This window comes from Geotrypetes seraphini, chromosome 5, assembly GCF_902459505.1.
Source record: "Geotrypetes seraphini chromosome 5, aGeoSer1.1, whole genome shotgun sequence".
Classification (NCBI taxonomy): Eukaryota; Metazoa; Chordata; class Amphibia; order Gymnophiona; family Dermophiidae; genus Geotrypetes; species Geotrypetes seraphini.
In genome coordinates this window covers 247,588,580-247,659,153 of record NC_047088.1, presented here as the reverse complement: position 1 = coordinate 247,659,153, position 70,574 = coordinate 247,588,580, and the positions used below count along the sequence as shown (strand labels likewise).

Sequence of the window (70,574 nt, the reverse complement as noted above, 5' to 3'; positions counted from 1 at the left end):
GGGAGAGGTGCAGGGGGAGCAGATGAGGGGGGGAGAGAAACTGGACTGGGAGGGTAGGGGAAGAGGTACTGGGCCCAAGAAGAAGAGAGGTGGAGGGAAGAGAGTGAGAGACCAGACCATAGATAGGGGAAAAGAGACAGATGGGAGGGAAGAGATGCTGTATCCATTGGGGAAGGAGAGAACGGAGGGAAAGGAAAAATAAAACTGCTGACTGCAAGGGGAAGGGAGAGATGCTGACCCTGGGGTAAGGGCTACAAGTAGGAGGGGAGTTGAGAAGGGGATATGGTGGACAAGGGATGGGACAGGAGGCACGGAGAAAAGATAGGAAATGATGGGCACCAAATGGAAGGGGGATAGGGGCACTGAGAAGGCAGATGAGGAATATGTGAGGAGGATAGAGACAGGGTCATAAGAGAAGAGATGCTGGATAGGAGAGATAATAGACCCAGAGGGTAGAGATGGAGAGAGAGGCCATGTCAAATGGACAGGGCAATCTGGCAAGAAACTTAGGCAGTGGCGTACCTTGTATATGTGACACCCAGGGCCCACCATTTTTTGACACTCCCCCCCCCCCATCTGTATGAAAAACATGATTTTTAGTAACAATCCACATGTCACACAAAGAGTGTACTTAGAAAAGGCAGCATCTTACATACTGCAGTGAGTAGTACAACATCAATACACCCATTGTAAAACTAAACAAACCAGACTAGTACAGATCAATCCTGCACAGTCAATCCTAACAGAAAACCTTGTCTTTCGAACTCACAGAACACAGAAAACACCTTCCCTTAGTATGGAATATGTACCACTTCTCCCTCCGTATTCGCAGTGGATGCGGGCGGAACATAGGCGCAAATAACTTTTTTATATGTTATTTGCGGTTTTGAGAAAGCGCCATTGTTTTTACTATTGAAACCGCGAATAACTTTTCAACTGTTATTCGCGGTTTTTGAATTCAGCTGCAACTATTATTACTACTATTGAAATAAGCAGCCACTATTACTTCTATTGAAATTCTCTAATTTTTATTACTGTATACAACAATACCTGTACAGCCAATTATTTAGCCCAAAAATCCTGGTTTATATTTGAGTATATACAGTACATTACTATTTATTCAGTTTCATTTCATCTGAGCAGATCACACCTGGTTTGGGGGAATTTCCCATACACCTCTTTCTCCTGTCATCTTCTAAAGGGCTGTCGCCAGCTTTGGTACAAACTGAAGGGGGCAGCAGAGACCATGGAGAAGGAGGAGGAGTTGGAAAGCTGTGATTGACATCCAAGTTTATTAAAATTTTGATAAAATGCCAATCATAATTTCTAAGCGTTTTACAGTAAAAAAATAAAGGAAACAATCAAGAATCAAATTAAAACAGTCTGTATAACAGGCTTTACAGACATAACATGCAATAAAGGAAGGGGGGAAAAAACTACAATATTTAAAAGAAAAGAAGACATTGAAGGTAAAACCAAGGGGGAAGGGGAGAAATCAGAGTTTAAGTAGATCAGAGCGTTCTGAGAACAAGATCAGCTTTCGTAAGCATCTTTGAAGAGGAAGCATTTCAAACTTCCTTTGAATTTATCTAGATTATTTTCTGCCTTATATGTGTTAGTAGGGAATTCCAGATTGTGGGAGCAGTAACGATGAATGACGTGGCCCAACGAGTACTGATGATCTTTTAGGAGGGCATAGCACAGCTGGATAACCCTATGATTCAGCATATTATCCCTATCTACTGGAAAATATATTATCAAGGTAAGAACCTAATCTCTGTTATCCCAGGACAAGCAGGCATGATATTCTCACATGTGGGTGACGTCATCTACGGAGCCCCGATGCGGAAGCATTTTCAAGCAAACTTGATTGAAGATTTAAGTTTGCTCTGCTGCTCCACGCATGCGTGCCTTCCTGCTCCACTAGGGGGTGCATCCCCTCGTGGTCTCCAGTTCAAAATTTTCCGCTGAGCCTAGAAGTCGTGTTTTTCAGGCTCTGCCCCAACTGCCTTCTAGCACCGCGATTTTTTCTTGTTTTTTCTCGATTAAGTCGCTGTGCGCGAATTCTTTACTTTTCAACTTGATTCCTGCTTCGTTTTGACGACCCGGAGGCTCCCGTGGCCGCGTGGCTACTCGAGCCGCGGCTACTTTCAATTCTATGTCCCGGCCTTTGACCGGCTTTAAAAAGTGCACCTAGTGTGAGCGGCTTCTTTCCATCACAGACCCGCATCGCCGGTGCATCCTCTGCAAGATTCTCAACCTGGTGTTCCTCCCACAGCCAGGACCCGGTGTCGGTCCCTGTCCCTCTGGTCCTTGACTATTTACTTCAATTATCTCATTCCGGCCTAAAGACCAACTCCATTCGAGTACACCTCAGTGCGATTGCGGCCTTTCATCAGCCCCTGGAAGGGAAAGCCCTCTCGCTCCATCCCTTAGTCTCTCGCTTCATGAAGGGTTTTCTGAACGTCCACCCTCCTCTCAAACCCCCCCCCCCCCGGTGGTTTGGGACCTTAACGTGGTTCTGGCTCAACTAATGAAACCTCCATTTGAGCCCCTAGACAAATGCCATCCAAAATTCCTCACTTGGAAGGTGATTTTCCTGCTCGCGCTCACTTCCGCCCGGCGGGTTAGTGAGTTACAAGCTCTGGTAGCGGACCCACCCTTCACGGTATTCCATCACGACAAGGTGGTACTCCGCACCCATCCAAAGTTCTTACCTAAAGTAGTGTCTGATTTTCATCTCAATCAGTCCATTGTCTTGCCTGTGTTTTTTCCCAAGCCCCACTCTCACCCCGGAGAAGTGGCGCTCCACACTCTTGACTGCAAGAGAGCATTGGCCTTTTACCTCCAACGCACTCAGTCACACCGGAAAGTCCCACAACTGTTTTTGTCCTTCGACCCAAACCGGTTAGGTCACCCAGTTTCCAAACGCACCTTGTCCAACTGGTTGGCCGATTGCATCTTCTTTTGCTACGCTCAGGCTGGTCTCGCGCTGCATGGTCGAGTAACGAGACACAAGGTCCGAGCGATGGCAGCCTCCGTAGCATTCCTCAGGTCCACACCTATTGAGGAAATCTGCAAGGCTGCCACGTGGTCTTCGGTTCATACCTTCACCTCCCACTACTGTCTGGACTCACTGTCCAGAAGCGATAGCCAGTTCGGCCAATCGGTATTGCAAAATCTATTTGCTTAAATTGCCAACTTCCCTCCATCCCTTTTCAGTTAGCTTGGAGGTCACCCACATGTGAGAATATCATGCCTGCTTGTCCTGGGATAAAGCACAGTTACTTACCGTAACAGGTGTTATCCAGGGACAGCAGGCATATATTCTCACAACCCGCCCACCTCCCCGAGGTTGGCTTCTTGGCTAGTTAAGTGAACTGGAGACCACGAGGGGATGCACCCCCTAGTGGAGCAGGAAGGCACACATGCGTGGAGCAGCAGAGCAAACTTAAATCTTCAATCAAGTTTGCTTGAAAATGCTTCCGCATCGGGGCTCCGTAGATGACGTCACCCACATGTGAGAATATATGCCTGCTGTCCCTGGATAACACCTATTACGGTAAGTAACTGTGCTTTTATGAAAGTCTAGAGTACAATGCTAGAGTTAGAAGTCTATGCCCCTTCATTTTATTTTGGAAAGCTCAGAAAACTTTCTTGTTTACTAAACACTTTGGAAACTAAGCTATTCTAGATTATATTCTTCTTCTTTATTATGTACTATAGTTACATTATTGTAAACTGAGTTGAGCACCTTTTTGGCTGAAGACCCGATCTATAAAATTAAGTTTTAGTTTAGGGTTAGTAAAAAAAAAAAAAAGTAATGATAGTCCAGACAGACACTGTTTGTGATATTTATCTTGGACTTTGTGAATTAAGTTCTGATTATAAACTCTGGTTGGTAAGTATTAGAGAATGACATGGTGAGTGTTGCACCGAAACAGGGACATTAAAAAAATGGTCGCCGCGGGAACGGGGAAAAGGCCATTCACTGCCCTGTGGAGCAGTAAATGGCCTTGTCCCCACAGTTAACTGAGGATTGCGTGGTCCAACATAAGAATTGCCTTCTCCGGATCAGACCCATGGTCCATCGAGTCCGGTGATCCGCACACGCAGAGGCCCAGTCAGGTGTACACCCGATGTAGTTTCTGTCACCCATATCCCTCTAAGCCTTTTGTAAGGAGATGTACATCTAATTTACTTTTGAATCCTAGAACTGTGGATTCCGTAATAACCTCCTCTGGGAGAGCATTCCAGGTGTCCACCACTCGCTGTGTGAAGCAGAACTTCCTGACATTTGTCCTGGACTTGTCACCCCTTAGCTTCAGTCCATGCCCTCTTGTCCATGTCACATTGGACAATGTGAATAATTTATTTTCCTGTTCTAGTCGATGCCTTTCACTATTTTGAAAGTCTCAATCATGTCCCCTCGCAGTCTCCGCTTCTCAAGGGAGAACAGTCCCAGTTTCTTGAGTCGTTCCTCATATTCAAAGTTCTCCATACCATCTATTAGTTTCGTTGCTCGTCTCTGCACCCTCTCCAGCATTTTTATATCCTTCTTTAGGTTGGGAGACCAATGTTGGACACAGTATTCCACGTGTGGTCTGACCATTGCCCTTCCAATTGTGGTCCTGCCATTTCCCTCCCTCCCTCCTTCCCTTCCCATTACCTTTGCTGGCTTACTTTAATTTTCATCTTAACAAGCCGCCGGAGCCTTGAAGTCATGTGCGGCAGCTGTAAAGTCCTCCTCTGACGCAACTTCCTGTTTCCGGTTGTGTCAGAGGAGGACTTTCCAGCCAATGTACGCAACTTCAAGGCTCCAATGGTTTAAGATGAAAATTAAAGTAAGCCAGTGAAGGTAAGGGGAAGGCAGGGAGGGAGGGAGATGCTGGACTGTGGCGGGAGGGAGGGGGCTGCTGGACTGGGCGAAAGGGGGTGGAGAGGAACAGACGCTGTACACTTTGGTGGGGAATATGTGTGGGGACGGGGCCCGAGCTCACGGGGACGGGGTGTAGACAGGGACAAAATCTTCTTAATACCCCTTTCTGAAAAATATTAATACCATGCACTTAAACATCTTTTCGGTCACTGCACCCTCCCTCTGGAACTCTATACCCAATTACATAAGAGAGGAAACAAATTTAAACCACTTTAAATCCAAATTAAAAACCTTCTTATTTAAAGACGCCTTCGAGTAGTACCTACTCTTTTAAAGATGCTGTTTAATAACAACTACCCTTCTAAGGACAATTTGACTTTCTTTCTTTTAGCCTTCCCCCTACCTCTTGTCCTTTCCTTCACTGTCTCTTTCCTATAAGATTGTAGCTCGACCCCTTTTTTCCTTTTGTACAAGTCTGTCTGTTTGGTTAATTGCTCCCCCAAATATGTTTGTTAACTTAACTGTTTTTATTGATTAATATACACCACCTAGAAGCCTGATTAGGTGGTATAATAAATTTTTAAATAAACTTGAAATTTGAACTTGAAACTTGACTCTCTAGTATGTATAATGGCACATAGCCTTAATTTCTTCTCAGAGCCTAATGCTCTTGCTGTGCAGACTAGGGCAGCCCGATTCAGGGAAAAATTCAATTCGATTTGGCCTATTGAATTAATTTTTCGATTCGATTCAATTTACTTTTCCCACCCAATAGGGTATTTTATTTTTATTTTCAAACATCCTGGTGGGTTTATTTTGTAGCCTTTACATCCACCTCATACCCCTTTGCCATCTCCAGCCCCATGCCAGTGCTGTACTGTAAACAAAATAAACAAAAAAGACTTTTCCTCTTTCTCTGGCATGATACACATTTCAAATCTGACATATTGTATTGGAATCTATCTATCTATATAAAATTGGATGTATATGTATGTTCCAGCATAACTCTGAAATGCATGGAGAGATTTCAACCAAACTTGGTATACATATCACTTACTATCTGGGAAAAAATACTGTTGGGGTAGGAAGGGGGTGACGTGTTTTATATTGAATGGAGCAGAAGATTGGGATAAATAAATATCTGGGCAACGCCGGGTGATAAGCTAGTCACAAAATAGAAAATAAATTTTTTTTTTTTTTTGGTTCTGGTTAGAATGGAGATTAATGTTTCCTTTACGTCTGAGTCATGTAATCAGTATTCAAATGCCAAGGTTATATAAGGATCACAAAATATTTGTTGATACTTGGAAAACTATAAGATATATAAGTAATCTAACTCCTATTCCAATAACTAAATCAACGACTCAAACAATATGGCTCAATCCAAAGATCAAAGTTGGCGGTTTTAAAATTATCTGGAAACATTGGATGATTGCTGGAATTCGTATTTTAGAGGATGTAATGAATAAAGGTAAACTGCTTGAGTTTTCACAATTGCAAAATAAATTCGGTTTGAATAAATCACAATATTTCAGATGGATGCAATTGAAGCAGGCCATTCAGGTAGGGTTCCCTGAATGGAAAAATCTTAATAACTATCATAGTATGGAATTCTTATGTTTTCAGATAGACTCCATGGGTCACCAGGCCGCAATGTGGTATAAATTAATATCTGAATTCGTACATAAAAAGAAAAAAAATGGTCTTAGAGATATTTGGAGCATTGAGATTAAGCATCAGATTAATGCATCTCAATGGCCACGACTTTGGTCTTGGAGGTTAAAATGCACATTGTCAGCTTCTATGAGACAAACTTGTTTTTTTATTTTACATAGAGCTTTATGGACCCCCACACGTTTACATAGAATAGATAGCTCTAAGTCTAATAGATGCTGGCATTGTCATCTTGAACCAGGGACATTAGATCATCTTTTATTCTATTGTCCATTCATATTAATATTTTGGAAATCAATTTGGCCTCAAATTAATAGGATGTTAGAAAATCCGGTAGCCTTGACATATGATACGATTATGTTTGGTACTGCAATGAGAGCTCGAAGTCAAATTTCATCAAATAACAATAAACTATTATTTATATTGACCGGAGTAGCAGTACAGCAAATTACACATAATTGGAAAAATTATGACAGATTGAACTATAATTTTTGGTGGAACTCAGTTTGCCATATATATAAGATGGAGCGTACATTTGCAACACAAAAAGGATATATGGATAAGTTCAAGAAGATTTGGGGACCATTAACAGATTTTTGCAATGAATGATTTTGGGTTTTTTTTTCCCATAATAAGATAATGGTTAAAGAAGGGAGGGAGGGAAGGGGTAAGGAATTTATTCTCTTTATTATACATTATAAAAAATATATCATAATGAATAGTCCTATGAGAAATTAATGTGATAAAGGGAGAGAAAAGGGTTCATAATTAAATAATAATTGATAAAATCATTACAATATATATGTTATATAAATTCATAAGAAAAATAATATAAAATATGGTTTATATAAAATACATTATAGAGATATCAAGTGTATTGTTAAGATAAATGTATGGAAAATTTATAACACTTGTTGATATGTGAAAAAATCAATAAAAAAAACTTAGAAAAAAAAAAAAAATAAAATAAAATTTTTTTCCTACCTTTTGTTGTCTGGTCATTTTATTATTCAAATCATGTTGGTCCCAGGCTCTGGTTTAAGTTTGTCTTCTGTTAACTCGCTCACCAGGGTCTCCTGCCCATTTGACATTTTCTTCTTTCTCCGTGCTCATCATCCATCTTCCATTTCTGTACCGTCCTTTCCACTACCATATCCAACATTTCTGTTTCTTTCCCACTGTCTACCATCTCTCTCTCTGTCTTGTGCCCTGGACCAAACTCCCCTCCATTATCATGTGCACCATTTCTTTCTCCTTATGCACCATTTCTCACTGCCTATATCCTAGGTCCCAACATTTCTCCCTCTCCTCCATGCATCTCCCTCTCTTGCACCATATGCAGGATATTTCCCTCTCACCCCTTTCTATCTCTGTTGCATTTCTTCCTTCCTCTCCTCCATCCCATCTCCACCAATTATTCCTCTCTCCTCTCCCCCCCCCCCCCCATGTGCAGCATCTTTCCATCTCTATCCCCCTGTGCAGCAGCTTTCCTCCTTCCTGTCCCCCTGGGCATCAACTTTTCATCCCTTCCTCCCATCCCCCTGTGCAGCAGCTTTCCATCTCTCTTATTCCCCTGTGCAGAACCTCCCAACCAACCACTCCACCCTCCTTTAGGCCTCCGAAAGTAGCAGCAACGGCTGTGACTGGCTTGGCAGAAGCAGTGCGGAGAACAGGCTTCACGTGGCCTGCCTGCTAGGGCTTCCCTCTGCCGTGCCATCAGTGAAGCAGCCGAGGGAAGGCCCCAGTGGGGCAGACCAGGTGAAGCTCGTTCACTGTGCTGCGTCTGCCAAGCCAGTCACTGCCACCACTGCTGATACTATAGGAGGCCCGGAGGTATGTCAGGAGTCAGGATTCACTGAATCAGTGAATCCAATTTTTTTAGAAAGTGAATCAGTTTGAATCGATTCACCGAGGTGAATCGGCGAATCAATTTGAATTGACAAATCGGGTAGCACTACTACAGACATAGGTGTTGACTATTTTCATAGAAGAATGTGGACTAGCAAGGATTTTCATGTCCCACCCTTTTTTTTTTTTTTTTTTTTAGAACTGCTGTGCAACATCCCACATGCTTTGGACTAGTATTACTACTACTAGTATTTATTTCTATAGTGCTACTAGATATACACAGTGCTGTACACATTATATGCAGGTACTTACTCTGTCCCTTGTAGGCTCACAATCTAAATCTGGACGGATTCTAAGGAAGGAGAAATGATGCCGTACCTGATAATTTTCTTTAGTCCTACCAGACCAGTCTAGAAACCCTCACTAGCTGAATATTACTGAACTTCTATTCTAGATTGTTTTCCTGTTCCTTACCATTTCATAGTTTAAAGTATTTCTATTTTGCGATTCCACTAACTTACCTGATCTGATTTTCAAGAAGCTCCTGACCCAGCTGGTGAGCTGTGTGTCAATAGAGTGAAATAGTACCTGACGGATATGATTAATGGATGAATGTGTCATTTGACCTGAAGTGTGAACATAAGCTCCGTTACTTGGTTATTCAAGATACTGAGCATTCTAAGGCTACATGGTACCCTTCAGAGACAAAGCACACAGAACTGTTTTGTTACTCTGTCTCCCCTGATCGAGGGGCATCATTTTCTGGACTGGTCTGATAGGGGTGAAGGAAAGCAAATTATCAGGTTAAGCCATAATTTTTCCAAACTTCCCAGCCCTCAGTTTGCAGATGCTGATCTAACCTGATAACTTTTCTTTTTTCCTCAATATCCTGTATGGTAGTCTACTCTGCACTGCAACTGACACATGTATAAAAAGCTGTCTTGTGAATGTTTGATTCTGGTAACTATTAATATTCAAGTGTTCAGGATTTGTATTTATTTTTAATCACTTTTTCATGTACAAGCATGCATGCCCCGCACCATTATTTAGTGACAGTCATATCCTTCATTTAAACTGGGAGAATCCTGAAGTTAGTTAGTTCTTGTAAACATTCAAATATTCTTAATAGAGAGTTATACAAAGTAAGTGAAATGGTCCAGTTCCACAGAGATTGAACAGAAGTAAAACACAATAATAGTAATTAATTTGATATACCACCTTTCTGTAGTACAACCAAAGCAGTTCACATAATAGACATAGTATTGCTAGAAAACAGTGTGACATTGGCTATGACTGTTGTTACATTGATTATATTATGTATAAATAATGTAATAAACATTTTTTTAAGTAGATTTCTTAAATACGTAGTTATGATGCTGTTATCATCCCCAACAAAAACCATCATAGTCAGTAAAAGGAATCTTCCCTTTAAGAAATTTTGAAGCTAAACAAGTCTAGGTGAAGTCAAGTGTCCTTGAAAGCACTATTAATAAATAGGAAAAAAAAATCAGAAAAAGCACAGTGCTGAGTGCCAAACAGTTTGTAACCTTCACATTTAATTACTGTGCCAAATTGTTTTAGTATATTCAGATAGTAAAAGAGGCTTCATAGGTTTTTGTCTTTCAGGCACATTTATTCAGAAGCTCATTTATGACTCCATTTTCCATGATTGAAATTGCTGGTATTATTGTTGTTGGTTCTTTATTCCAGTCTTACTCTTGGATTATTTATAAAGTCAGTCACTTTGATTAGCCCATCTGGCCCAATGCTGTATGGAACAGGAAACACAAGTTAATATTGCAGGTATAATAAAGCAAAAACCAAATAACCTCTTACTTTGTTAAGTTTCTTATATTTTTCCTTCTCTTTTTGTTTTTCACAATCTTGCTAAATATCTTTCCATCTTGATTTCTCTTCCTGTTGTACATTTTATTTGGGGTTGTTTTTTTTTGTTTTTTGTTTTTTTACTACATTCCTTTCCATGTCATTTGTTTTCTATTTTTGTTCAAATCATTTTTGTCATCTTTCTTTACATCTTCTTAAAATTGGCTTTAGAATTAGTTACCGGTACAATGAATAGTTCTAAACATGGGATTGGAAAATTATAACAGGCATCAGTCATCATTTCTAGGAGCCAGAGGCACTTTTAAGAATAATAAAAAATATTATTTCCTGGGAAATTTTTTTTGTTACTTTTTCTACCAGCCTCTTCCTCTCTCTACATCTTCTTTCCCTTCATTCCTCCTTCTTACCCATCCTCTTCCTCCTCCTCTCCTTTTTATTTCCCCTAACTTCCTTCTCTTGCCTTTCCCTCTCTCCATCTAATAATGCCATCTTTACCTACAAGCCTGATAGATGCTGCACATAGGGGGTCCTTGTACTAAGGCACGCTAACCATTTTAGTGCGCGCTAAACGTTTACGCATCCATAATAGTCTAGCTCAGTGGTTCCCAACCCTGTCCTGGAGGACCACCAGGCCAATCGGGTTTTCGGGATAGCCCTAATAAATATGCACGGAGCAGATTTGCATGCCTGTCACTTCCATTATATGCAAATCTCTCTCATGCATATTAATAATAATAATAATAATAATAATAACTTTATTTTTCTATACCGCCATAGTCTTGCGACTTCATTAGGGGTAGCCTGAAAACCCAATTGGCCTGGTGGTCCTCCAGGTCAAGGTTGGGAACCACTGGCCTAGCTAAAATGGCTAGTGCACCTTAGTAAAAGGACCCCATAGTCACAGTGCCAGGTTTTCTCTGTAGCATGGCCAAACACATAGCTAAGGTTTTTATGATGCTTAAGGAGAGTATTTGTGACTTTACAACTTAGGGTCAAATGTAAATTTCTGGAGGAAATCAAATTCCAAAGAGCTCTTAGATCAGTTTGCTGGCACAGTTTTGGAATAGCAAAGGACTTTTCAGAAGTCTTGTTTCTTGAGGCATTTGTAAGGAAACAAACCTCTTAGAAAATAACGTGCTTGCAAAAGTTGGATGAAAGCATACAATTTGTGCTTCCTTCTTATTTTAGCACGTTGGAGCAAAAGTTCCACAGTGCTATTTTTACATTAAAATTTTTTTTGCATAGGTGTTTGTATACCTTTTGAAGAATTTTTAATCTTCCAGAAGGTTCCGAATAGAGAATGACACAGTGACAAAATTCATCACCGTTACCGTCCCCGCGGATAACTGCGGGAAATAATCCCATGTCATTTTCTAGTGTCTATTTCAACCTCGGTCCTTCTACACCAGCATTCTTCAAAGCAAAGCTTGAGGGTCAGTGGCTGTGCTTATGTGAGCCAAGGATAATGAAGCCATTGTGACATCACTGATGTGATTGGTTCTTAGGCACAGGTGGAATGAGGCATTATGACATCACAATATCTGCTCTGGATACCAGAGACTGTCATTCTGTAGTGTCTGTTTCAACCTTGGTCCTTCTTCAAAGCAAAGCTTGCGGGTCAGTGGTTGTGCCCAATTATACTCTGATTCTTTCCTCTCTCCTTAAAGAATGACATGAAGATGGTTTCCCGCGGTAATCCGCGGGGACGGGAACGGTGATGAATTTTGTCACTGTGTCATTCTCTAGTTTCAAAATTTGCTGTTGCAAAGCTGAATTCCAGGATGTTTATATGTGGTGGTTTGTTTGTTTGTTTTACAGTATTTTTGGGATTTCTGTGCAGAGCAAAGTAACCAAAGAAAACATAAGCAATTCACAAACCAGTAAAAAGGGAAGAATAATTCCAGTGCAATGACATTCTAGGCAGACACCTTCCCAGCCCTGGGTACTAAATTTTTGACATTTTTTATCATGCTAGGTATGTTGGGGCTTGAAAGCACTTTTAGGTCAAAGTTCAACTCTGTAGTTAGGGCTCCTTTTACAAAGGTGCGTTAGGGCCTTAATATGCGGAATAGCACACGCTAAATTGCGCGCGCTAGACCTTAACACCAGCTTTGAGCTGGCCTTATTCTAGAAGCGTACTGCATGGTGTAGCGCGCGGTAATTTTGTGCGTGCGCTAAAAACGCTAACGCACCTTAGTAAAAGGAGCCTTTAGTGTTTTCTCGAAAAGCTGACTATGACATTTCAAGCTTTACCCCGATTTTTAACACCAAAACCTAGCTGGATGTTGGCACTGAAAATCCCAAGTAAAGAGGTGCTCTCTTTTATTATTCGGATAGTAGCAATATTCAGCACTAATACCCAGATAATCGTCCAGTTAACTAAAGACAGCAAAATAGTTTTCTGGATATAGCAATAAATATTGCAGCTATATAAAAAAAAAAAAAAAAATTGACTCTGCTCTGGCATACTCTATCATAATTTTCAGTCCTGGTGAACTATAGTTATCCATGTAGGAGATGCTCTGACCCAGGTAAGTGCCACTGAATATTGGTTGATTTGTGTTTAAAAGCAGTATATCCAACACCTGTTAGTATATAAAACCCCTTGATGAAAGAGTTTTAATCACAGAAATGCAGAAACAATAAATAATGGTAGATAAAGACCATGTGCTCTGTCCAGTCTGCCCATCCATTCTGAGCGACTGTTAGATAGTTTGACCTTGCAAATATAGATTTGGTAAGCTCTGCTTACATTTCTTGCTGTATGTAATTCAACATGCGGTTTACTTGTGTCGGTGAAACTTCTCCATCCATTTCAGCTAGGTAGGTGTAAAGAAACTGAAATGTGCTAAAAGGGATGCGAGGAGGGCCATTTTCACAATCAGATGATAAAACCTCACATGCAATCTTCAGTGTTTTGGCAATTGTCTGTTGAAAAAATAATAGAAAGTCTCAATTAGAAATTTTCACACAATTACAGCCACATTCCCTTCAGAGTACAATTCTGCAACTCTACAATGGTTGCTTCTTGTACAAAGCCCACTGGTCCCGGAATAAAGTGGGAATCTCCCTCTACCCACCAAGACTTAGACTTAAACCCCTCCCCCTCATACCACATCACTGCGCCAGTATCCAGCACCTCAGTCTTCCTTCCTACCAGTCAGGCTGTCTTTTTTACTTGTATTTTATTTCACATAGTTTCAGTGTTTGCATTTGCGGATTTCACCCTCATACTGGTGGAGGTTCCCTGCGGGGACATCCTTGATTGTAGGAGATCACAGACTTTTGGAAAAAGTCTGCTTCTAGGGGGTTCCCTGTTTCTCAGTAAGTCCCTTGACAGCCTGCACATCAGGCTAGGGTTTAGGGACTGTTCCACTAGTGGGTAGAGCGCAGGCTGAGCAGTTCTGTGGAGGCGTGACTGGGATTGTAGCCAGACTGCGTTCCTCCGCCAGGCGTCTGCATGGTGTGTCCGAGGGTGGCGGAGGTCTCCGGCTGTGGTGGTCAGGCCGGTGGGGCAATCAGAAGATTTGAAATCCAGATTTCCAGTTCAGAGGCAAAGGATCTCCCTGTGAGCTATTTTCAGCTCTGTCTGCAGTTTCTCTCATTCAGTACTAAACTAAACTAAATCTTAAGTTTGTATAGCGCATCATCTCCATAAAGATAGAGCTCGGCACAGTTTACAGGTAAATTTAATAAATGAGGGAAGGACATAATAAGAAATTAGAGGTTATGAAGAGGATCGCTAGCTTTACATTTTAAATAGATAGCTTTACGTTTTGGAGAAAATCCAGGTTTTCAGATGCTTTAGGAATAATTGGAATGAGCCTAGGTTCCGCAGCGGGCAGGGAAGTTATTCCAAAGCTCAGTGAATTTGAAGAAAAAGGATTTCCCTAATTTAACTGCATACATGACGCCTTTTAACAAGGGGAAAGATAGTTTGAGTTTGTGGGAGGATCTGGTAGTGTCAGGTCTCGAAGAATTCCAGGATAGTGGTACAGTTAGCACAGGCTACAGTGTTTTCCTGTCAGCACGTGTTTCTGTGGGTACAAGCTAACAGCTAGAATCAGATTTGAGTGGGATCTTTAAAAAGGGGGGTTTAGGTGGTTTCCCTGCATGCCCTACGCCTCCACCCCCACCCCTAAAATCCTAAAATCTCTATTTTTAAGGGTTCTCTGGTTTTCCAGGGCTATTTTTAGTCAAAACAAACCCTCAGTGGCCATCATCCAGATTTAATTTTAAAGTTATTTTTTATACTTGCCAGCTTCGTTTTTGAAAGAAAACCACATAGATGACCTCCCTAGGGCAGGATGTCATGGATTCATGTATTTGCGGTAGATGGTTGTTGGATGTGCAGCCGTATTCCACATACGATGCAGTCCACAAGGGGTGAAAGGCTTGCCCAGATTCGGTGCCTTGGACCTCCATGGAGGGTCTTCTAGTGCCTTCTGTCCCGACTCCCACAAAAATGGCGTCAGGGGGCCCTGGGGAGTGCACAGGTGACATCAAGAGGAAATGTAAGCGTGTCTCGGGGAATAAATCAGGTAAATCCAACAAACTGTCCCCAACTGTAGTGCAGGGATCAGCTTCTGCCATGGAGGATGGGTTTTCCCTGGATTTTGTTGATATGCTTTATGAGGCATAATTGAAAAAAAAAAAAAAAAAAGTCTTTACCTGTCTCCTGCCGGCCTCCATGCCAGGCACAGTGTCCAAGGTCTTTTTTCTTGCCTCCCCTAGGGCATGCCGACAGGTATGCAGGTAGTGCCCATGGTTACACCAGATTTGCTTTCTATACCTCTGCTTTCGCAGGAAGGCGCTGTGGCAGCGGCAGATCTGGCGGTTCTTCAGGATCTGGATCACTGCAGAGCCCCTGATTTGGGGGAGGATCCCACTGTGCGCAGATTTTTCAAGCATGTGTTTATTGTGAATCTGATCTCCTAATCTCTACAGACATTAAAGCTGCAGTCTGAGCTGCCTGTCACTGCAAAATGTTCCATCATGAGTGACCGGAGGCCACAATCTGCCTCTTTTCCTTATCATCCTGACTTTGTTTGGATTGTTAGGGACATCGAAGAGACTCCTGAGGTTCCCTTGCGCTGTGCTCGCACCGTGGTGCAGCTTTATTCGCTAGCGGATGCCTTTAACAAGTCCTTTGCCTCCTCAAAGGTGGATTCCTCAGTGGCGCAGGTCACCAAGTGCAGTTCTCTCCCCAGTGTGGGTTTTGTCCTTAAGCATCTGATTTGGCAGCCGCTGGTGTTCAGGCAACATTGGCCTCTTCATGGTTTGGGCATGCCATTCCAAGCTGTGCCATGATCCTGACACTATGGTACTCCGTGACTTGGATTTTATAATCTCGGGAGCAGATTATATGGCTGATGCCTTGTATGACATTTTGAAAGTTTTTGCTAACCTTTCTGCCTGTTCCGTTTCTGGATCCAGCAGTGGTCTGGCAATTCTTCTAAAGCAACCTTGAGCCGGTTGCCCTTTAAGGGACAGCTGCTGTCTGGATGACCTTATGGCCATTGTGCAGGATCGCACAATGCCTGTGAATAGATCCTGCCCTTCTAGGAGTTAAGGGTATTTAAATTTTTGTCCCTTCATGTGCTCTCATCCATACTCGGGCCCTTCCATGGGACAGCGGTCCTCTTCATCTGTCAGACCGTGCTTCGGCAGTTCACGGGAAGTCAGCCGGTGGCTCCAACAAAGAAACAGTTCTGATGCCAGACCAGTGTCTCCTCTTCCGTGGATAGGGGGCAGTTGTTGACCTTTCTGACAGAATGGCAGGGATGGCTTCAAGCTAGAGTTTCTCTGTCCTCTGACCGAGTATTTTCTTCGGGTGCAGAGTGCAGGCCACAATCCGCAGGCTTCTGGATATTGTGGCCATAGAACCCATTCTAGAGCGAGACTTGGATTCTGGGAGATTCTCGATATACTTTATTGTTTCAAGTTTCAAGTTTTCAAGTTTCAAGTTTTAATAAAATTTTGATTAATCGCTTTATCTAGATTCAAAGCGATATACATCATAATAAAATTACATTGTTAAAATTCTTACTATAATAGATAAAACAAACTAGACTTTAGACAGATGCGACGAACTGGAAACATGAGGAATTAGGGGGAGAATTTACATTGTATTAAAAGTCTGGAGAGACATATAGGGAAAGGACATGAGGAAGGGTAGGGTGATTGGAAAAAAAGAAAAAAAATTTTAAAAATTAATTTATAAAAGCATCATTGAAAAGAAAAGTTTTCAATTTACTTTTGAATTTTTCTATATTGGTTTCCTCTCTTAGATAAATAGGAAAAGAATTCCAATTTTGGGGAGCAATAACGGAGAACATAAACTGGCGGCGTGTATTTATTATTTTTAAAGATGGGATAGATAATAAATGTTGTTCTGTAGATCTTAAAGTTCTGTTGGTAGTGTAAGGTATTAACAATTTGTGAATGAAAGCTGGTGTTTTAAACATAAGGGATTTGAAAGTAAGCAGACCAAGTTTGTATATTATTCTGTGGGCTACTGGTAGCCAATGAGCTTCTTTAAGAAGGGGCGTTACATGGTCAAATTTTTTAGCTTTACAAATAAGTTTTATGGATGTGTTTTGTATCATTTGTAATCGTTTAATTTCCTTTTGTGCTGTTCCTATAAGCAACGCATTACAATAGTCTATTTTTGAAATGACAAGAGAATGAATAAGAATGTTAAGAGATTTATTACTAAGAAATTGTGACACCGAACGTATTTGACGGAGCCTGAAAAATGAAGACTTGATGACACTACTTATGTGTTCATGAAAAGAAAGTTTTTGATCAAATATAACGCCTAGTATTTTTATGTTATTAACCTCTTGTAGTGGTTGACCCTTGATGGAAATAGGGAGCTGTAGATTGAAATTCTCCTTTAAAGGGAAGAGTAATACGTTGGATTTCTTAATATTTAATGCAAGTCTATTTTCATTTAACCAATTATGAATTTTCTCTAGTTTAATATTAATTGATGCTGAGTCAGATGGATTATTGGTATCTATGGGATGTAAGAGTTGAATGTCATCGGCATATGCAAATACATTGAAGCCTATGGATTGGCATAAGGTCAGCAAGGGAGAAAGAAATATGTTAAACAGAAGTGGAGATAATATAGAGCCTTGAGGGACACCGTAAGCTGTATTAAGAGTATCAGAGGTTGTGTTGTTGAAAGAAACAGAAGAGGAACGATTAGAAAAGTAAGATTGGAACCAAGATAGGACTTGGTCTGTAATACCGATTGATTGAAGTCTGTTTAATAGTAAATTATGGTCGATTGTGTCGAAGGCTGCCGAAAGATCTAATGAGATTAAGAGAACTGACTGATGGTGATCTAAATAATAATGGATAGTGGTAGTCATACCAATTAAAGAGTGTTCTGTGGAGTGATGTTGCCTAAATCCTGTTTGGTTGGGGTGGAGAATGTTAGTTTTTTCAATGAAATCTGAAATCTGATTAAACACGACTTTCTCAGTTATTTTAGATAAAAAAGGGAGATTAGCGATGGGTCTGTAATTTGATGGATCTTCAGCATTAATTTTGGAATTTTTAATGATTGGGTGAATGAGTGAATGTTTCCAGACGACGGGAACAATACTTTGTTTTAAACTTTCACTTATTAGAGTATGAATTGCTGGACCAAAAATAGTGAAGAAGCGTTTGAGTAAGAAAGGAGGAATTGGATCTAATTGAGAACCTTTGATGTTCATGGATTTTATTACAGATTCTATTTCAAGTAAATTTGGAATTTTGAAGTGGGAACATTTTGAAGAAAGAGAGCTAACCTCGATAGATGCTTGGTCATGTTTAGTAAGTGAGTTTATGGTAAATGTCGATCTAATCTTATCGATTTTGTCAGTGAAATGTGATGCGAGATCTTGAGATGTGAGATTAAGTAAGTTATCTTGGTTTTTTCGTTTGGTGGAATGTGAAATTGAGTTTAATATGCGATAAAGAGTGGAAGAATTTGGAGCTTTCTGACAATTGGAGACTGATTTCTGGACCTCAAGGCGGTCAATGCAGTGCTGAAAGTGCCTTGCTTACACATGGAGACGGTGCACTCAGTGATAGCATCAGTGGCACCAGGAGTGGTTCATGCCTCAGTCAGATCTAGGGAGGCTAATCTTCACATTCCCATTTTCTTGGACCACCAGAAGTATCTGCGGTTCCACGCCCTGGAGATTGGCGCTGGCACACAGGACCTTCATCAAAGTGATGGTGGTGGTGGCAGCCCATTTTCATAGTAACATAGTAACATAGTAGATGACGGCAGATAAAGACCCGATGGTCCATCCAGCCTACCCAACCTGATTCAATTTAAATTTTTTTTTTTCTTCTTAGCTATTTCTGGGCAAGAATCCAAAGCTTTACCCGGTACTATGCTTGGGTTCCAACTGCCGAAATCTCTGTTAAGACTTACTCCAGCCCATCTACACCCTCCCAGCCATTGAAGCCCTCCTCTGCCCATCTCCACCAAACGGCCATACACAGACACAGACCGTGCAAGTCTGCCCAGTAACTGGCCTAGTTCAATATTTAATATTATTTTCTGATTCTAAATCTTCTGTGTTCATCCCACGCTTCTTTGAACTCAGTCACAGTTTTACTCTCCACCACCTCTCTCGGGAGCGCATTCCAGGCATCCACTACCCTCTCCGTAAAGTAGAATTTCCTAACATTGCCCCTGAATCTACCACCCCTCAACCTCAAATTATGTCCTCTGGTTTTACCATTTTCCTTTCTCTGGAAAAGATTTTGTTCTACGTTAATACCCTTTAAGTATTTGAACGTCTGAATCATATCTCCCCTGTCTCTCCTTTCCTCTAGGGTATACATATTCAGGGCTTCCAGTCTCTCCTCATACGTCTTCTGGCGCAAGCCTCCTATCATTTTTGTCGCCCTCCTCTGGACCGCCTCAAGTTTTCTTACGTCTTTCGCCAGATACGGTCTCCAAAACTGAACACAATACTCCAAGTGGGGCCTCACCAATGACCTGTACAGGGGCATCAACACCTTCTTCCTTCTACTGACTACGCCTCTCTTTATACAGCCCAGAATCCATCTGGCAGCAGCCACTGCCTTGTCACACTGTTTTTTCTCCTTTAGATCTTCGGACACTATCACCCCAAGGTCCCTCTCCCCGTCCGTGCATATCAGCTTCTCTCCTCCCAGCATATACGGTTCCTTCCTATTATTAATCCCCAAATGCATTACTCTGCATTTCTTTGCATTGAATTTTAGTTGCCAGGCATTAGACCATTCCTCTAACTTTTGCAGATCCTTTTTCATATTTTCCACTCCCTCTTCGGTGTCTACTCTGTTACAAATCTTGGTATCATCTGCAAAAAGGCACACTTTTCCTTCTAACCCTTCAGCAATGTCACTTACATACATATTGAACAGGATTGGCCCCAGCACCGAACCCTGAGGGACTCCACTAGTCACCTTTCCTTCCTTTGAGTGACTTCCATTAACCACCACCCTCTGGCGTCTGTCCGACAGCCAGTTTCTGACCCAGTTCACCACTTTGGGTCCTAACTTCAGCCCTTCAAGTTTGTTCAACAGCCTCCTATGAGGAACTGTATCAAAGGCTTTGCTGAAATCCAAGTAAATTACATCTAGCATTTTCGTATCCCGGGTGTCCTGATTTACCCATATTTAGACAACTGGTTGATCAGAGCTCCCATGCTATCTGAAAGTCATCAGGCAGTTCAACAGGTGGTGCAGTTGCAGCACCTGGGCTGGGTGATCAACTTCAGGAAGAGTCACCTTAAACCGACGCAGGATCTGGAATACCCGGGAGTTTGGTTTCACATGGGACAGAACAAAGTGTTCCTGCTTGTCTCCAGTCAGGAGAAGCTTTTATAGGTTGTCAGGGACCTTCTGGCCACTCTGATTTCGACGGCATGGCAGTACCTTCAGGTTCTGGGGACCATGGTGACAACGGTCAATGTGGTCAGTAGTATAATGGGTACACCTCATGTCAAAATGATTGACAGCTGTCAGAGATAAGGATCGACCAATCAGCGTTCACTTCCGGGTTAAGCCCCGCCCATTGTCCCACCTTAGTCTCTGCCCATGCCCCGCCCCTCCCATAGGAATGAATGGTAGTAGCCCCACCCATGGCCCCGCCCCACTCTTCACCTAAGCCCCGCCCCTCCCATAGGAATGAATAGTGGTAGCCCCGCCCATGACCCCCGCCCCCACCCATGGACCCTCCCCTCAAGCCCCGCCCCTCCCATTGCCCCGCCCCTCATGTCCCACCCCGGAAATGCACTTTTTGATGACATCACCGGAAATGGGGGCGTGTTTGACCCAGGAAATACGCTTTCTGATGACATAGGCAGAAATTGGGTAAATGAAGCGACGGAAATGCGCTTTTCTGACCACGTAGGCGGAAATAGGGTAAATGATGCAGCGGAAATGCGCTTTTCTGACCACGTAGGCGGAAATAGGGGAAACAGACTTAGTCAAAACCCCCACCCGGAAATGATGTGGCCAGAAAAGAAGCGTCTTTATTTTAACAGTTTTTAGTTAAAAGACAGGGTTTAAGAGCTCACGGATAGAGCAGATCACAAAACAAAAGGCATTCACAAAATCTTTCCTGCTTTTAAAACAGAGCAGGGGCAGAAACAAACGAGAAAAGGTTGCATTTGCTTTTAACACACTTTTCAGTAGGAATTCTGAGCTAATGGTTAATGGGCCAGCTCCCCTATTGTCATGGTAACAGCTGATAAGCCCCTTGCAGCACCCCTCCCCTGATAAAGCCAAGGGGGACAGAGGTGGAGGTGTGTTTAAACATGTCTGAACTTGTCCCGGCCCCCTACTGTTGTCTTAACAATCTGAAAAAAAACAAAAGCAGCTGTCACCTAACAGGGCTCTGTTAAAAAGGCAGAGCTATGAAAGATTCTTTATTGAAGCAAATTTATTACGATCCATACGCGGCAGGAAGCTATGGAGGCATTACCCCTCTACTTCAAGCGGCTAAAAAGAGTGATATAACAGTCCGGAGAAAAGATGTGGTGGATTGGATCACCGGTCAAAATGCATACAATTTACACAGACTGGCTAGAATCCATTTTAAAAGAAATAAAACAATTGTGTCGGAAGTTGACAGACAGTGGCAAAGTGACTTAGTCGACATGTCAGCCTTTGCCCGTTATAACAACGGTTACAAATACATCTTAACGGTAATAGATATCCTGTCAAAATATGCATGGGTCGTTTCTTTAAAAACAAAAACCGGTCATGAAGTCACCGAAGCCTTTGAAACAATATTTAATTTAGGGCGTACACCTGAAAAACTTCAAACAGACAACATAAGAACATAAGAACATAAGAAGCTGCCTCCACTGGGTCAGACCGAGGTCCATCTCGCCCAGCGGTCCGCTCCCGCGGTGGCCCATCAGGTCTGCGACCTGTGAAGTGGTTTCTGTCCACTTCTATAACCTACCTCAAGTTCTATCTGTACCCCTCTATCCCCTTATCCTCCAGGAACCTATCCAAACCCTCCTTGAACCCCTGTACAGAGTTCTGGCCTATCACATCCTCCGGAAGCTTGTTCCATGTGTCCACCACCCTCTGAGTAAAAAAGGACTTCCTAGCATTTGTTCTAAACCTGTCCCCTTTCAATTTCTCCGAGTGACCCCTAATGCTTGTGGCTCCCCACAGTTTGAAGAATCTGTCCTTATTCACTTTCTCTATGTCCTTTAGGATTTTGAAGGTTTCTATCATGTCCCCTCTAAGTCTCCTCTTCTCTAACCAGAACTCCACAATACCCCCCCCCCCACCCCACCAACTCCATGACCCTCAGAGAGGGACTCCCTGTGGTTTCTTCAGGGAAGTCCCCCTGTACACAATCCCTCCCCCCTCAGAAAGAAGCTCAATGTAAAGATTCGATTTTTGCTAATATTCTTGTCCAAGTCCTGGTGTAAGTATAATAGTACCCATGTCGCTTTGCAATAGATAATTCCATATGAAAAATAAACTGAAGCTTCAAAGTCCAATCCAGATGAGTAGGTGCCAGTCCCTGTTTCCAATGAGCAGCAATCAAGCATTTTGCTGCCGCCAAACCCCAACGTCGGAGCTTAGTCTGCCAAGAATATAGACTAACATTATAAAGGCCTAATAGACAGCCCTGTGGAGAAAAAGGCAATGAAATCTGTAACAAGTGCGATAAACATCCCACAACAGTCCTCCAAAAGGGCTTCAAAACTGGACAATCCCACCATATATGTAAAAAGGTCCCCCTAGCCACTCCACATCTCCAACATAAGGCAGATACATTAGGAAACATACGATGGAGATGATCAGGTGTGTAATACCAGCGCAGGGCTACTTTATAGGCATTTTCCTTAATAAGTGCACAAGAAGAGGCTTTTCCCACTTCTATATGAATTCTAGACCACTCTTCAACAGAAAAAGTACAGTGCAAGTCCACCTCCCAAGCCCGCTGATAGAGAGCCGGAAAGGAAAAGGAGCCCCGAATATATTGGTAAAGAACAGAAATGGGTTTAGGTAAGTTCCGAAGAGTGACCCACAAGTGAGCAAAGGGGTCGAGAGATTGAATGGGCCCCCTATCCCACTTCTGAGAGTGAAGGAAATGACGTATCTGAGAATAAGCCAGAAAATCTCCCCTGGGTAAGTCAGCACTAATCTGGAAGGTTTCAAGAGACACCAGGACCCCCTTCTGAAGCACATCTCGAAAGGTAGATAACCCCAACCGTTTCCACCGCATAAACACAGAGCTCTCCCCACCCGCCGGGAACATAGGCTCATCTCGCACCGCACCAAGAATCGAGGGGCCTGCCCCAGCCCCCCAACGCCGTTTTGCAACACCCCACACTCTCAGAAGATGTTCCAAAAATGGATTCCCTGGGACCGCCAATCGCCCAAGATCAATAGAGGAGGACCAAAGCCAGCGTTTCAAACATGGGCGTCCCACAAAATGTTGTTCAATACGCACTGCCAACTTAAAATCAGCGATCTCCCAATCCAATAAGAGCCGCAGCTGGGTAAAGAATTTTTAAATAAGTCTCTGAAGAATTTATTAAAACAAAAAGGTGTTAGCCATTTTGTGACACATAATGATGTTAAAGCAGCTGTAGTGGAAAGATTTAACAGGACTTTAAAATCCAAAATGTGGAGATATTTTACAATCCTGTTAAAGCAGCTGTAGTGGAAAGATTTAACAGGACTTACAGCTCATTGGTTCATCCTTCTTGATAAAGTCAAGGGGGGAGAGGGAGGAGGTGTGTTTAAACCTGTCCCGGTCCCCCTGGTGTTGTCATAATGACGTATGTCTTAGATCTTTAACAGCTGTTAACATCAGAAATAAAAAGTTCTCACTGCTGTTAGCAACAGAAATAAAGGTTCTCAAGCCGTCAAACAAAATGACTGTCACGAAGGCTCGTAGATTGAGTTACTTTCTTAAAGATCGTGATGTAGAAAAAGAGGGTTACCCAAAGACCGAAAAACTGTACGAATCAGACAAAGAAAATATGGACCCCTTTAACAAGCAGGTAACTGAAAAAAGGCCTACCAAGAGGCCTCGTAACTTTCTTAAAGACTGTAATGCTGAGAAAGAGGGTTACTCACCGGCTGAAAAACCGATTGACGCGACGGCAGATACCGGGGAGCATACGCACGAATTAACAGATTCTGAAATACAAGAGTTTCCAGATGCTCAAAAGCTATATGATTCAGACACAGAAAATGAAGATGTAGGCTATGAACTACCAGAGGATAATACTTCAGATATTGAATTTTATGAAGCCGCTGCTGAAGCCGAAGCAACAGACATGTTGGAAAAGCCAGTATCTTCCACAGTAAGAGAGAGAGACACACACGCACTTTTTATTACCAGGGGTCGTTGAAGGGTTTATGAAGCTGAATGTGTTCATGCGTTTTAAAAAGGAAAATTTATTTCTGTATATTTTTTGTTTTTTTGTAGGGAAGTGGCGGATCTTCACGATCACAGAAACCTGTGGGCAAGGTGTACATGCCGATGATAAATCTATCATGTTTGTGTTTTTTCTGCTCGTTTCAAAGAGAACCAGCGGTGAATGAGCGTAAACCTGAAGATTCTTGTGATTATGGACTGTGGACCGGCATAGGTCTTTCCAAAACACCCACAGAACTTAAATCAGTTATAAAGGTAGCTGTATACTGCATTCTAAATAAATGTCTGCAAGGCGTGAAGGATGAAGATTGTGGAGCCTGCTTAATACGTGCTGGTGGGCAAAAACACCACGATTGCTTGATATGGGGACATAAGGAAATACAGCAGAAACTCAAAAAAACTTGTGACATGCTATGCCTAGGACGTGTGGTAAATGTAGTCACTTTTGTAGGCTATAAAATGAAAATATTGATGCTTTGTAATGAAAGCATTAATATAATCATTGATTTAATCAGAGATATTAAGACCTCTATAAACGGGCCACGACTACTCAATAGATTGGTCAATTTCATGAGAGATGGTGCATATGTAGAGATTGTAAATGATTTAATCCGTGACACCGATTATAAATCATTCTTCAAAAGAAATGCTTTTTAAAACATGTTTTGTTTTTTTATTCTCGGGATTGTGGGAAATACAGTGTGTAACGGTATGTTTGTTTGTATAAAAGTTTAAACATTTTATTGTTGTAAAATAAAGATTTTCTTAAAAAATTATAAAATGTGTGGTGTGTTTTAGAAATGTATTATCAGCCCAAACTAAAACAATAGAAGGTGTGACAGGTTATAAGGAACTAGGCTCTAGACACGTAGGGGTCATTTTGGTATCTAAATTGACTAACCAAGACAAACAAACTCTAGCAGAGATCTTAGACATACAATAAAGCCTTTGTGAATGGATAACCTCTATAGAGGGGGGTGTAAGTGTATAAAATAAACTATGAGAAGACCAGCAAGCATTCTGGTTTTTGTGGGTGCTACACCGGACCCCGGATACATCAACTGCTAACATGGTGAGTAGAAAAGGGGCCTTTATTTTTGGTTTTAGGGACATCATTTTTTCTTTCTCTGAATCTATCATTGCATTTAAAAACAGGAACGGGGATCTGATGGTAGAAATAAACTATCTCTTACCAGAAAAAGACAACAGATATTAAACAGTAAGTGACAAATGTATTATTTGGCACATATGTTGGTTTTTAAAAACAGCATCTACAAAACATTCTTTTTTTCGTTATGATTAGACCAAGAAACGGCTGGAGAGCCGACACCTTCTACATCGACAAATTCTAACCAACAACCGGCTCCTTACCGGAAGCCAAAAGATAAACGAAATAGTAGGTATCCTGGTTTTGTAAGGCGACTAGGGTTAAAAGAAAATGTCATTACTTTTATAATGGTTGATCAAGAAAATATTAGGCAGTCAGATCCTCAAGGGTGGGGAAAAAGTATTAACGGTTATGCTATGTTATAAATTGTAGATCGGGAAAATGTTAGAAAGTCGCAAGCAGATACCATGAACCTGACGGAAAAGTATAACAGGAAAAGATCGCATAGTAAAAGCTTCTTACACGGGGAACCAGAGTCCAAAGCTGCTTACAGGAAACCAAAAGATAAACAAAATAGTAAGTATTCTGATTTTGTAAGGAGACTAGTGTAAAAGAAAATGTCATTACTTTTATAATGGTTAATGAAGAAAATGTTAAGCACAGACAGATCCTCAAAGGGGAAAAGTATTAACGGTCATGCTATGTTATAAATTGTAGATCAAGAAAATGTTAGAAAGTCACAAGCAGACACCGTGAAGCCGACAGAAAAGTTTAACAGCACAGAAGCACAGCCGGACAGCACAGAAGAAGGAGAATGTTATGAAGTTGATAATTATTCTGATAGCAGCAAAGTGTCAGAGGATGGTTCAAATAAGGGTGCATTAGGTCCTTCTGAAGATTCAGAACCAATCAACTATGTCCAATTTGTGAAAAGATAGGATCGTAAACTGGACAAGTTTCATGGTGTGCTTTATTCAGAAGAATTTCGTTTCATTAATTTAGACAGGATAACATCATTAAGTGATGCTCAAAATGCTATACGCCAAGGCATTCAACATATCCTGGACGATGTTAGCAACAGAGTATCGCCCGGTGACTACGTACAAGTGCACCTACATTCGTCACTTTTTCACAACTCCTTGTTTTCTGGTAAATTAAATCCCGAATCGCTAGATGCTGATGATTTCTTAGACCAGGTTGCTAAACTCCTTCAAAGTCACAGAGAAATACAGGTCTGTGATTTAGTCCGTGTTGTTGTACTTGTAATAAGAAACAAGGGTGGTAGGGGTCGTAGGGTGTTAAAATCTATACTGTTTAGCCAGATTTTGCAGAAAAAAAGGATGTATTTAATAGATTTGAATAACACAGGCAATAACCTGTGTTTTGCCGGTAGCCTTACAGCCCTTATGTCCTCCGTAAAACTCACAGATGCTGAACTGTTAATAGGTGCTGAAAAGCTACATAATGATTTGGGGTGGTCGGTACATAAAAAAGTCATGCTCGATGATGTAGCAACCATAGAACAACATTTAAAGAAAAAAAAGTTGTGTTTTATACAAACTCGTGGTGTTGCTTTAAAACATCAGACCAGCCCATTTATCCAAAAACGGTTTTCTTATTGCTACATGACGATCATTTCTACGGCATAACCGATGTAAAAAAATTCTATGGGGAGCGTAATTTCTGTACTTTTTGCCAGAAGCCCTATAGTCACGACCACTCCTGTATATTATGGTGCCGTCTTTGTTCAACACAGACATGTTTGAACAATGACAGTATACAGCAGAGGTGTCCTAATTGCAAGATGAGTTGTCGCTCTAAAGACTGTTTAGATAGACATATGCAGCTGGCGCAGAAAAAAGAAGTGGAGTGTTTATCTAAAACACTGTGTCTGAAATGTGAGTCCTATGTGAACGAAAAACATAAATGTAAGGGTAGGATGTGTAAGCTATGCCGTGAACCCTTAAGCGGTGATGACATACACTTATGTTTTATGACACCCATCAATAAACTCAAAACATCTGAAAAGTATATTATTTACGATTGCGAATGTATGCAGGAAACAGGCTGGCACATTCCTAATTACATATATGCCGAGGACTTGTACGAAACAAGAAAATGGGAATTCAAGGGTCTAGAGTGTATTTTTGCTTTTATACAGTTTTTTGTGACAAAAAATTTAAAGACTATACCTTCATAGCCCATAATGCCAAAGGCTATGACGGGTATTTTGTTCTTAGCCAACTGTTAAAGGAAAAGATGGACACAGATCTGTTGGTTCAAGGTGGTAAGCTTTTACAAATCACAGTAGAACCTTTAGCTATTCATTTCATAGACTCTCTAAATTTCCTACCTATGAAACTTAGCAAACTTCCAAAGGCCTTAGGTTTTCCAGGCTGTAAGGATTATTTCCCGCATTTTTTTAATACTCAGGAAAATCAAAACTATGTGGGGTGTATGCCGGATAAGGAGCATTATGGTGTGAGAAACATGATGCCTGAAGAAAAAGAGGAATTTTTAAAATGGTACAAGGACAACCAGCACAAGACGTTTGATTTGCAAAAAGAGTTGGCTTATTACTGTCAACAGGATGTGGCTATTTTGCGACAGGCATGTGTTCTCTACAGAGCAGAAATCATGAAAATGACACAGAAAGATGTGGTTGTAGAACGTGAGGGTACTTCAGAAATTCTAATGAATTGTTTAGACCCTTTCCAATATATAACCCTAGCCTCTGTATGTATGGCCATGTTCAGATTTATGTTTTTAGAACCCAAGACTGTGGCGCTCATCCCCCCGGATAACTATCACAGACACAAAAAGAGTTTCTCTATACTACAAAACAAAACCTGGGGAAAAAATACACTATTACGATTTTACCAGCCTATACCCATTTGTCAATAAAACAAAGGAATATCCAACAGGCCATCCGCAAATCATTTATGACAACTTTGGTCCACCCACAAATTACTTTGGTTTTATAAAAGCAAAAGTAGATCCTCCAAGAAAGCTCTTTTTCCCGGTGTTACCTGTCAGGGTGGGGGGTAAGCTTATGTTTCCTTTGTGCTGTACGTGTGCCGACGCACGGCAACCAGAAACGTGTGCCCATACAGATGAGGAGAGAGCTTTCGTGGGGACTTGGTGCACGGTGGAGATGGATGTTGCCATTGCAAAAGGTTATGTGGTTGTTGAAATCTATGAAATCTGGCATTTCGAGCAAAAATCTGACAGTCTCTTTTCTGAATACATCAAAATACACCTCCGTCAAAAACAAGAGGCTTCTGACTACCCCCGGTGGTGCAATGATACAGAAAAACAAAACATGTACATCTCTGATTTCTATAGAAAAGAAGGTGTACTTTTGCGGGCAGACCATATTCAGTTAAACCCTGCTAAACGCCAAATAGCAAAACTTTTCTTAAATTCTCTGTGGGGGAAATTTGGTCAAAGGACAAACCTGCCTACCGTTAGCATTGTCAGAGAGCCTGATGATCTCTTTAAATATCTGTTTTCCCCTGAATTTGAGGTTTCATCGTGTGACTTTATTGATGATGAAACAGCCTGCGTGTCTTGGAAGCACTCAAAAGACCGCACTACTTTGCCCGGTAATACTAATGTTTTCATAGCCTGTTTTACAACAGCCTATGCGCGTTTAGAGTTGTACAAACTTCTAGACAATCTACAAGAACGTTGTCTGTACCATGATACAGATTCTGTGATATTTGTGAGCCGCGAAGGTGACTGGAACCCCCCTCTGGGCAATTATTTAGGGGAGCTCACCAGTGAGATACCTGCCGATGAACATATAACTGAGTATGTATCAGCGGGGCCTAAAACATACGGTTACAAACTGACAAGTGGAAAGACCTGTATGAAAGTGAAAGGGATAACGTTAAATGTAGAAAACAGCCAGAAAATCGATTTTACTAGTTTAAAAGATCTAGTTTTTGACTACAAACCGGGTGCAGAGGGTTTTACCCCAGAAAAAGATAGGGGTGCAACAAACCGGTATTATAAGAAACAAAAAGAGGTGGGCTATAGAGACCGGTGTGATTAAAAAAACACAGCAAGTTGTGTATGACAAAAGAGTGAAGGAGGAGGATGGGTTCAGCACACTACCCTACGGATACTAGAACGGTGGATGCCCGCTGGTCGCACCTTTTCTCTTGTATATTAGCAGGACCGTCCAATTCAGGCAAGAGCTTCTTTGTTAAAAAACTGTTAGAACACGCTGGCCGTGTATTGTCTGTCATGCCTGACAATATTGTTTGGTGCTATAGTTGTTGGCAGCCTTTGTATAAAGAAATGTTAAATAAATATCCTTTTATTACTTTTACGGACATTTTGCCTGATACTTTTAACGATGACCGAATGTTTCCAACCCATAAAGTAAACTTGGTTATTATAGATGATCTAATGGATTCTGCCTGTAAAAGCGGCGAAATAGAGAATGCCTTTACTAAGTACGTACATCACAGAAACCTGAGCATCATATATATAGTTCAGAATGTTTTCTGCCAGGGTAAAACAAGCCGGACTATAACTTTAAACACCAAATACATGGTTCTCTTTAAGAATCCTAGAGATAAGTTACAGGTAGCCATTCTAGCTAGGCAGATGTACCCTGGAAAATCACAATTCTTTTTAGAAGCCTTTGAGGATGCCACCAGAAAGCCGTACGGCTATCTCTGTGTGGACTTAAATACCACAACGCCTGAGGCTTACAGATTGAGAACGGATATTTTCCCGCCAGACTGGACAACGGTATATTGTGTAAAACCACAATCAACCCGTAAAAGGCTGTGAATACATAACCAGATCCCTTCATATACGTTGGGGCGTGTCTCAGGTAACATGTCTAGCCGTGTAAAGAGAAACCTGCCCCTTTTAAAACTTTTAGTCCAAGCCTCGTCGCAGCACAGAAAAGCCATCCTGAATACAGCCTCTGATGATTTGGTGGCTGCTATAGCTGAAATCGCTCTCAACACCCTAAAAGGTAACATCCCGCTTTCACAAAACCAGATAAAGGTTTTAAAAGGGAAGCGTCACGCCATAAAAAGACTGTGTGATAAAAGATTAACCCTTAAGAAAAAAAAGAAGCAGTTGGTGAAACAATCGGGCGGATTTATAGGGCCCTTGTTAAGTTTTGCTATACCGTTGATAACGGGTCTTCTGACAAACCGCTGATGCATCACGCTGAAAAAATGTACCTGGTCCCTAGTCAACAACTCGAGCGCTTGAGAAACCCCGTAGACCGGGAAGAAAATATTAGAACCTCAACCATACTTAGGTTAGACGAGGAAATGAAAAACATACTGCAGAGCCCTGGTATGTCCGACCATGAAAAAGTTAAACGTTATTCAGAAGTGTTACAACGTTATCTCGTGTTGAACAGACAAAGGGATATGGAAAAAGAAAAGCTAAATGTGTATCTACAGGGACCGGTTGATGCTTCATCAACCCCCGCTCCAGAAAATAGTATACCCGACTCTGTGGTTCAAGAAGTGTTAAACAGCATCAATACGCGCTATAGGAAAAATGCCAAAGTCCTGCTTAACAAACTGTCAAAAAACAAAAGTGTTGCATCCTGGGTGGGAGATGGTACATTTGTATACCAAGGAACACCTATCAGTGGTTCTAACCTGCTCGACCTCGTTCGCAGTGTTACGCAGACCCATGCTCTTTCAGAGCAAAGAAGGCCCCTAGGCTGGGGGGAGTTCATGCAAACCTTAGCTCAATTAAATATGCCTTCCTCGGTTGTAGGTAACGCAGCCAACAGAGAGGTACTGTTACGCCTCAAGGAGAGCCCAGCTATGAAGGTTCCTGAACTATATACAAAGCCTGCCAAGACCAAAGAACTCCTTCCTCATAAAAGACGTAAATTATTAACCAGTTACCGGTGGCTGAGTGTATAAAAACATATCTTCAATAAAATAATGTTTTTTAAAAATGAAAATAAAAGACTGCAGACATTTTGATTTTAAGGTTTACTTTTTTTTTATTTAGAAACAGCATGACATTCATGGTAGGAAACACAGCCCTGTTTCCTGTGTCCAAAAAGGTAACACGAAGGGAACTTAGATGTATGTATACGAATGCTAGAAGCCTAGGTAACAAAATGGGGGAACTAGAGACAATAGCGAGACATGACATATTGGATATCATTTGCATAACAGAAACATGGTGGAATGAAGAAAACAAATGGGACACAGTACTTCAGGGATACAAACTGTATAGAAGAGATCGAGTAGGGCAGAAAGGTGGAGGTATTGCTCTATATGTTAAGGAGGGAATAGATTCTGTTGAAATGGTTACAACAGAAATGAAAGAGAAGCTTGAGTCACTCTGGATCAAAATTCCTGGTCAATATGGCGCAGATACGAAAATTGGCCTTTACTATCGTCCTCCAGGACAGGCGGAGGAAACTGACTCAGAAATGATGGAGGAAATCAAACAAGAATGCAAGACGGGCAATGTAATTATATTGGGAGACTTCAATTTCCCAGGGATAGACTGGAAACTAGCAACCTCCAACTGCGGCAAGGAGGCCAAGTTCCTGGAGGTGCTAGGGGATTGCTTCCTGGAACAAATGGTAAAAGAGCCGACAAGAGGCAACGCCACCTTGGACTTGGTCCTTAATGGCCTCACGGGACCGATAACAGAAGTGGAAGTCGTGGTTCCACTGGGAACGAGTGATCACAATGTAATCAACTTTAAACTTGACATCGGGAAAGGGAAACATGCCAAAACCTTAACCACCACCTTAAACTTTAAAAAGGGTAAATACGATCGCATGAGGGCCATGGTAGAAAAATGACTAGAGAAGATGGTGGACAAACTTGAAACGGTAGATCAGGCATGGTCCCTACTGAAAAATACTATCACAGAAGCACAAGATCTCTACATTCCGAGGATTTCCAAAGATCAGAGAACAAAGAGCAAAAGAGAACCGGCATGGCTTACCATACAGGTGAAGGAAGCCATAAAAGAAAAGAAGGACTCTTTCAAAAAATGGAAATGCATAAAGACAACCGAAGCCTGGAACAAACATAAAGATGATCAGAAGAAATGTCACAAGGCGGTGAGGGATGCCAAACAGGATTATGAGGAAAAAATAGCCCAGGAGGCCAAAAACTTCAAGCCCTTCTTTAGATACGTGAAAGGGAAAAAACCTGCAAAAGAGGCAGTGGGACCCCTGGACGACCAGGGAAGAAAAGGGTACATCAAGGAAGATAAACAAATCGCAGACAAACTAAATTCCTTCTTTGCGTCTGTCTTTACGAAGGAAGACACCTCAACAATACCTGAAGCAGAGAAAGTGTTTCCAGGAGAAATAGAAGACAGCCTCACCACAGTTGAAGTGGACTTAGACCAGATATACTATCAGATCGACAAACTTAAAAGTGACAAATCCCCTGGACCGGATGGAATTCACCCGAGAGTCTTAAAGGAATTGAAGGTTGAAATCGGAGAGTTATTGCAAAAACTTGCAAACCTGACAATCAGAACTGGACAGATACCGGACGACTGGAGGATAGCGAACGTCACGCCAATTTTCAAAAAAGGATCGAGAGGGGAACCGGGCAACTATAGGCCTGTGAGTCTTACGTCGGTCCCCGGCAAGATGGTTGAAGCACTGATCAAGGATAGCATAGTCCGGCACTTGGACGCACACGACTTGATGAAACCCAGTCAACATGGATTCAGGAAAGGGAAATCGTGTTTGACGAATTTACTCCAATTTTTTGAGACCGTGAACGAGCAAATTGATAGTGGGAAGCCTGTGGACATAATATACTTGGACTTCCAGAAAGCGTTCGACAAAGTTCCACACGAAAGACTTCTCAGGAAACTACAAAGCCATGGCATAGAGGGAGATATACAAAGATGGATAGGCAAATGGCTGGAAAACCGAAAGCAGAGAGTGGGCATAAATGGGAAGTTCTCCGACTGGGAGAAAGTGACTAGTGGAGTACCCCAGGGCTCGGTACTTGGGCCGATCCTTTTTAATATTTATATCAATGACCTGGAGGAAGGAACATCCAGTGAGATCATCAAGTTTGCAGACGATACAAAACTATGCCGGGCGATCAGATCACAGGAGGATAGAGAGAAACTCCAGAGCGACTTGTGTCGGTTAGAAACATGGGCGGAGAAATGGCAGATGAAGTTCAATGTGGAGAAATGCAAGGTAATGCATTTAGGAAATAAGAATAAGGAATACGAGTATACAATGTCAGGTGCAACTCTGGGGAAGAGTGAACAAGAAAAGGACCTGGGTGTACTGATAGATAGGACCCTGAAGCCGTCGGCACAATGCGCGGCAGCGGCAAAGAAGGCAAATAGAATGTTGGGCATGATAAAGAAAGGAATCTCGAGTAGATCGGAGAAAGTTATAATGCCGCTTTATAGGGCAATGGTCAGACCACACTTGGAATACTGCGTCCAACATTGGTCTCCCTACCTAAAGAAGGATATAAAACTGCTGGAGAGGGTGCAGAGACGAGCGACAAAACTGGTGAAGGGTATGGAGAGACTGGAATATGAGGATAGACTTATAACACTAGGATTGTTCTCCCTTGAGAAAAGGAGACTGCGTGGGGATATGATCGAGACCTTCAAAATACTGAAAGGAATCGACAAAATAGAGCAGAGAAGATTATTTACACTGTCCAATTTGACACGGACTAGAGGACATGTAATGAAGCTAAGGGGGGGCAAGTTCAGGACTAATATCAGGAAGTTCTGCTTCACTCAGAGGGTGGTTGACGCCTGGAATGCCCTCCCAGAGGAGATTATTGAGGAATCGACCGTCCTAGGCTTCAAGAGCAAACTAGATGCATATCTCCTTAAGAGAGGCATATAAAGATATGGTGGACTATAAATTACGCCAGGTGTACACCTGGCAGGGCCTCCGTGTGTGCGGATCGCCGGACTTGATGGACCGAAGGTCTGATCCGGAGATGGCAGTTCTTATGTTCTTATGTTCTTATGTATGAAACGGGTTTTGAAAAGGTCTACACAAGACTTGTTTTTTATTTTTTACAAATTTCAGTACCATTTCATCATTTTGCATTAAATCTTCAGAATACATTTCTAAAATATTTTCAAAAGGTTGCCCTTTACTCTGTTATTACTTAGTTATTACTCTGACTAATCAGCTGGTCTCCCAGGGTAACATCCAATTGGCTAAAAATAGATGCAATCGGGTAGTTTACCAGGGCTACTTTGGCGGCTGCGTCAATGTCTGAACCGTCTTCTTTCACAATTTTACAGGTCAGATGCAGGAGAGTGTTGTTTAAATCAATGTAGTCTTCACCGTGCCCCACTATGTAGAAGTCCAAAGGTGCTGTTTCCGATAAAGCTGATAATGGTGGTATTTCCACATAGATGCTTTTTTCGATACTGGTTTGGGTTGGGGATAGCTCAAACAGATCTAGTTCTGATTTAACGCATTCTTCAGAGCCGTTGTGTACAAAAGCCATGGTTTTTTAGAATATATCACGTTTCGTAGAACGGGTCCTTCTCTTCTTGGATCCGCTGGATAGCTTCTGTGATTTGTTACCTTGAGGTTTCTTTCTTTTAAAAGGTTTTGGAGGTCCTTGCAGAATCTCTTGAGGGTGGGTCCTCTTTCTTTTAACAGCCCGTCTAACCACAACCAGTCCCAATCCCGCCTGCTCTGCGGAATGGTTTATTTTATTTAGAACGGTTGTTGCGACATGACCCATGACATCTTTAGCTATGTTTTTTGCGGCTCCTTTCACATGTGGTTTAATAATTTCAAAACCCCTTCTCAAAAGCGGTATTGCTTTTCTAAAGAGACTACGAAAAACGCCACCTACACCGGCACCGTACATGACAGGGGCTCCGTGATATCCTGAAAGTCCATAACCGGCTTGTGCTGTGTAATAATTTTTGTATGCTTTGGGGTCTCCGTAATCTTTAGACACCAACATTTTAAAACACAACAGTCTTCCTGGGCCGCAGGTGAAGCTTAAGGATCACCTTCCCGTAACGAAATGAGACGTTCCTGTTCTGATCCGTCTTTATTTCAAATGTGATGGTATCGATGTGCTGCTTGTTCACAGGTACATAGTGCGGTTTATCGTACGTGAGGGTGATAAACTTATCCGCTGACCCTAGAGCTGGAACACAGCGCAACAGTTGTACAAAATGGTCACCTACTAACTGGTGCTCTACAATATCGGTGTACACGTAGAGGGTATTAAAGCAGGCCTCGATATTTGCTGGGAAATGAGAAAGCCTTGTATTAACGTTAGCCTTTACCCCCAAAATGGTTGCCAAATCACCCCTTACAGAAATAACAGACTTATCCTCTGATTTTACATGAATTCTTCGCGTATTGGGGTCATATATGATTCTCGGCGGTCTCTCAGACTCATAGGCGCTTCTAATGTCATGATTCATGGTATCCAATAACCTCCCCATGGTCGCATAATATCCTCTCTGGATTGTAAATTGGCGTACATTTCCTTCTGCAGAGGTGACAACGTACTTTATGTCTTCCTTAATATTTTCCCAAGTATGTGGGTATTGTATTTCCACCAGCCCCGCTTCCCACGGACCCTGTAAGTCCAAAGGCCTAGCTATTTGTATGGTGAAATTAGAGCTGGTATTATGGGGAAACATAGCTGCCGAAGCATTGCTAGGCAATGTGATATAAAAGCCACCGTCATTCATTTTGTTTTTTTCTCTCTCTGTGCTGCTTCAAAAGACAAAATCAGATGTCTTGAATCTCTGAGGCCTTCACCCAACTGTTAAATTTATCAGGCCACCCCTTCCATTTCACGAGACAAATTTTGTTCTTACCCCCTCCTTTTACCTTTAGAACCTTTTCGATATGGTATATTCTGTCCTCTAGAGCAGTGTTCTTCAACTTTTTTACACCCGTGGACCGGCAGAAATAAAAGAATTATTTTGTGGATCGGCAAACTACTAGGACTAAAATTTAAAAACCCCGTTTACGCCCCATCTCCGCGAGCTCGGTCCCCGCAAACCATCTGATTCCATCTGCACAAGCCGCAATTATGATTTTATATTGAACATATTTTATTAAAGTATAAAAAGAAACAATATTCTGAACAATTGTGATTTTATAAATACAAATATACAGAGCACGGACCAACAAAACCCTTGTCTCCCCTCCCCTTCACATATATCCCCTCTACTATCAAGAAAACTGAACAAGCCAAGTTATTATAGAATGCTACATAGAAATATCATGCTAACAGAATACTGCAGTCCCCAGTTATGTCTCTAGCAGGATATATAATTCAAATCTGATATATTCTAATGACAAAATAGAAATAAAATTATTTTTTTCTACCTTTTGTTGTCTCTGGTTTCTGCTTTCATCTTCTTTTCACTCTTTTCCTTCCAGCATCTGCCCGTTCCATCCAATGTCTGCCCTCTCCCCCTTCCATATGTATCTGACTTCTTTCTATGCCCCTCTTCCTTGTCCATCTTCCTCTCTCCTTTTTACATCATTCATTCCAGCTTCACTGCCTTCTTCATTTTTATCTCTCCTACACCAGATCTAGCATCTTTATCCCTCTCTCATTTCTCTGCTGACCCCCTTTCCAGCATCAATGTCTCTCTACTTTCTCATTCCTCTCTCTCCCCTTTCTCTCATCTGATCCCTCCATTCCACCCTGACCCCCTTCCCCTCCTGTAATCTCCCTGCCAGCTGTTTCCTTCCTTTTTTCTTTCTCCCTACCCTCCTTCCTTTTTTTCCTTCTCCCTTCCCTCCTCCCTCTATCCAACATTAACTCTCTTCCCATCCCTTTCCCTCCTCCCTCCCAGCAGCATCTCTCCTTCTTCTCCCTTCCCTCCTCCCTCTATCCAACAGTAACTCTCTTCCCATCTCTTTCACTCCTCCCCTCCCAGCAGCATCTCTCCTTCTTCTCCCTTCCCTCCTCCCTCTATCCAACATTAACTCTCTTCCCATACCTTTCCCTCCTCCCCTCCCAGCAGCATTTCTCCTTCTAACTCTCTTCAAGTCCAGTAACAGCTCTCCCTTTTCCAGACCTTCCCAGCCTCCTACAGTGGCTTCCTCCCCTTCCAGCAGCTCTCGGTACTTGCCTGCAGGAAGTTGCCGGTAAATCACTTCCCTGGCAAATTGGAGAGCTGGTGGGAGGGGAGACAGCCACTGTGAAGGCTCTCCAGGATCTTGTTCGCACACGCTGACCATCTCCCTCCACCTGCACCTGAATCTGCAGCTCTCTCCGGTCTAATCGCAACTTCCCCGCGGCCCTCTTCAGCAACTCGGCAGGGGTGGCGATCAAAGACACGCTGCCGACGTCAGGACCTTAACTCTCTGAGTCCCGCCTATTTTGTTTCAACTTCCTGTTTCCGAACAGGCGAGACTCAGAGAGGGAAGGCCCCGACGTTGGCAGCCTATCTTGATCGCCTGAGGCTGGGAGGAACATTAGTCGGGAGGAACCGCAGTCGGCAGGAAATTTAACTGCCGTCTTGATCTCGCCGGCCCTGCGCGGACCGGCAGAAATTTTCTGCGGATCGGCACCGGTCCGCGGACCGGCGGTTGAAGAACTGTGCTCTAGAGGGTTGACTTTTAGTAATTCTTCAGGATAAAAAGAACCTTGTATAGCTTCGCTATCGTAATCCTGTATCTTGTATATTGTTCTCTGACCCCTGTTTAAAACATCTTTTATTATAAATATTTCATCCGTCCATGTTTGTTCGTAACCTTTCTGAAATCTTCCTTTAAGTTTTGATAGCCTTACATGGTCTCCTTTCATTAAGAGATCCTTGGTGGGATCGCATTTGATATTACTGCCGTAGACTGTTTTCCAAATCTGCAAAGAGTTTGAGGGTGTCACATCTACAGGCCTCGCCTGTATCGTTCTGTGAAAACTATAATTATAGCTGTGCACTATAGCCTGTAGGACATCTTGATAAGTAAAGGTATTATGGGATGTAAAATATCTCCACATTTTGGATTTTAAAGTCCTGTTAAATCTTTCCACTACAGCTGCTTTAACATCATTATGTGTCACAAAATGGCTAACACCTTTTTGTTTTAATAAATTCTTCAGAGACTTATTTAAAAATTCTTTACCCTTGTCTGTTTGAAGTTTTTCAGATGTACACCCTAAATTAAATATTGTTTCAAAGGCTTCGGTGACTTCATGACCGGTTTTTGTTTTTAAAGAAACGACCCATGCATAATTTGACAGGATATCTATTACCGTTAAGATGTATTTGTAACCGTTGTTATAACGGGCAAAGGCTGACATGTCGACTAAGTCATTTTGCCACTGTCTGTCAACTTCCGACACAATTGTTTTATTTCTTTTAAAATGGATTCTAGCCGGTCTGTGTAAATTGTATGCGTTTTGACCGGTGATCCAATCCACCACATCTTTTCTCCGGACTGTTATATCACTCTTTTTAGCCGCTTGAAGTAGAGGGATAATGCCTCCATAGCTTCCTGCCGCGTATGGATCATAATAAATTTGCTTCAATAAAGAATCTTTCATAGCTCTGCCTTTTTAACAGAGCCCTGTTAGGTGACAGCTGCTTTTGGTTTTTTTTTTTTTTTTCAGATTGTTAAGACAACAGTAGGGGGCCGGGACAAGTTCAGACATGTTTAAACACACCTCCACCTCTCTCTGCCCCTTGGCTTTATCAGGGGAGGGGTGCTGCAAGGGGCTTATCAGCTGTTACCATGACAATAGGGGAGCTGGCCCATTAACCATTAGCTCAGAATTCCTACTGAAAAGTGTGTTAAAAGCAAATGCAACCTTTTCTCGTTTGTTTCTGCCCCTGCTCTGTTTTAAAAGCAGGAAAGATTTTGTGAATGCCTTTTGTTTTGTGATCTGCTCTATCCGTGAGCTCTTAAACCCTGTCTTTTAACTAATAACTGTTAAAATAAAGACGCTTCTTTTCTGGCCACATCATTTCCGGGTGGGGGTTTTGACTAAGTCTGTTTCCCCTATTTCCGCCTACGTGGTCAGAAAAGCGCATTTCCGCTGCGTCATTTACCCTATTTCCGCCTATGTGGTCAGAAAAGCGCATTTCCGTCGCTTCATTTACCCAATTTCTGCCTATGTCATCAGAAAAGCGCATTTCCGGTAGGGGCAGGCACTCCCATTTCCGGTGATGTCATCAGAAAGTGTATTTCCGGGGTCAAACACGCCCCCATTTCCGATGATGTCATCAAAAAGTGCATTTCTGGGGCAGGACATGAGGGGCGGGGCTTGAGGGGAGGGTCCATGAGCGGGGGGGGGGGGGTCATGGGCGGGGCTACCACCATTCATTCCTATGGGAGGGGCGGGGCTTAGGTGAAGAGTGGGGGCAGGGCATGGGCGGAGACTAAGGCAGGACAATGGGTGGGGCTTAACCCGGAAGTGAACGCTGATTGGTCGATCCTTATCTCTGACAGCTGTCAATCATTTTGACATGAGGTACACCCATTATATTACTGTGGTCCCTTGGGCCAGAGCCTACATGTGCTTGCTGCAGGATCTCTGCTTTCGTGCTGGAATCCACAGCTGGACCCATTATAAGCACCCCTGCTCTGGTCGACGGTTGCGTGGAACAGTCTTGAATGGTGGTAGCGACCCCGCTCGCTTTCCAGGGGTCTTCTCCTCCGGATCTTAGACTGGGTGATTCTGTCTACGGATTCAAGTTTAAAAGGCTTGGGAGTGGTATTTATGACCGTCCCTGTTCAGGGCCAGTGGGCGACCTTAGAGTGCAAGTGGTTGATCAGTCGCCTGGAGCTTCAGTCATCTCATTCATCGAGCCGTGCATATCTTCTTGGATAATGCCATGGCAGTGGCTTACCAGTGGGGGGGGGGGATGGGGGTACAAGCATGGAGCGTGGAGGCAGAGAGACATCTCGGGGCGCTGTCAGCAGCATACATGGCAGGAGTGGACAACGTTCAAGCAGACTTTCTCAGTCATCAGACACTAGACCCTGGAGAGTGGTCCCTGTCCCAAAGAGCATTCAAGTGCATAGTATATCAGTGGGGGTGTCTTATATTCAACCTCATGGCGGCTGCAGCCAACAAGAAAGCTGATCGATTCTTCAGTCATCATCACAAGGTCAGCAGCAAAGGCTTGGATGCTCTAGTTCAGCCCTGGCCAAGAGAAGGTCTCCTCTATGTCTTTCCTTCATGGCTGATGACAAGGCATCTGTTGAGACGGATAGTTGCACCCGATTGGCCAAGGCAGCCATGGTATGCCAACTTGGTTCAGCTCCTGCAGGATCGGGGGCTCCGGCTACCTTGACTTCTCGCCTTCTCACACAGGGTCCAATTGTGATGCAGGATCCTGATTGCTTTGATCTTATGGTATGGCTCTTCAGCACACGGCCTTAACTAGCTGGGGCTATTTTTCGGCTGTGATTGCCATGTTGCTTCACAGCAAAAGGAAGCCAACAGTGGCAGCCTATGCAAAGGCTTGGAGGTGTTACTAGGCCTAGTGCGCCCTGTGACCAGTGGATTCTTCTCTCCCATCGATTCCTCAGGTCTTGGAGTTTCTGCAGGATGGCCTGAAGACATGTCTAGGGGTAGCTTCGCTTCGTGTACAGATTACCAGTCTGTCATGTATGGGCCCTCCTTCTCTGAGGAGCTCATTGGCAGCTTATCTGGATGTAGCTCATTTTCTGTGGGGCGCTCTGTGACTTTAGCCTCCATTGCGTCTTCCCTGTGTGTGTGGAGCAGGCATCACGATCAAGACGGCCTTCCCATAGGGTCTTGGAACTCCAGGCCCTTTCCTGCAGGGATCCCTTTCTGCATATTACATATTCCCCTTTCATACCTCATACTGTACCTTCTTTTCTCCCGAAAGTGGTTTCCACTTTCTATGTGAATCAGAAAGTTCGACTTCCTGCTTTTGCTTCCTCTGGGTTGAGGGAGCAGGACCGGGTGTTACGGTCCTTGGACGTGCGCAGACTTTTATTGTAGTATCTGGAGGTCATTAATGAGTTTCGCCTCTCTGACCACCTGTTTGTTCTGGGGAGTCCTGCCCACAAAGGTAGGCCGGCTTCAAAGGCTACCATTTCCAGGTGGATTCGCATGGCCATTTCTATGGCATATGTGGTGGCTGGAAAGAAGCCACCCCTCGCAGTGCGGGCTCACTCAACCAGAGGTGTTTCATCCTCTTGGGCAGTTGTCGGCTGTTTCTCTGGATGAGATTTGCAGGGCTGCTATCTTATCTTCCTTACATACTTTCACCAAGTTCTACAGGATCAATGTGGCGACCAAACAAGATGCTGCTTTTGGTGCCTCTATTTTGGCAGCGGGGTCATCAGTCACACCCTGAATTTTTGGGACTGCTTTGCTGCATCCCTCTGGTCCCAGAATAAAGTGGGATTGTACAAGAATGAAAGATTAGGTTCTTACCTTTGCTAATCCTCTTTCTTATAAATCCACAATTTATTCTGGGAACCCGCCCCATTCTTTGCTGATTCACCGATTGTCTGCCTTTACAAGTACTGGTAAGCTGGATTTCTGTTTTCTGACCAGCCTTTATAAGAGTGTCATCTGAATAGGTTTAGTTGGGAGGGAGGGTGTCCCTGGTTCAGGCATCCCCTTCTGATAATGTAGGCTGCGTCTCCGTATAGCACTGATTTGTCATTCAGGTTTATACTGTTTAATGACATTTTTCATTGTTGCTGTTTTGCATTTGTTGATATGAGCAGAATTGATTTACTTGTTGGGGAGTTCTCCCTGTTCCCCTCTCTTGTTGTTCTCCTCTACAGATGTCCCTGGCTGCTTTTATACTGACTGAGGAGCTGGATACTGGCACAGTGATGAAGTATGAGGGGGAGGAGTTTAAGTCTCTGAAATTCTGAGGCTTCCTACAAAGTCCTGGTGGGTAGAGGGAGATAACCTACTGGTCCCGGAATAAAGTGTGGATTTATAAGAAAGAAGTTTAGCAAAGGTAAGAACCTAATCTTTCGTTATGGCCCAGTTATGTGTGTATGGCATAGTTGCAAGCTGTCTATTTGGTATTAGATGTTCCAGCTATTGTTGTGACATTAGATTTACATTTGGGTGGCATCTCAGGCATCAGCTGACTGCATGATGATATCTGCAATAACCATAGGTAGGGCATCAGATGCAGTATCCATGCATTTATCATAATATAATCTTGCCATAGCTATATTATATGCATCTTTATATGACCAGTATAAATACCAATGGTTTAACCTCAATACATACTTATTGATAATACTAATATAAATATGTGTAATGAGAGCCCTCAGAAACATTAATCAAAAGATATTTAAAAGTGAATGTAACTATTTGTAATTATTTCTTTATCATAGGGCTTTCAATTAAGCAGTGTACAAATTAAAACTAAAACTTAGTGCTTCCTCCATGCATAGAACCATTAACGTGGACAAAATTCAAATAATAAAGTACAAAATACTGTATAATCACTTATCTCATATTTACGCTCCAACTGTGTCAGATGAAATGCCTTTGCATCCACTCTGCTGATTAGCTATACCACCGCTCAAGGCTGTCTCAAGTTGCCCCTTACAGCTTCAATGAATGCCCAGCCCTGGGTTTTGCTTATGCAACTTTATCAAGGACTCTGGTGACAACCTCTAGGCTCAATTCTCCTTTCAACTTCAAAAGCTTCTGGTGAAGAAAGCAGGTATGGCATGGAGGAAGTTTTAGTTTTAATTTGCAAACTGTGGTGCTTAACTGGGAGCCCTATGAAAGAGAAATAGTTACATTCACTTTTAAGTGTCTTATGTTAAAGGGATGCTGTATAAACATTGGTATTTATACTGGTCATATATATAGATATAGATATACAGTGTTCTCCCCAGAAAATTTTTCCAGTCGGGTGGGGTGGGACGAGGAAATTTGGTGGTTAGAATAGGGTCATTAAATCCAGTGGCGTTCCTAGTATATATGACAGCCAGTGCTGATCATTTTTTAATAACTCCCTCCTCTAAATAAAAAGTTATTTTTAATAATAATCCATGAGTCACACAACAAGGGTGCACCTAGGAAAAGGTAGCATCTTAAACACTGCAGTGAGCACTAGAACACCAACACATGCATTGTAAAACTAAACAAGCCAGATCCATTGGTCTTGTACGGTCAATGCTAACAGAAAACCATGTCCTTTTCATACACAAAGAAGACAGAAACACCCTCGCCCAATATGGAATAATCACAAACTAAAAATAGAAATATGTAGACACAAGTTAAACTGAAACACCAAGAAACCAGACTCTGCATACAATGCAACACCACAGAAACAGTACATAAGAACATAAGAATAGCCTTATTGGGTCAGATCAATGGTCCATCAAACCTAGTAGCCCATTCTCACGGTGGCCAATCCAGGTCACTAGTATCTGGTCAGAACCCAAGATGTAACAATATTCCATGCTACCAATACAGGGCAAGCAGTGGCTTTCCTCATGTCTTTCTCAATAACAGACTATGTCCCCTAATACTGTGCAAAATATAAAGACAGTATATGTATATTTAAAAAAAACTGATACATAACAATCACTACTTTACAAATGAACAAATAGAAATAAAACAAATAATGAGAAATAAGAAAATACCATTTTATTGGACTAATCCATTTTTCAATTAGCTTTCAGAGGTCAAATCTTTCTTCAAGACAGTACAGTATGCTGCTGTTATGGTATCTGGTCCTGACCTGAGGAAAGGGGTTTAGTCCCCCCCAAAAAGACTTATTTCCATTTCCTATTTATAAACTTTTATCAATACAGCTACAATACCACTTGATTCTACGTAAAGCAACAACAAAAATTTCTTTCTATCTTTTGTCATTTCTGCTTCAATCATCTCTTCGCGCTCTTCTTTCTATACAGCTTTTGTTCTCTCTCCCTTCCATGCAACATCTATCCTTTCTCTTTGCCCTCTCTCTCTCTCTACCCCTTCCATCTATTGTCCATCCTTTTTCTGCCCCTTCCATTCAGTGTCTACCCTTTCTCTCTTCCATACGGCATCTTCCCTTTTTTATGTCCCTTCAATAAACTGTATATCCTGTACCCTTTTTCTCCTTTGTACTTGATTCATCTCAGCTTCAACCCCTCTCCATTTTTCTGTCTCCACCTCCTCCCCTATGCTCTGGCATCTCTCTTCTCCTTTCCTTCCTTCCTTCCTTCCCATTCCACCCCATGGGCTGGCATCTCTATCTCTTTCCCTTTACTCCCCCCATGTCCTGGCATCTCTCTCCTATCTGTCCCTCCTTGCTCTGTCACCTCCACTCCTTCCTTTCCCCTCTGGTCTGGCATTTTTCTCCTTAGTTTCCCTTCCCCTCCCCTGCCCTGGCATCTCTCTCCTCTCCTTCCATTTCCCCTCCCCCTCCATTATCTGGCATCTCCTCTCCTTCCTTTCTCTCCCTCCCTCCTTCCTTCCTTTCCCCTGGTCTGGCATCTGTCTCTTCCCTCCCCCATATGCCCTGACATCTCTCCCTCCCCCTCCATGGTCTGGTATCTCTCTTTCCTCTCCTCTCCCTTCCCTGGTCTTCCTTCTCCCTCCTTCCCTCTCTCTTCCCAATTGAGTGCAGCAGCAACAGCATTTATCTTCCCCCCCTCCAATTGGGTGCAGCAGCAGCTTTTCTCTACCCCCGCAGTGCAGCATTCACAATTTGCTATAGGCTAAGGCAGGAGATAGGGAAGCAATGAGGGAAGCTTACAACTCGCTGCTCTTGCTTGCTTCGGGCCTTCCTCGCTGCCAGATCCTGCCTTTGCGGAAACAGAAAGTAGGCAGGACCGGGCAGCGAAGAAGGCCCGAAGCAAGCAAGAGCAGAAAGTTGTAAGCTTCCCTCCCTTCCTTATCTCCCTCCTTAGCTTGTAGCGAATTAAACCCATGCTCCAGGGCTCTAATAGTAACACTGTGCAAGCCAACTTCCCTTTTCTACCCGCCCCACCTCGAGACGTAACTTCTGGTTTCAGAGGGGAATAAGGGAAGCTGGCACACACAGTGTTTCCGTTAGAACCCTGGAGCATGGGTTCAAGTCACTTGCTGGCGCTTTAAAAGAAAAAAAAAAAATATCAGGCTGAGGCGGGAGTCAAACATTGAACTTCCGGGGGCTCTTCAGGCAGCTCTTAAGGCTGTGCCGAGTCAGCTCCTTTCTCTCTCCCTCCAAACAAATGCAGAACAACTGGCAGCAACAGGCCCCCCTCGGCATCAATGGCAACATGCCCACTGGCATCAACAGCAACGCGGCTGGCTCTGCTGCAAGAAGGTCCTGCAATGACTGTGTCTACCAGCTCTGCTCCGGAAGAAGTGATGTCTGAGGGGGGGCCGCATTGCCGTTGATGTCGAGGCTTCCACATTGCCGTCGATGCCTGGGGACTGCCATTGCCATATGAAAAAAAATTTGGCAAGTTGAGTCGCTTGTCTGTTTGCCCTCCTTCAAAGGGCCCTAAGCACGTGCCTAATGGGCCTATCCATTAATCCGGCCCAGGTTATAAGCTATATTTTTCAGATATCATTGATTCTACTTTTAAGTTTTCTTAACCTATTATACCGTATACACTCGAATATAAGTCGATCCGAATATAAGTTGAGACATCCCATTTTCCCCCCAAAAGGAGGAAAAATGGTTGACTTGAATATAAGTCGGGCAGCTTAATATTCAAGTGCCCTCCCCTGTCAGGCTCTGCACCCAGCCCCCTCCCTGCCAGGCACTGCACATAGCCTCCCTCCCTTCCAGGCTCTCCATCCTGTCCCCCCTCCCTGCTCTGTCTATCGTACCTCCTCTGCTGCTGGAATCCATGGTGGCCCAGAGGTGTAGTGGGCACCCCTAGCGACACCACCCTATCTGACATCCCCAAACTCCATGACCCCTCAAACGCCAATACTCCCGACACTCCAGGCACCAACCCCACCAACCCCCCATACCTTTGGCTGTAAGGCTAGCAGGAGGGATGTCTTCCTGCCAGCCAGCAAGCCTGCCTCTTCACAGTGGTGGGCCTTCCCTTTCCCGGTGCGTCCTTTTCCTTAAGCTACAAAACTATAAAAATGAAATTTAAAAGAACAACTTACAACTCCCATAGAACTGCATGCCAGGGCTAAAAATTTCAGCCATTCGACGTCTTCAGCAAGATGTCCAACATTCATTATATTTTCAAATAAATCAACAGGAAGACCCATTAATCTCCACATTTGTAACAATTCACCAGATTCAATTGTCAGTTTGCCAGACATCTTGAAATAAATAACAATATACAGGTTAGTTTTTTCCATGCCTTGATTTTGATTAAAATGAACATAATACTTGCTGTAAGTAAATACAACTAATTGAACCCTGGTGATATCACTTAATCTGAGGACAAGCAGGACATGTCTTACCATAAATGGGTGATACATCTGAAGGAACCAGGTATGGATGCCACCCAGCGTTCTGACTTCCAGAAGCTATTGGCAGTCCCAAAACATGCATGCATGGGTGCCTTCCTGCCCACCTCAATTTTGCAGGACCAGTACTCTATCTTTTCATAGAGCTGAGCATATAGTATTTTGCTTAGTCTGATATGGAACCACTCTTGGGCATCTGATGTGGAAACTGAGGATCTCTTGGAGGAGTAATCCCTTGGTATGTCTTCTGACCTCTCCCCACCTCAGGAAAGGAGAGCATATCCCTCAGAAGAGCTCTTCTTTGTCTTCCTTTGGAGACAGATGACTAAGTCCGTCCCATTTAATTTGGTGGTTGAGAACTAGCCTAGTGTCAAGACATCGGATGTCCTTGATTATGATGCCTGTGAACAGCATCCTTCAGGCAATGAAGATGAGGATTTGGGAAGCCCTTCTCACTGTACAACCTATTCCTTAGAAGACAAATTTAATGTATTAAGTCCAGAAGACTCCCAGATTTGAGAAGCAACAGCTTATGCACCACTCCACGGTGGTCAGATTCACCCTCAAAAGGGATAAGAGTACCGTAACTCACTCTTTGGCATCCCCAAGGCGAGCTGCTAGGACTCTGGAATCTTTTAGGAGGAATGTTTTTCAAGGCTCAATGCTTATATCCTTTACATAGTCCTATAAGCTCTACATGAACAGAACTAGGTGCACAGTGTAACAGAATTTGTGAATGATCTGCCTGTAGAGTAGGTTGCACAGCAGAAGGAATGTTGAAAACACTGGGCTCAGGTAACCTAAGATGCTTTTGATGTAACAGAGAGTCTCCGCATTAGGTATTGGTATGTGTAGACTCAGCTGGCATCGGGCTGTTTTGCTGGCATACTGGATTACTGTGGTGCTGTTAGACTTCGAGTTTTGTGCTCCCCTGAAGATGCTCTGGCGAAACATGATACTCCTATAGGGAAGATTCTTGAAGTTGAACTGTTTGACTGTGTTTGAGAAGCATTTGGATTGCTCCGCGGGACAATTTATGTGCTGCAGTTTTAAATGACCCGAAGAGAAAAAGAATGGGACATGCTTCCTGTGAACAACAATGTTCAGATAAATGACATTTGAAATATTGGTCTGTGTAGGATGTTCTTTGCTTGAACTGCAATATATTAATTTACTTTTCTGCACTTTAAGAGATACCGTATTTTCACTCATATACCGTGCACCCGTGTAAAACGCGCACACGGGTATACCACGCGGGGAACACAAATTTATGTAATAAAATGTTAATATAGCGCGCACACACGTATACCGCGCATGCTAAAACCTCCTCCCGCCTACTCTGAACCGGCATCCTCCTCCCCGCTCGCGTCACCCCCCCCTCCCCCTCTGATCTGAGATAATCTGATCTGGCATTCCCCCTGCGAACCGGCATCCTCCCCCCCGCTCGCGTCACCCCCCCTCCCCCGCGATCCTACATCCCCCCCCAGCACCGCAAATACAACTCTTACCCGATTGGGCACCGGCACCAGCACCGGCACCAGCACCAATTTTTTTTTTACATTCTGATCCGGCATTCCCCCTGCGAACCAGCATCCTCCCCCCCCGCCCCCGCGATCCTACATCCCCCCAGCACCGCAAATACAACTCTTACCCGATTGGGCACCGGCACCAGCACCAATGCACAGCATGTGCCAGTGCCAGTGCCCGAAGATCCTCCCTCGTTGGTTTGGGCTGGGCTGGGCCGGGTGGTGTGAGAGAGATCCTCCTTCTTCCTCTGCCGGGCTGGACTAGGCTTTGAGCATTTGCGCATGCTCAAAGCCTTCTGGTCTCGCTCTCTCCAAGATTATCTCGGAGAGAGCGAGACCAGAAGGCTTTGAGCATGCGCAAATGTTCAAAGCCTAGTCCAGCCCGGCAGAGGAAGAAGGAGGATCTCTCTCGCACCGCCCGGCCCAGTCCAAACCAACGAGGGAGGATCTTCGGGCACTGGCACTGGCATATGCTGTGCATTGGTGCTGGTGCCGGTGCCCAATCGGGTAAGAGTTGTATTTGCGGTGCTGGGGGGATGTAGGATCGCGGGGGCGGGGGGGGGAGGATGCTGGTTCGCAGGGGGAATGCCGGATCAGAATGTAAAAAAAAAATTGTAAAACGCACTCACACGTATATCGCGCATGGTTATGCATGGTTTGTAAAATCATGTATAACGCGCGCGTTATATGCGTGAAAATACGGTAATTGAATTGCCTGCTTTTTCTTATACATATGCAGAGAGTACATCAGGACTTTATTTAGTTTGCAGCGGAGAAGATTGAAGCCAGTACTTTTCATCAATGTTTAGGGTCCTTTATGAACTTCTTTCCTGCTGTATGGGAGGAACTGATAATATGATGCTTATAGTTTTGTGGGAGTGGAGTGTTTTTTTCAGAGCAGTGAATGAATAATGGCCTGAGCTTGTGTTCTTAATAGCAGAGCTACAATGAATTACTAAGGTCTTTTTTCTCCACTCTGATGAAAGGATTGAATGATATTGTTCCCCTATAGCAGAAGAGAGTAGGTTTTGTGTTTGATATTCATGATGGACTACTACTCTATAATGTATAAAATTTTTCTATTGAAGGTAATTGAAATCACTCATTATACTTTAGCCCAGTTTCCAAGCTTTCCTAATCTCTGAAAAATTTCTTCCTCTGTCTACTCATTCTGTCCCAGGGGACACTGGCTGGCACCCTATCTGTATATTTCTTCTCTTTATATATTGAATATCTATTCATATGGATTCCATACTGCTATTTGTCATGCAAAATGTTTATTTCATTTAATTCAATTCCCTCTTTAACATATAGTGCAACCCCCCTCCAATTTGATCTACTCTATCCTTGCACTATAATTTGTACCCAAGTAATATAGTGTCCCATTGGTAGTCCTCCTTCCACCAGGTCTCTGAGATGCCTATTATATCTACCTCATCATTCAGTGCTATATACTCTAACTTTTTTGTAGGCTTCTAGCATTTGTATACAGGCACTTCAAATTGTGTGTTTTCCTTGTATCTACAGCCTGCTAAGAAGATGATAAGGATAATTTGAGTCCTTCTTACACTCCTGCTGATCTGCTTTGTCAGTAGAAATTGGCAAGTTCAGGGCTGTGCTACTGCTTATATTTGCGATGATATCACTGTTAGTGCCCTCTGCTGCCATCTACTGGTTGGGGGTAAAATAAATCATTTGGACTGGTCTAGCAGGACTTAAGGAAAGGAAATTAACAGGTAAAAACAAAATTCACCCTAAAGGCTACTTGAAAGAATAAGGGCTCCTTTTACGAAAGTGCGTTAGGGCCTTAACGCGTGGAATAGCGCGCAATAAAATGCCACATGCGCTAGCCGCTACTGCCTCCTCTTGAGTATGGGGTAGTTTTTCGGCTAGCATATGTTAATCCGGTGCGTGCGCTAAAAACGCTAGCGCACCTTCGTAAAAGGAGCCCTAAATCTAGAGAATATGTATGATGTGTAATGGTGTGTCTCATGTTTTGCAACTATCTTCCTGTTTTATTGTACTTTTAAAATGATTATTTGGTTTCATGAAGGTATGAAATCTTTCTTCTTCAGATTGCAATTTGAATGTAACTTTGCTGCTGATTTTTGTTTTATGTTTTAGTTGATTTGTATACCTTTGTGTTTTGTCTTATGATGGATGGTGTTTGTGGTAATGTTGCATTACAAATATTTGCTTACAAATATTAATGATGAGAGAGCTTTAAATACATATGTGTTTAAAATATATAGTATATTCTCTTAGGCATAGGAGTTGTCCAGATGAAGAAAGCAACAGCACAATGCCCGAAAGGTCAGTCAAGCAAATCAGACAATTGCTATAACAAACTATATACAATGTAAGCAGATTTGCATCCATTTCAGTTTAAATATGCATTTTCAAAAATGTTGACTCTTACTTTTGTGTGTAAGATCTTTAAGAGCTCTGGAGTCAACACAACCCAATTTGATAGAGACATCCTTTCTTGTCGCTCCTTTATTGGTAGTGGCTCTCCATTTTGTAAAGCAGTAAAATACCTGAAAAAGAAAAAAAAAATAGTTATACCTTTCCTAATTGCTAAAAATACAAATATTTTTCTGAAAGTTTCTCTGGGCCCAGTTCAACAAAGAGTTGAATCAAACTTCTATTATTTCTGTATATTTCCAGCTCAAAGGAAATACACATCCCCCCCCAAAAAAAGATTAAGCTTGGCCAATCTGATTGATTGATTTTGACTTTTTGAAATATTTATATCCCTTTGCATAGCAACACTGGGGTCTATTTTCAGACTGGGTGGTCCATGATATTTTTGAAACATTTAGAGGGCAATTCTATAACTTGGCACCTCTGGCTAAGTATGCTAATGCCACATGCTGAGCACCAGTTCGATAACAGCATCTGTGCACTATTATAGAATACTAGTCTTTAAGCCCGTTACATTAACAGGCTTACAAGGGCATTATAATGTGTCTGTCTGTCTGTCTCCTTGGCCGCTGTCTGACTGACTCTTTTTTTCTTTGTCTCTCTCTCATTGGCCTCTGGCTGTCTGTAGCTCTCTGGCCCCCTGTCTATCTATCTAATTCTTTCTGTCTGTGTCTCTCCCTGGCCCCCTGTCTGTCTTTCTTTCTTTCTCGCTCCTTGTGCTGTCTGTCTGTCTCATTGGGCCCCCTGTGTTTCTCCCTAGCCCCTTGTCTGTCTGTCTATCTTTCTGTCAGTCTCTGTCTTTCTTCCTGGTCCTCTGCCTATCTCTCTCTGGCCCCCCGAGCAAACCAAGATTGCTTACTGCCCCCCAGCACACCCCTCCCCCGAAAGCAGCCCCTTTTCCCTCTCCCCCTCCATTTCCCTGTGCAGCAGTAGCAGCCGAATGCCTCGCAGTACCTGCACCCTGTCCGTTTCATCCAGACACCCTCCTGCCACTGCTTTCACCACCGCTCAAACCGCCGCACGCACCGCAAATGGAATGCAGCACGGAAGCACACAGCAATGTGGCAGGGAACACGGCTTCCTAAGTGCGCATGCGCGCTTAGGGTTTTATTATAGAGGACTAGTGTAAATTCAGATTGGTGCACACATGTAAGCCAAGTCAAAGGTGGTTGGAAATGGGTGTGCCAAAGTAAGCCATATTAGGGTGGTCCCCCCAAAATTAATTAATACATTTCATTTGTCTACAAGGCTAATTTTATTCCTTTAAATAAAAATTAAAAACACACAAAATTTTACTTAAAGTTTAGGGGTCACCCCACCTCATTGTTTTTTCAAACTACCACTAAGCTTAACAGTATATTGTAATTCTTGTGTTCTTGACAAATAATCAATGGTCTGTGACATAAGAGGCCGCCCTTGATGCAGAAGGAAACTTTGTTCGGTGACTGGCCATTAGCCAAAGAACAATTGGCTTCTTCATCCTTTGCCATAGTATCATTGTAACTTTCAATGAAGCTTATCCCTCATTCTGCTGCACCTTTAACAAGTCAGTTGGATGCCTGATTCCAAAGTTCACTGAAAAGCGGATCATCAGTCCACTCTGTGGGATGTTTCTTCAAGAATATTTTCACTTTTGTTGATCCTCCTTCAACAACTGTGTTCTCTGTGTTACAAGACTTTCAAAGATCACAGGCTCTGTTTCATCTGTACACATGAGATGTCGTGGAATGTCTTGCAATGGTGGATGCTCTAAGTTTTGTACTAGAGAATGACACGGTGAAAAAATTGGTCCCCGTCACCGCCCCGTCCCCGTCTCACCATCCCCGTCACCGCCCCGTCCCCGTCTCACCATCCCCGTCACCGCCCCGTCCCCGTCTCACCATCCTCTTCACCGCCCCGTCACCGCCACTGCCACCCCATTCACCGCCCCGTCACCGCCACTGCAATCCCATTCACTTTTCTTTATTTACGTATAAAGGAAACATTCTTTAAAACTTTAAAACTTAGTTAAATATTAGTTAATAACTATACAAAAACAAAACACGCAGAGAAAAAATTAATTAATATAAATTCTCAAAACTGACACATTTTGATCACTAAATTTAAAATAGTTATTTTTCATACAGTTTTTCAATCACTAATCTTCCACCACCCCTGGGGCTAGCAATGCAAAAACAAACACGACATGTACTTTAAATGCTTACGGCTGCAAGTCTCCCCTCCCCCCAGCGATCACGGCAGGAGGGCACCCAACCCCTCCTGTAGACCCCCCCAACGGCCCTCCCGACAATCGCAGCAGAAGGGTACCCAACCCCTCCTGCCGGTCCTCCCAATGGCCTCCCCTAAGATCGCCGGCAGGAGGGTACCCAACCCCTCCTGCTGGACCCCCCCCCCAACGAACCCTCCCACCCCGGAACCCCCTTAGTCTTACTTTCCAAGTTGGACCGGACGGCTCCTCACACGTATGGCCAGCAGGCTTGCCTCCGTCCAAATGAGGCGGGCCCGCCCCTACCCTGCCCAACCCACAGGATCCTAGGGCCTGATTGGTCTAGGCACCTAAAGCCACTCCCGCTATAGGAGGGGCCTTAGGTGCTTGGGCCAATCAGGCCCTAGGATCCTGTGGGTTAGGCAGGGGAGGGGAGGGGCGGGCCCGCCTCATTTGGACGGAGGCAGGCCTGCTGGCCAGACGAGCGAGGAGCTGTCCGGTCCAACTTGGAAAGTAAGACTAAGGGTGGTGTTTCGGGATGGCGGGGTTTGTTGGGGGAGGGACCGGCAGGAGGGGTTGGGCACCCTCCTATTGGCGATATAGGGGGCTGTTGGGGGTGCCGGCAGGAGGGGTTGGGCACCCTCCTACCAGTGAGGGCGATCGTCGGGGGGGGGGGGCGGGTTCTATTGGCAGGAAGGGTTGATCTGACAAATGAGGAGCACGATGAAAACACAGGTAAATTGCGGTTCCTAGAGGGGGGGACATTGGCCTGTGGGGACAAATCTATTCACCGTTTTTGCGGTCGGTGAAAGGATTTGTCCCCGCGTCTGCGGCGATTTGCTAATGAGGTCACCATAACCCGCAGCCAAACCGCAGCCACGCAGCGGTTCGCTGCGGGGATCGCTCCCCGTGTCATTCTCTATTTTGTACCATTCATATCTTTGTTTCTGGTGTGATTCTGTCATCAAAATAGAAAAGTGCTGCTAGGTACTCTGACAGAAACCAAAATCCACAGGAGATGTCAAGATATTCTTAGGTGTTTTTGTCAATGATGCAGTACTAGCAATCTCAGTAGACACTGATTTCATAGGTTGGTATTCATCTTCACTTTCAAACTTGCCTGATGATGTTGAAGAAACTTCAGATGTTATATGGGTAACTGCTTTGGTCTGCCTTTCCTGATACCTCGCTTTTGTCATGACTTATTTTCCTTGCCTCTTTCTGTATTCTTTTGCAGTTGTTTGAAGGTCAGCTCCACTCATACAGCAAGAAAACATGTTATGCCTTTACTTCTGTAGGAATTCTTGATCTTCATTTTTAAATTCAGTCATAACATCTTTTTCCAGTGCAATAGGTGAGACATTCTAGACCAGGGGTCTCAAGGTCCCACCTTGAGGGCCGCAATCCAGTCGGGTTTTCAGGATTTCCCAAATGAATATGCATGAGATCTATGTGCATGCACTGCTTTCGATGCATATTCATTGGAGAAATCCTGAAAACCCGACTGGATTGTGGCCCTCAAGGAGGGACTTTGAGATCCCTGTTATTTCCCACTACTCGCATGGTCTGCAGAAGAAATCCATTTCAGGTTTTTCACTCTGCCTCTAGTGTACTTCACAGGCTAGTTTAGCGCTCTCTAGCAGTTTTTTTCTTCTGCACGCATGTAGATTCTGCTCTTCACATTTTATTCTTTTAATTCAAAGTAGTTTTGTCCCTTTCGCGGGTATTTTTGCGTTTAAAATGGATTTGAAGCTCTGCCTGCTCGAGAATTCACAGACTTCGGTCTATAGCTAACAGGCCGATCCCTTCAGGGTACCTGTTAGCCAGTCAGCTTAGTCTTCCTTGGAGCTCAGGGCCGTCCCTGACCTAGTCTCATTCCCTGTTAAGTGGGGGGTCGAGCGCAGACTGTAGCGCTTAAGGGGCTCAGTAGTGTTCCACAGCGCTCTGGCTGCATTTTCACGCCTTCGCCCGTCCAGGTGCACATCCAGTAGTCCGCAGGGATGGAGGCATAGTCAAACAGAGGAGTTTGACTAGCAGCCCAAAGATCAACTTGAAGGATAAATTTCCAGCAGTGTAGCAATGAATTCTAAACCAGCCATTGAAAGGGCTGGGAGCAGCTGTTTGGCCAGGTCCTTCAGAGGATTGCAACTCACCTCGGCTGCATCATTCTGGTGGTGCCTGATTTCCATGAAAGGCTGGGGTGCGCAGATCTGATGCGGCTGAGTGTCTTTCCTGACCTTCTCACCCAGGCCCGGTTGCCTTGAATGATCTGAGTCCTTATTCTCGTATGGCTTAGCAGCTTGAGCACGCAGTTAAAAAAAAAAAAAGGACACATTAAGGCTATTTGGAGCTTGTCATAGCTAAAGCTTCGTAGGTCTAACCAGTCATCCTAGGTGTCAGCTTACACTACGGTGTAGAAGACCTTTAGGGCACTGGAGTGCCTGAGAGCAGGTGGACCCTTATTGAACTCAGGTGTCGTGGTTCATTTCTTTCTCCAAGCGGGTCTGGATAAAGGCTTCACGGTGGTGTCTCTGCGGATCCTGGTGGCCGGTCTCTCTGTTTTTACGTCCCAGGATTGGCAGTTCTCTTTGGAGTTGCATCTGGATGTTGCTCGGTTTTGCAAAAATATCTTCGGGTCTGGCCGCCTGTTACGAATCCGTTCCTGGTCTGGGACCTTAATGTGGTGCTGTCTGGCTTTGCCAGGGCTTCTTTTAAACTGCTGAGAGATGCTTTTCTCCATGATTTAACTCTCCAGACTGGTTTTTCTGGTCGTTCTTTCTTGGGACTGTAGAGTTTCCAAATGTCAGGCGTTGTCATGTCGACACCCTTTGCTCAGAGTTCCTAGAGTGGACAGTTCCTTTTGTGCTGAAGGTTGGTTTCAGTTTTCCCTGTCCATCCGGAAGTATGTTTTCTGGTTGTTCAGCTGACGGGTTCTAATCTCAAGATTGTCTGCTAAAGAACTTGGACATGCGCAGGGTGCTCCTGCATTATTGGCGAGTCTCTCAAAAGTTTTGTTTTCTGACTACCTGTGGTGGTGGCTCATTTTATTCTGTGGGGTTCTCCTGCTTCTAAGGCTATGATCTCTAGATGGATCTGTAGACCCATTTAGTCCATTTACATTCTTGTGGGGCGACTGTCCCCTATTTATGTTAAGGCACTTTCTGCCAGGAGTGTAGCTTCTTCATGGACGGAAGCTAGATCTGTTTCTCCTGAGGAGATTTGTAGGACGGCGACGTGGTCTTCTTTCACACGCTTGCCAATTTCTACAGAGTGGATGTTGCTGCCAGACAGGACTCTGCCATTTGGGTCCTCGGTCTTAAGGGCCAGCACAGTAAGCCCACTCTAGCTTTCTTGAGGGTCTGCTTTTGTATGTCCTTATGGTCTAGAGCAGTGGTCTCAAACTCAAACCCTTTGCAGGGCCACATTTTGGATTTGTAGGTACTTGGAGGGCCTCAGAAAAAATAGTTAGTCTTTTTAAAGAAATGACAATTTTGCATGAGGTAAAACTCTTTATAGTTTATAAATCTTTCCTTTTTCTAAGTCTTAATAATAATATTGCCATTTATAGCTAAAGAGACATATGATCAAGAAACTTTTATTTAACTTTTGTGATTATGATAAACATACCGAGGGCCTCAAAATAGTACCTGGTGGGCCACATGTGGTCCCCGGGCCACGAGTTTGAGACCACTGGTCTAGAATGTCTCACCTATCTACTGGAAAAGATCTTACAAGGGTAAGTACATAATCTCCTTTTTTGAAATATCAAACAACTGTTTGAGTTCATTTTTAAAGATTTCTTCATTCTGTCTAACACCTTCTCGTTGATGAGTTCTGTGTTTCTTTAGGGACATATACTCTTCGTATAGTTTCTTCAACTTCCTAACTCAAGAGTCTATGCATTGTGTTGGTAACCTGGCTCGTTCCTATATCGCCATCGCCGACTCACACATCAACTTATAGCTTTCCGGTAAAGGTTTTCCTTCATCATAGTGATGAAAATTGACCAGTCAAAAAGCATCTAGTCCAGTTCACAGCTAACAGACTGACTTCTCAAGGAGCCAGTTTTCAGGTTCAGATCGCAGACTAGACAATGCCATACAAACTAACTATGCACAATCATCTGCATACACAACATACAAGCAAACAGTGCATGCTGGGGTGACCTCTAAAATATTGTCTAATCAAGCTGAAATTTTACATAATACCAAGTGGACAAAAACAAGCCTTGTTGAGATAAGATTTGACAAGATTGAGTTTTTTGCATACTACTGTGGACCACCCTAATGCCAAACAACATGTGTAACATAGTGTTCCATAAGTTATGCACATAAGTTGGAGATGCCCTCCCCCTCCCATGCCCTGCCCACATTCTCTGCCCCACCTTGCAGTTATCTACTAGGGCGGTTGCACACTGTGGTATAGAATAGCTCATACATGCATAAGTGCCAATTTTCTCATCACATATGTGTGCAAGCTGCACATAATTGCAAGTGCCCAGTTATAGACTTGCCCTTCTAGTGGCGTTGAATATATGTTAATATACTGACTGCTGGGGACTATGGGGAAATTCTACTACTGGGTTTCTCCATTTAAGCACCCTGAGGATTAATGAAGATTAATGAATACCATGTTTGTTCTATATTTTATGTTCCACTTGTTTAAAAATTTCAATAAAAATATTTGAAATAAAAAAAATGAGGTAATAATCTAATTTTTCCATGTTATAATGCCCTTGTATTACTCTGTGGTATGGCCGCACCTTGAATTCTGTGTGCAATTCTGGTCGCCGTATCAAAAAAGATATAGTGGAGTTAGAAAAGGTACAGAGAAGGGCAATGAAAATGATAAAAAGGATGGGACGACTTCCCTATGAGGAAAGGCTAAAGCAGCTAAGGCAAAGAAAAGGCTCAGGGGAGATACAATCCTATATAATAAAAGGCTAACTCGCGCATGCGCACTCCTATTTGCGTGTTCCGTGCGCTGTAGGTCTGTGGTCGCAGGAGTGCGCATGCATGAGTCCCCAGCCTTCTTCCCAGCACCTACCTTGGCTGTCAGCAGCGGCGCCTCATCTCCTGTGGGGACCTCATGTGTGCTGTGTCCGTCCGTGGCTGCGGCTTGAGGCGTATGTGCAAGTTAGGTGCATCGGGCGACAGGAGCAGCGCTGGCGGCGGATGACGGGAGGAGGGCTCATGGTCCTGCCGCCGCTGCCGCTCCTGTTCATAGCGGCCTGCACGTCACCGACTCCCCCCCTTCCCGCAACAACCACTACTGCTCCTGTTCAAAGCGGCCTGCTGAGGTTCGCGGCCGGCTGTAACGAACCTCGCAGGCCGCTCTCCACATGGTAACACGATCCCTCTGACGCGATCGCTTCAGAGGGAACAAGCTACTGAGGTGGATAGCGGCCTGCGAGGTTCGCTACAGCCGGCCGTGAACATGAGCAGGCTGCTTTGAACAGGAGCGGCAGCGGTGGCAGGAACCATGGATGGAGTGAGGGGAAGAGGAAAAAGAAGGGCCATGGAGCAGGCAGGAAAGGGGGCTGTTTTGGTGGGAGGGTTGTGCTGAGTGCAGACAGCAATCATGGGGGGGGGAAACAGAAAGGGGCCATGGAGCAGGTAGGCATTGCAGAACAGGGGGAGAGGGAAAGGGGGCTGCTTTGGGGGGAGAGGTGTGCTGGGGGCAGACAGCAATCAGGTTGGGGAGGAACAGAAGGGGGACATGGAGCAGGTGGGCATTGCAGAACAGGGGGAGAGGGAAAGGGGGCTGCTTTGGCAAGCAGGGGGGACAGGGAGACAGAAAGACGGACAGACAGGGGACCAGGGAGAGACACAGACACAAAGAATGACAGAAGACAGCGTCCAAGGAAAGAGAGACAAATAAAAAAAAAACAGATATACAGACATCTACTATGGGCGGTGGGAGGAAGGCAGTGCGGAGCGCTGCTGGCAGTGGCTGCCGGGAGGAGAGCTTCGAGCGGCAGAAGACTGTCCCCAAAGCCCCTGCGGAGAGTCGGCCCAACCTCTCCTTCCTCACCGACGCCGAAGAAGCTGCAGCTTGGGCAGTCGGGGCCTCCCCCGCCGCGCCAAATACACCTAGGCCCTGCTCCCTCTCACGCTCTGAGCACTCACGATTGGCTGAAGGGTGTCGTGCAGGTGCTGCAGATACAGGGGGCTGCTTTTGTTGGAGAGGTGTGATGGGGGGCAGACAGCTTTGCTCGGAGGGGGGGGGAGACAAGGGGGCCATGGAAAGACAGTCAGGGAGAGGGAAAGGGGGCTACTATGGGGGGAAAGGTGTGCTGGAGGGCAGACAGCTTTGCTCTGCGGGGGAAGACAGAAGGGGGCCATGGAGAGATAGGGAGAGGGGAAGGGGTATGCTGGGGGCAGATGGGAATGACACAAGGACACAGACACGAAGAATGACACACAAGAGGTCAGAGAGACAGACAGAAAGGAAGACAGACAGCCAGCGTCCAAGGAGAGAGAAACAAATAAACACAGACAGACAGACAGCGGCCAAGGGGAGAGAGAGAAAGAAAGAAAGACAGACTCACACATCTATTCTAGCACCCGTTAATGTAACGGGCTTAAAGACTAGTAGAGGTCTATAAAATACTGAGTGGAGTGAAAAGAATAGATGTGAATCGCTTGTTTACTCTTTCCAAAAATACTATCACTAAGGGCATGCGTTATATGTTGTGTGAAGAAATATTTTCTCTGGTTTGTTTTAAATCTACTATTTAGTAGCTTCAAGTAGTAGATTTAAAACCAGAGAAAATATTTCTTCACACAACATTTAATTAAACTGTGGAAATCATTGCCAGAGAATGTGGTGAAATCAGTTAGCTTAGTAGGGTTTAAAAAATCCCCTTCCTAAGGTCAGGACAGGACTATAACAGCAGTATACTTTACTGACCTGAGGAAGGAAGTTTTGGCTTCTGAAATCTAATTGAAAAATGGATTAGTCCAATAAAATGGTATTATCTTATTTTCCATTTTTGTTTTATTGTTATTTGCTAATTTATAATGTAATTTGTTATTTCTCAGTTTTTTCAAATGTATATCTGCTATCTTTATATTTTGCACAATATTAGGGGACCTGAATCACTGTTTCTGTGGTGTTGCATTGTATGCAGTCTGGCTTCTTGGTGGTTCAGTTTAACTTTTGTCTACATATTTCTATTTTTAGTTTTCTAATTACTTATTCCATTCAGGGCAAGGGTATTTATGTGATCTATGTATATGAAAGACATGGTTTGCTGTTAGCACTGTGCAGGACTGATCTGTACTAATCTAGCTTGTTTAGTTTTACAATGGGTGTATTGATGTTCTAATTCTCACTGCAGTGTGTAAGATGCTGCTCTTGTGCGAGTTGTGGATTATTACTAAAAATCATGTTTTTCAAATAGAGAAAGGGGGTATTAAAAAAATAATCGGTCCCGGGTGTCACATATACTAGGTACGCCAGTGAGAACTAGCGCTATGATTAAACAGAGAGCTGGGTCTCTCCATTCATGCCACAGAGAGCAGGGCCATAGCAAGCTATGTGTAGCTATACAGTGCGAAGGAAGCTGTCCATTGGTTTCCCTGGCACTGATGTCACCAAAGTGGGCGGGGCAGAAGCACATTGCATCACTTGAGGGCACAGGGTGTCTTTGGGGTTTGTGATGCTCCTTACAGACAGAGCTGGTTTTCAGATTTTCTACAATGAATATTCATCAGATTATATTTGCACTGTTTGGTTTAATAACAAGGCTAATTTACGTAGCTTGCTTATCCTAAAAACCATACCTATTTGTGGCCAAGGATCAGAGCTGAAAGCTTTTAATAGAGGGTGATAAATATAGCTATATTACTTTTATTAAAAAAAAAGCACCTTGAGTCCAGTATTCAGTGGGACAGGCAATGCGTAACTTTAAATGAATATTTCCTGGTAAGACGGAGGCATTGAGCAGAAAAAGCAAACTTACCGAGCAGACCATTGAAGCACATCTGGAGGCTGAGTTTTAATTGCAGCTTTAGTAAATTGTTTTAACATTTCCGGCAATTCAAGTGGGATGGCCATTTGTTTTTCAAGTTTTGACATTCCAGATAACCCTAAAGAAATAACAGATCATTCAAGGTTATTCTGCTGTACGAAACTGATGTGTAAAATACTTGGAGTGCTGCTGGAGTTATTTTTTCTTAGAACATTATTGGTTAACCCTGTCCACACAACAGGTCCTCTTGAGCAGCATCACTATCCATGCCCTCTTCAAATGAAATTGTACGATGCGAGCCTTCTCAGAAGTAGCACCCATGCTCTGGAATGTACTCCCAGAGGGGCTACATCTAACTCCAGGCTACCTCTGCTTTAGGAAGCAGGTGAAAACCTGGCTCGTCATCCAAGCCTTTAATACATAGGGTGAACGACTCGTTCTCCACCAGGACTAATTTGCTACACACACGAGTTCATTATGGGCTCCTTTTACGAAGGCGCGTTAGGGCCTTAACGCGTGGAATAGCGCAGACTAAAATGCCACGCGCGCTAGCCACTACCGCCTCCTCTTGAGCAGGCGGTAGTTTTTCGGCTAATCCGGTGCGTGCGCTAAAAACGCTAGCACACCTTCGTAAAAGGAGCCCTATATCTTGGTCCAGGACTAACTTGCGGCATACACCAGTTCATTATATCTTGTTTAACTATATAAAACAACTTGCCTTGAGTTTAGCCTCCCATCTGTTTATCCCAACTCACTCTGTACCACCCATCCTGTCCACATCTAATAGCTACACTTGGCCCCTCGGCTATATGATAAGCTGTATTGTGGAAAAGCAATAGTGTCGTATCGGTGTTACTTGAATGTTCTGATGTCTGCTTATTAGGTGTTTCATAAGTATTATGCTGACACTGTATTATATCGCTGTTATTTGAATTCCAGTGCTATTATATTTTTTTGAAACTTTCATGATAGTCCTTTATTAAGTTTCATTTTGCTGATTTTGAGTTTACCTCGTTCATTTGAATTTGTTTATATTTGTTTTTTTTACTGCTGTTAACAAAATTGTAAGACTTATGTTGAATTGTACTTCCTGAACACTGCCTTGGATGAATCTCTTCATAAAGGTGGCTAATAAATCCCAATATTTATTTATAGTATTTATATATCACTTATAACCTAAGTACTCAAGCATTTTTCCCTATCTGCCCTGGTGGGCTCATACTCTACCTAATGTACCTGGGGCAATAGGGGGTTAAGTGATTTGCCAGGGTCACAAGGAGCAGCATGGGATTTGAACCCACACCCTCAAGGTGCTAAGGCTGTAGCTCAAACCACTGTGCCACACACTCCCTCCAATAAATAGATAAACAGCAACAGACTGAAAAAACATGTAGGACAGGGTTCAAATTCCACTTTTCCCATGGATTTTTTAAATGATTGTGAACAGTTCACTTCACCCTCCATTACCTCAGAAATACTCTTTGGCCCAGATGTGTAATAAAAAAACTCATTACACATTTTCATTACACATCTGGGATGGGATGGGGGGTAGGGTAGGGAAAGGTAATGAAAATATAGATATTAATTCTTCATATTAAAGATGTTTAATATTGTCACTATTAATAATTGATGGAAAGGGGTTGGATATAGCTATGATTCTATAATATTATTGTTTGAGATAGTGTATTCTTTGTTATATTTTGTTATTTTCAATCTAAATGTATTACACTATTGTAACTAAATAAAATAATAAAAATGTAAAAAAAGAAATACTCTTTGGCCCCTATTTACTAAGCATTTTTTTTCATAGACACAAAATGGGGGAAAACATCTAGGGGGGGTGTCAATATTAAGTGTGGTTTAAGCAAGCAGGAGAACCATTCTGAGTGAATGAGCTGCCGATATCAAGTGGCATTAAGTGGGCCCAAAAAATGGCAGCAAAAAAAAGTCCTGTGGCAGAGGATCCTGTAGGCACATGGGTACCAGAAATATTCAGTGTTGGTGCCAGTTGAGCAAAGTGGGCAGAAAGGACCACACCAAAAAATATTCCTAATTTTGCCTGCTTAGCTGTGTGAATTGGCCAGCCTCTTCATAACTTCCAGTACCAGTCTATAGTTGATCTCTCCATTCCGCTGCCTCCCCCCATATGCCCAGTCCCCCTCCCAAATTCCTCACCCTGCAAAAGGCCCCTTCTACTACCACCTAAGGCCCATCTGGAGATCTAGTGGTGGTCAGTGCAGGAGGGAATTCTACTTGCTCCAGAGTGAAAACAGCAACTGCATCTGCTAGTGGTAGTCTTGCAGTAAGGGAGCCTTCTAATGTTGGACGAGGAGGGAATTGGAGCAGGGATGTAGAATGAAAAATTCCCCCGTATGTAGGTTCCAGCCAATATTCAGCTGGGACCCATATAAGCAGGGCAGGGATTAATTCGTCGAGGGCCCCTAGGCACCCAAGTACACTGGGCCCCCTGCTCCACCCCACCATGCGCCCAGGCGGAAACAGGAAGCTGTGTCAGAGGGAAGTTTTGGGCAAGCTGCACCGCTTCCAAAATTACGGTTCCCGTTGCCTTTCTTACCTGCGTTGCTTGCTTGTCTTACTTTCCGTCGATCAGGGAGGGGGGCCCGTGTTGCCGATCATTGCTGGAGGGGCCCATTGCCGTTTGGGAAAAACAATGTTGATGCCCTCCTTTATCAGGCCCCCCTGACCATTTCGGGCCTACTTGGCCTATTGATTAATCCTGCCCTGCATATAAGTGTTTTATGTGGGTCAACCAGGACCTGCAAAATTCTCCACTGTTAGCATATATGTCTGGTAGGAACCAGATATTCAGTGCTGTTGCCCAGACATGACTTGACATTGAATATCTTTGGCTAATTTAGCCAGCTATGGTCAGCATTTAAAAAATCATTGGCCACCACCAGCTGAATATTGACTGGCTAGTAAATAAGCCTCTTAGATTATAAGCCCTCTTGAGCATGGCAATTAACCTTCTGTAAGGTTACTAGATTTCCTCTTTTAAAAAAAGAGGAACCCCCCCTGACACTACCCTGTTCTACCCCCACCCCAACCCTGCCCCAGCTCCACTCTTTCTGTCTCCAGCCCTGTCCCCATATGAACCTCTTGTCTCCTTCCCCAAGCTCGGAGCTGCGTCTGGAGGGCCTCTGTGCATGTGTAGACATCGACACAATGATGGCATGCTGACATGCACGCATGCGCAGAGGCCTTCCAGATGCAGCCCCGAGCTCAGGGCCTTCCAAAACCCGGACAAGCTGCCGGGTTTTGGAAATCCCTCCGGGCACTCAGTCAGTCCTCCAAAAAGAGGACATGTCTGAGTTTTCCCGGACATCTGATAACCCTAACTGTACCTGAATGTAACTTGCCTTGAGTTTGGAAAGGCATGCAATCAAATCTGAAATCCGGTAGAGAGTGGGGAGGTGTGGAATCTTGTTGTTCGTATGCTAGTTTGATTCCTTTTACAAAACCATTCCAAGCATGTGTTTTTATGTTTCTGTAGCAATAGCACTTTGGATGTCCCTCTGGCTTGGCACATTTACCTACAAGTATAGGCAATTAATTAATAAGTTCTAAAAGGAAAAATAAAAGCAAGTACATTTGAATATGAATATAAAATATTTTGTTTAAGTGTGAATAACATTTTGATGTGTTATCCTTTAGAAGTTAGTGGCAATGCCGTTTTTTGAATTCCCAGTGTGACCAGTTTACAATCTATATTTCTTCACAAAGCTCTACTTTCTGAATAATTAGATTCTAATACATTTCCATTCCACAGTTATCCAGTTCTGAGGTTGAACCATTGGTTTCTCACTAGCAATATGCTTTGAAAATTGTACGTACTAACAAGGAAAGAACATTCATATGTTGCATATCTCCTTTAGTGGTATGGATAAAGAAAACCAGGTTGATATTCAAAGTGACTTAACTGGCCAGAAATGGCCCCTGGCTGATTAAATTGCTTGTTCGGGGCTAACTGGTCACTTTCAGGCAGCGATGTTTAATTTTTGAGTCCTGCTAAAAATGTCTACCACTAGACCACCGGAGGTGGAAGAGGAGGTGGATCAGGGTGCAGAGCCTGGCATGAAGGGGGGACAGGGTGCAGTGCAGAGCCTGGCAAGTAGTGAGGGGGTTGGCTGCATAGCCTGGCAGGGAGGGGTACTGGCTGCAGAGCCTGGTAGGGAGGGAGGAGGCTGGGTGCAGAGCCTGGTAGGGAAGGGGGCTGGGTACAGAGCTTTGCAGGGAGGGAAGGGAGATGGGTGCAGAACCTGGCAGGGAGGGAGGCTGAGTCTGGAGCCTGGCAGGGGAGGATGTGAGGAAGAGGACACTGGGTGCAGATCCTGGCAGGGCATGGCACTTGAATATTAAGCCCCCATCTTATATTCTAGTCAACTATTTTTCCTCCTTTTTTGGGGGAAAAAATGGGGGTCTTGACTTAAATCCAGATCGACTTATATTTGAGTATATACGGTAAGTGCCGATATTCAACACTTAACTGGCCAATCTAACCACATAAATAAGACTGCATAAAAGTCGGTCCTGTATTTATGCAGTGCCTCATACTCAATTAAATGCTGAACATCACACTTAACTGGATGTGGTGTGGCTAGCTCCACAAATTTAATGCTAAAGCCTGGATATGATCTGTGTGATAGGACTAGTGGCCACAGGAAGGAGCTCAGCATCCATGAGTAGTTGATAAAGGGATGTTATACATCATTGAGCCCTGGGGGAGGCCCTGGAAAGGCAAGCCCCCTGATATTTCTCCTCACTAATCTCCTCCGATGTCCCCTGTCCCCCCCCCACACCCCCCGTGATCTCTGCTCATCGGACAAGCCCTTCTTATCTATACCCTTCTCTTCCACTGCCAACTCCAGATTCCGTCCCTTCTTTCTTGCGGCGTCGTATGCAGTGTTCAAATCCAAGCTAAAGGCCCACTTTTTTGAAACTGCTTTTAACTCTTAACTCCCCTCACTGCTGTCAGATACCCACTATAACCTCTCCAACCCTGAAATGTCCTGTCTAAATTAGATTGTAAGGTCTTCTGAGCAGGGACTGTGTATTGTATGTTAAAATGCCTTTCAGTGCTACGTATGCCTTTCAGTGCTATAGAAGTAATTAAAAGTAATAGTAGTAGCAAGGCTGATAGTGATGTGGAAATATAATTCACAGGAGGCTTAGGGGCTGGTGGCCACTCTTTTAGAGCAGTGTCTCTCAATCTTTTCAAACCAAGTACCCTCTAAGCCTAACAAATACCAAACGAGTGCCCCTGCCCAAGCTCCGCCCCAAACCCGCCCAAATTCCACCCCTTGACCTGCTCAAACTCTGCCCAACTCCACCCCATAATAATAGTATTAATTGTAATGCAATTTCTTCCATTTTTCTTATACACACAATATAATCATACTAGTGTTTAAGCCCGTTAGATTAACGGGTGCTAGATGACCGCCTCTCCTGCTTTTGAACCTGGGCAGGGGCAGAGGCAGAGCCGGGGCGGGAGGGAGTGACGGTGGGAGAGCAATTTCAAAGCCTCGGAAGCGGCGGCTCCTTGACCAATCCGTGCTTACAACGTCCCCACACTCGCGGTCTGGCTGGCTCCCCCACCAAAGCCCTTCGCAGTGGCAGCCCCTCCCGCATCCATCCCCGTGTCCCAAGCCTCTCCGAAGGCCGGCTCCCACGAAAATGGTACCCCTCTGTCCAAAGCCGCGGCGGCAGCCTCCCTCAAAACACATTTCAAATCTGACATATTGTAATCACAAAACAGAAAATAAAATTATTTTTCTTACCTTTTGTTGTCTGGTCATTATTCATATCATGTAGGGGTCCCAGGCTATGGTTGGCTTTTGATAACTCGCTTGCCAGGGCCCCTTCTTTCTTCTTCCCTCCCTCCATCCCAGCAGCTGAAGACAGGCACCTCCCCCCAGTGGTCTGAGACAGGAGGGAGCAGTTAGGAGAGGGTCTGAAGGCAAAGAGGGGCTCAACAGCGCACAACCACCTTTCCTTCCCTCCCTCCATCAGGTGCAGTGAATCCACCAATGTTAAAAGGAGCCGCATCGAAATCGGAGGCCTGCCACTGCCGTAGCACGTTCCCCTCTGCCTTGGTCCCGCCCCTTCTCTGACATATGGGACCGCGGCAGAGGGAACGTGTTACGGTGGCGGCAGGGCTCCAATTTCAAAGCAGCTGCTTTTAACATAGACGGAGCTGAACTGACGTGATGGAGGAAGGGAAGGAACGGTGGGGCAAATTTTGGCAACGGCAGGAATTGTTTGGCGGGCCAAGCACCGTGAAACTTTGTTTCTTTAGGCAGCCCCGGTTGTTTACTTGGATTAAATGTGAGCCGTGAGAGGAAGGCCGCCGCAGCCTCGCAGCTAGGTAGGGGGACAACAATGGCGCTTATGCTCAAGCCCCCGCCGCAGCTCCTCTCTGGATCCTGGTGCGGTTCGAGAGAGGAGTCGTGGCGGCGGCTTGAGCATAAGCGCGATTGTTGTCCCCCTACCTAGCGGCGAGGCTGCGGCGGCCTTCCTCTCACGGCTGGCGGCCGGCGAACCCTAATGCTGACATTGAATCCAAGTAAACAACCGGGACTGCCTAAAGAAAGATGGTAATCATATTCTGTTCTGAAAGCCCCCGCCGCAGCTCCTAGGCGGTTGAGGGGGGAAGGTTGTGGTCGGAGTTGCTAGGCTGCAGTGGATGTGTGAGTTGCGAGTGTGGGGCCTGTAGCGGCGCGAGGTGGAGAGCAGGCTGTGGTGACGTAGTAGGCGCGCATGCGCACTCGTGTTTCCTCGACGGGACCAGGGAACACGATTTTTTTAGTGCGCATGCGCGTCCTACCATTTTATTATATTAGATTAATACATAATGGTAACCACAAAATTAAAAAAACACAAAGCACACTGTACGCAGAGAAAAAGTTAATTATCATTTATATTCGGGAGGTTAAAATATGCAATGTCACTTCAATAAAAAACTATAGAAAAATAGACAAATATAGTGCAAAATATAGACAGCAGATATAAATTCTCAGAGCTGACACATTTCGATCACTAAATTGAAAATAAAATCATTTTTCCTACCTTTGTTGTCTGGTGATTTCATGAGTCTCTGGTTGCACTTCCTTCTGACTGTGCATTCAATATTTCTTTCTTTCTGCCTCCTCCATGCTTCCTCTCTTTCAGACCTCATTCCATTCCCCAACCAACATCTCTCTCTGTCCCTCCATGCGTCCAATTTTTTCTTCCTCGTTCTCTCCCCACCACCTGACACACTCCATTCCCCCCAATGTTTTTTCCTCTCTCCCTGCCTTCCCCCCCCTGCTGAAGCTGCCAATTTCTCCCTCCTTGCCCCACCCCGAAGCTGATCCTGCCACCCGACACTCCATTCCCATCCCAGCGCTGCCGCCACTGCAGCAATAGGGCCAGGCCAGGCGCATGCAATGACTGCACGCTGCCAGCTCACAGGCCTTCTCCCGACGTCAATTCTGACATTGGAGAGAAGATTTAGGGCCAGCCAGGCAGCAATTGGCTGGCTCGGAACCTTCTCTCCTATGTCGTAATTGATGTCAGGGGAAGGCTTGTGGGCTGGCTGCATGCAGTTGCTGCACATGCCTAGCATGTCCCTGTTGCAGCGCCAGGGGGAGGGGGGTTGGTGGGAATGGAGCATGGGTGACAGGGTCAGCTTTGGGAGTGGGGCAGGGAGGAATCGGCGGTGGCTTCAGTGAGGGGAGGAGGGGGCAGGTAGGAAGAGATCTCAACAGGCGGCCTGCGTACCCCCTGAGGTACTCTTACCACAGGTTGAGGAACACTGTTAGAACTTGAGTGAGCTGGGGGAAAGCCCTGGGCCTGGGAAGGCAAGGCTGGTAGTGATGTGGAAATACAATTCCCCAGGAGGCATAGGTGTTGGGGACCAGTCCTTTAGAGCTCTAGTGAGCTAAGAAAAAACCCTGAACTGGAATCCTGTAAGCTAAGGGTGTGTCCCAGGGTGGAGTGCTCTAGAAGCTTCTCAAACACTGTATAAAGGCAGTCTGGTTAGAAGAAAAAGGACAGAGAAGGAACTGCCAAAGGCTAAGCCTAAAAGAAAGAAGGAAGCCTGTCTGAAGACACCCGGAAGGTTCCTGAGGTAATACAGATCTGCAAGCAGAAGTAAGTCTTGCCAGAACTGGGAATATGGATAGAATTGTAAATAACCGGTTGTAGTAGAAATGCTGCAGTGTTGGGGAAGTTAAGAGCCCTGAATCGTTTTGATAGAATTTCCTTTTGATTATGAGCTAGGGTTGGAGGATGACATGGCAGCAAAGTGTTTTTAAGAGTTTGTGTCATAAGAAAACCCCCCAGTCCATCTTAGAGGAAGTTTGCGGGAAGCGGAGTGTAAAGTCAGTTGCAATCATTTGCCTATGCTAATGAAGCTAAGCGGACTATCGGTATAAGCCTTGTTCTCCAGTATGGAAGGGAGAGCAAGTGAGCTGGTAGAGCTCATGAGGAAGCCTCCCCAAGAGTCAAAGGGACTTTTGACAGGAAACAGTGGATTGTAATGAAGTCATCCTGAGTGTAAGGGTCCGAGAAGATAGAGACCTCTGATAAATACACCACTGCTAGCCAAGTCTGTCTCTGAGCTTCTTTCTTATAGGTAAAGATTGTCACAAAGGGTATAGCAGGCCAGTTGCATCTGGAAGCTGTCTGAGGAGTTACAGTTACTGTAGTTTATTTGATATACAGTGCTCCCCCGGTCATTCGCGGTTGGCGGTTCGCGGTTCCGGTCATTTGCAGTATTTTCCGACCGTGAATGCCGACCAGGAGAGGACAGCTGGAGAGGCAGGAGAGAGAAGTCGGAGTGCCAGCGAGTGAAGGAAATCACTCGCTGTATGCTCCGACCGCCTCTTCCTGCACTAAAGTCGGCCCTTACCAATCAGAAGCTGCTTTGACACGCAGCTCCTGATTGGTAAGGCCCAACTTTAGTGCAGGAAGAGGTGGTCGGAGCATACAGCGAGTGATTTCCTTCACTCGCCGGCGCTCCGGCTGCTCTCTCCTGCCTCTTCCGCTGGCCTCTCCAGTCTCCCCCACGAAAAACCGTATTCGCAGTTTTTCAAGATTTGCAGGGGTTCCTGGAATGGAACCCCTGCAAATATCGGGGGAGTACTGTACCGCATTTCTTAACAATTGTAGTCAAATCAAGGCAGTTAACAAAGTTAAAAACAATGGGTACAAGATTTTAAAAACAAACAAACCCCAGACAGGGGAAAAATCGATACTATAAACAAACTGGGACAAAAGGATATTAAGGGAAGGGATGAGTTACAATATTTATAAGGGAAAGGGGAAATTAATAAGACAAAGGAAAAACACAAGAAGTTAAGGGGATAAAGTTTTTTTGTTTTATTTATTCCGGGATAGGAAGCATCTGTAGGGATTCACAGTCAAAAGACTTTCCAATCTCAGATAAAGAGGTAACGAGTTCGAAAGGCTCGGGGCTATCACTAAGAACATTTGTCGAAATGATGGTACAGTTAACAAATGCTGAGAAGAGCAATGAAGATTCCTTGTTGGCATGTATGGAATCAGATGACTGTTCAGAAACAAAGGAAGGCCAGATCAAATTTGAAATGTAAGAACATTATATTTGAAAGGAATCCTATATGCTCTTAGATACATATGCTCAATTTTACATAGTGGAGTTATATGATCAAATATGGAGTGACGATAAAGCAAGCGAAGACCCCTATTATGGACAAGCTGAAGCCGTCGGAGTTGATACTGAGGAAGTACAATTAACGGAATTACTGTAGTCCAATTGGGATATAATTAAAGAA

At 43.9% G+C, this 70,574-nt stretch overlaps 1 protein-coding gene across 1 annotated transcript; it reads right to left on the bottom strand.

Annotated features, from left to right (window-relative positions):
* Positions 1-10,102: 10,102 nt before the first annotated feature.
* Positions 10,103-60,866, bottom strand: LOC117361273 (ropporin-1-like). Its single transcript, XM_033946389.1, has 5 exons — positions 60,751-60,866; positions 50,574-50,691; positions 46,317-46,478; positions 12,999-13,174; positions 10,103-10,169 (listed from the first exon to the last, which is right to left on the bottom strand). Exons 1-5 carry the CDS (start codon positions 60,864-60,866, stop codon positions 10,103-10,105), a joined length of 639 nt encoding a protein of 212 aa, XP_033802280.1.
* Between the last annotated feature and the right edge of the window lie 9,708 nt (positions 60,867-70,574).

Coding starts and splice junctions, on each gene's coding strand:
- LOC117361273 (XM_033946389.1), bottom strand. CDS start 60,866: ATGTCAAAACTTGAAAAACAAATGGCCATCCCACTTGAATTGCCGGAA. Junction 13,175..46,316: donor CATGCAGTTCTATGGGAGTT/GTAAGTTGTTCT, acceptor TTTTTTCAACAG/ACAATTGCCAAAACACTGAA. Junction 10,170..12,998: donor AATTACATACAGCAAGAAAT/GTAAGCAGAGCT, acceptor TGTTCCATACAG/CATTGGGCCAGATGGGCTAA.